Source organism: Gopherus flavomarginatus, chromosome 3 (assembly GCF_025201925.1).
Source record: "Gopherus flavomarginatus isolate rGopFla2 chromosome 3, rGopFla2.mat.asm, whole genome shotgun sequence".
Taxonomy (NCBI): Eukaryota; Metazoa; Chordata; order Testudines; family Testudinidae; genus Gopherus; species Gopherus flavomarginatus.
The window spans coordinates 125,374,726-125,435,673 of NC_066619.1; the positions used below are offsets into that span (position 1 = coordinate 125,374,726).

Genomic DNA, 60,948 nt, shown 5'->3' on the forward strand with positions numbered 1-60,948 from the left:
TCCAGCACCCTCCACCCCCCGCACGGCACATTAGAAACTACATGGCTCTGATCTGGGCAATTCCAGACCCGCACATCAATTGCTCAAATCATTATATTGAACAAATCCATTGCCATGGCCCCTTTCCTGCCTGCGAGGTATTTTGTAAAGGCTCAGCTTCTGGAACAAACAATGCTGTGCCAGGGCCTCTTTGGACAACCTGAGAGATCCCTGCTGAATGGTTTTCAGCTCGGTGCCAACTCCACACAGTGGAGCCTCCTGTGGATTTGTACAGCCCTTCCAGCCAGGAAGAAACACTAGTAGAAATGAGCAAGACCGCTCCCAGACAGACGGAGTACACAGTTTTCTGCTCTGTGACAAACGTCGTATTGCTTTCATTCTTCGCATTGATCTACTGGAGCATTACGTGGGCAGACAACATGTGGGGACCTGATGCACCTATGACAAGTCCTTCTGAAGTCAAAGGCATGCCACGTGCTGGTCAGTCCATGGCACAGCCAAACAGGCAGCTGGCAGTGAGTCTTCAGTGTCCCTGAGGGGCACGCCACATGCCAAGAAACACTGCAGGCCTTCCTGCAGAATTCTGCAAGCCCTGTAACTGGAGATTTCAAAGCAGTCTCTTCTTATGTGTTTGTACAGCCCCAAGCACAAGGGGTCCTGACCTCAGCTGGAGCCTCTGGGTGTCACTGCAATACAAATGCTAAACAGCCTTTCCTTCTCACAACACTCCCGAGAGGTACCGAAGACGTGTCCCCATTTTACAGATGGGCAAGCTGAGTCACCAAACAGATCCACAGTCTTCTTTTCTGCCACCCTGCTGCTTTAAGGTCAGGAAGCAAGTCTCAAAGTTATACTATGGAGTGAATTGCTGCTGCATAAGTAAGCAGGCAGATTTCCAGTGGGGTATTAAATAACAGTCTTTACAGCGCCTGGCTGAGGTTACAACTTAAGCCTGGATGTGTAATAAATATGCCAAGTAACTCCTGTGCACCAAGTAACCCAAGCTGGGCATTAGTGGGTTACTCACTCATCTTCTTCCTAAGCGAAACCTAACCCTATTAGGGCAGTTGCTAGGGATCTCTGGAGAGAGGCATCGCTAGGAGCTGTTCTCCAGCAGACTATAAATCTGAGCTTTGGAAAGATAAAGAACTCTTCCCCTAAAAGCCTCCTCACGGGAGGCAAAATGGGACACTGTGCAACCAGATCCTCAGCTGGTATCAGTCAGCGTAACTCCACTGCACTCAGACAGACCTGAGCATCTAACATTGACCCAAGTGTTCCAGCAGATTCTCAGATCTTTCCGTGGACCTGGATGTTTGGGGGAGTTTGACACCAGAGGAGGAAGTTTTCTTCTAGGACTAGAATTTTCAGTGTACCAAATGGAAACTCATCCCTCCGCCCTCTTCGGCCCCAGGGCCCAGCAAATCTAAGCCAACTCTAGTGACCCTAATAAAACAGGGTCGTGACTCACAGTTTGAGAACTGCTGAAGACCATCTGTAAGGATGGGCCACTATGACATTCCATGGGAACGGGGCGTTTCTCTCCTGAGCAGTAGTTTGGTGGAGTCTGGTTTTGATGGGCACCCGAGGAGACTGTGTCAGTTTTAACATACTAATCACTCAGGGGAAAGGGCCCTGGTCTCGAGAGGCCCTTGAGCACATGCAAGTGTTACGTGCTAGGCTGGATCAGGGCCCCTTTGAACTGGATTTTTAAAATCCCTAGAGCAGCATTGGCCAAGCAAGCAGGGGCAGAAGTTGTGCCAGCCAGTGTAACAGGTGATAGATTCCCACTGCCAGGGAATGGAGGTGGTTAGGTTCAGAGACAAGTGGAGCCGACATACTAGATCTGACAGACACTAATGGAGTCAGCCGGGCCCTCCACAGCCACAGAGTTACTACGTTGAGGGCTCCGGTCTCTCCTCCCCTGTACAGACTCAACCTTAAAATGGGTCACGCTTGTCCTGTTGAGGGTCTACAGAGCAGCAAAATTAATTAGCCTAGGCCACCTTCTCTGCTGGCCTAGCTACGGCCAAGCCAAGGCCATTAGAGACCTCGGCAGCACAGGTCAGTGGTAAGAACCGCGTTTGGCAGACTCTCCAAGCTGCTCTGCCTGCACACGCTGTGCATTTGTCCAAGGGTAGGAGCATTAAATCCTTCCTGGTTTTCTCTCTGGTGAAGAGCAATGGAACAAGCACGGCTGCCTCCTGAGCAGCCAGCCAACAGTGGCTCTTGCCTCTGTCAGCTTTTCATGTAAAATGGAAAAATGCTACCGTCCCAGGGCAGCTCCCTCACCCCCCTCCCTTATGGCAGCCATGCAGGTCCTCCTAGGTAACTCTGCACAGTCCAACCAGGCATGAGACTCATAGACTCTAGGACTGGAAGGGACCTCGAGAGGTCATCGAGTCCAGTCCCCTGCCCTCACGGCAGGACCAAACACTGTCTAGACCATCCCTAATAGACATTTATCTAACCTACTCTTAAATATCTCCAGAGATGGAGATTCCACAACTTCCCTAGGCAATCTATTCCAGTGTTTAACTACCCTGACAGTTAGGAACTTTTTCCTAACGTCCAATCTAAATCTCCCTTGCTGCAGTTTAAGCCCATTGCTTCTTGTTCTATCATTGGAGGCTAAGGTGAAGAAGTTTTCTCCCTCCTCCTGACGACACCCTTTTAGATACCTGAAAACTGCTATCATGTCCCCTCTCAGTCTTCTCTTTTCCAAACTAAACAAAACCAATTCCTTCAGCCTTCCTTCATAGGTCATGTTCTCAAGACCTTTAATCATTCTTGTTGCTCTTCTCTGGACCCTCTCCAATTTCTCCACATCTTTCTTGAAATGCGGTGCCCAGAACTGGACACAATACTCCAGTTGAGGCCTAACCAGCGCAGAGTAAAGTGGAAGAATGACTTCTCGGGTCTTGTTTACAACACACCTGTTAATGCATCCCAGAATCATGTTTGCTTTTTTTGCAACAGTATCACACTGTTGACTCATATTAAGCTTGTGGTCCACTATGACCCCTAGATCTGTTTCTGCCACACTCCTTCCTAGACAGTCTCTTCCCATTCTGTATGTGTGAAACTGATTGTTCCTTCCTAAGTGGAGAACTTTGCATTTATCTTTATTGAACTTCATCCTGTTTACCTCAGACCATTTCTCCAATTTGTCCAGATCGTTTTGAATTTTGACCCTGTCCTCCAAAGCAGTTGCAATCCCTCCCAGTTTGGTATCGTCCGCAAACTTAATAAGCGTACTTTCTATGCCAACATCTAAATCGTTGATGAAGATATTGAACAGAACAAAAGTCCCTCCCTGGGGTCTACCTTATTTGAGCCCAAATAAACTAAAAACCAGCAAGTCTATTCCTGCTCTCTTCCCCAGCCTCTTGCAGTCACTCAAGCTGCTCATTCTACTTGAGAGCAGAGTCCTCATCCAGCCACCACCCCTTGGGTTAGGTGCAACCTCTGCCTTTTTTCCCTGTAACACTCACCTGCAGCTGCTGCTGTCCTCTGGGGGAGATCCTCCCGCCAGGAGCACACCTCCTACAGTCCTTGGTCTAGGGAGCATTTCTCCTCAGGAGTTTCCTGCCTCTAGAATCTCCTTCATCTGAGCCCAGAGAACCCCTTATCAGGCTCATTAACTAATTAGCTGCCAACTAGCCACCTACAAATTTAATTACTTCCATGTGGGTTTGAGTTGGCGACATTCTCCCTCCCAGGAGCCTGTCACAGGTAGGTTGGTCCCTGCCCCCATTAAAGGGCCAGCCCATGACATGTACATTCTGACACAGCCAGTAACGGCAGTATAGCGTTGTGTGGCAAGCACTGAAAGAGGCAGAAGATTGAGAGTCTTTCACATGAGGAAAAGAATACATGGGGACAGAGACTGAGGTTAGCCTCATGCAGGCAAAGGGGATGAAAGTCAGGCTTGGCTCTGAGAAAGAATGAAAGACATCAGCCATGAGCCCTGCAAACCTGCCCAGCTCTGCAGCAGAACAATCACACTGCTTGTTGATTGCAGCTGATTGGGGAAAAGGAAGTTACAAATGTCATAAAACCACATCTGGAATGTATTTCCACAGAGTTTTGAGGGGAATATAATTAGGGTGACCAGATAGCAACTGTGGAAAAACAGGATGGGGGGTAGGGAATAGGCACCTATATAAGAAAAAGTCTCTCAAAACAGGACTGTCCCATTAAAAATGGACATCTGGTCACCCTAAATAAAATGAACAACATCCAGGAGGGTTGGGCTCCCCGTGACCCCCACCTATTATTTTTCCTTTTTCCACGTGGTCACTTTTCCAAAGTTGGAGATGTTGCGAAAAGTGACAGAGTGGACAAAAGAGAAAGGAAGGAAAAAGGAAAGAGTGAAGAAAAGGAAAGAATGAACCTAGACCCCTTTCTGTTGGGCTCAGCAGCACTCCAGTGAAAGCAGGGAGGAGCGGAGCAGCAGGAGCAGTAAAAGCAAAAATCCAACACCGCAAACAGCGTTTGTTTTTAGAAATTCTCCCTTCATTTTTCTACTGGAAATGAAACAATACTACCATTTTGAAATGTCCCTGCAACAAGCATAATCAAAGTGACATTTCCATGTGAAAATGTTTAGTTTCAACTAAACTCCATTTTTTTTTTGGCAGAAAAACTATTTCAGATGAATAATTTCAACCAGCTCTGGTGACCAGCTTCTGAGTCTGGTTTCAGACACCTTCCCTGAGTTCACCGGGAGCACGGAACTGCCAGAGTCCCACCATAAGCAGTGGGTCTACAGATGTTCTAGGCTACTAGGGAACAGTGAAATGAGTCATTACAAGAAGTTTTGGTGTGGTGAGAGGCGGGTTACAAACCTGGGATATGAGTGCCATCTAGTGGGATTGCCTTTTAAAATCGAACTTGGCCCACATACAAAAATGCAGTGATGATGATGGACTGTGAATATAAGCCTGTTTTCAGGCCTGCTAATGCCACCTTCCTGATATTTTCTATTCTGTTTTTTATGTCACCCAGCATTGCCATTGCTAGAAAATTATCCAAAAAGTCTAGAATATGCCCCATATCCTGTGTAGCTGGGAGGACACCAACAAAGATGTCTAATCTGTACTATACTGATCAGGGCAGGCTTTAGGCCAATTCGCCCGATTCCCCGGAATCGGGCCCCACGCCGGCGCTTAAGAGAGCCTCACGCCAGCGCCTTTTTAATTTTTACTGATCCAGCGGCGCTCTGGGTCCTCGGCAGCATTTCAGCAACAGGTCCTTGAGTGCCAGAGCAAGTGTAGGACCCGCCGCCAAAGTGCTGCCGAAGACCCGGAGTGCCGCCAGGTGAGTACGAATCGGGCCCCGCACTTGCTAAAGCCGGCCCTGATACTGATTTGCTAAGGACAGCAATATTCAGCTTGGAAAAGCAGTCTAAGGGGGAAATCCAGAAGGTATTTCTGGTCCTGCTTTGAGCAGGGGGTTGGACTAGATGACCTCCTGAAGTCTCTTCCAACCCTGATATTCTATGATTCTAAGATATGTTGGTACAGGGCCCATCCCAATGGACTAGGTCATGGCTAGGCCTCCAAGCACTACTGGAGTAATAATAAAACCTTCTGCTTTAAGCTCTTGGTTAGTTTTAGTATTGGTCCCCTGGAGTGTCCTTTTAATAGCTAAAGATTAAGGCTCCCAATCAAGGTGAAATATACCTGGCTGCCAGCATCCTCCTGCTCCTGGTAATGTTCCATAACCTGACCCCACACTGCTGGTGATATGCCGCCGTGCCAAGCCACAGCCCTCCACACCCCCAACCAGCCCCTCCCTGCTGGTGATGCTCCACTCCACTCCTTACCCACAAGCCCCTCCTGACGCTAGAGCACAATATAGACCCACTGGTCCCACTCACATGTGCCACTGACCCTGTATGTGCTATGGGACCCTGCTGTGAGCTGCTTCCAGAGCACAGAGCTTCAGTAGCATCTCCAGCCTGCTCTCCTCCACTGAGGCTGCCGCAAGCACAGGAGCAGAGACCCAGGGGCCGTGAGGAAGGTCTGTCTGATGCAGCGTTCTCCTTCCATCAGGCAGAGTTGCCTACGGAGAAGGGGTGTTGTTTTGTAGTAGTGCATGTGCTTTGCACATTTGAGGCCCTGCATTCAATCCCCAGCATCCACAGCCTTTTCTGGCCCTGATTGTCTGCCCTCACCATGTGCAACAGGGACATTCGGCCCCAAGACCCCAGCCAGTGCCGGTATAGAGACCAGGGGAAGGGCTGAGCACTAGGAAATGAAGATGAAAAGAACAGCTGCCCTTTATAAACTACAATTATGGCTTCAGAAAAGTTAATCCAAGGCTATTTCAGTCTCACCTGGGGAGGCTCCTGTCCCACTAGACTCCTCTTTGCTGGCCCCCAGCACCACAGTGTCTGAGCCCCTCACATCACTCCTGGATAAGGCTTTGCCCCATTTTACACATGGGGAACGGAGGCACAGGGTAGAGTCAGTCATTTGAGCGAGGTCACGCAGCGAGTCTGCTGCCAAGCCTCGTCGCAGTACTGTGCCCTCCTCCTGGCTACCCAGCATCTCAGCATGAGCGCCGACCACCCCGCACCGGTCAGTGTGCAGGAGGAGTACCAAGGCAGGATGTGACTGAATTGGCAACACTCTGCACACTAGATAACCAGCAAGTATCGCTTCTGGGCATTTTTAACGATCAGGCCCAGCACATGCTCACTGAAATACATGCCTAACTCTGGTAGTTCCCCCAGCCTGGGTTTCGGAGCCTACTCAGATGCTGGAGGGACAGTGTCGCACCAACATGACACAAGGCTGAGGGGCCATAAGTGCCATAGGAATGAAAGAGGCACCTCTGCTGCAGAAAGGAGTCTGAGCCCTCAGATATTACAGGTAATGGGGCTTCCTGTGAGTCAGAGGAAGGCCTGGTGAGGTGGGGACCATGTGCAGTACCCAACACAGCACTGCTCGTTCTCCTGCAGTGGGATTGGCGCTAGAAATACTCAGCATGCCTAGCAAAACTCCCCAGCAAAGAACCTTCTGCAACAGCCAGCCACCAGCGAGGGAATTTAGGAGCCACCCAGCAGTGAAGATGGTCTCAGGAGTGGTCCCCTTTCTGGTGTCAGCACAGGCATTGGGAAGCGTTAGCTAAAAGCCTTCTGTTCCCTGGAGTGTGCACTGTGGCCGAATGCTCCCTGCTACATGGCGGTCACTCCTCCCCTCCACGCCCAGCTAGGAGAGATTGGGGCTTGTGGCCCCCGGCCTGGCACCTTGTCTCGACATTTACACCCAGCTACGTGAGTGTCCCCCCCCCCCACACCCACAAGCCTGCTCTGCACAGCTGTGCTTGCACTCTGCACAGCTGTGACCACTCAGAGAGCCAGGCGTGGGGAACCAGGCCCCAGGAGAGTAAATCTGTCCTGACCGGATGCTGATTCTCACCTCACACTCTTAATTTGGTAACAGACTTAGAGTCTGCGGTTTAGACCTGGACTGGCTCCAGACTGATCTTTGACTCCTTGGCCCAGATGCTGAGCAGTGCACCGTGTGCCCACAGGCCACCCACAACCCGGCCCTGACACAGGGCTCCTGTGGGAAATGCAGTACAGTACAGGATCAAGGAATTAAGACTGTATCATAATGGAGATGCACACGGGGTATGTAGGAAACCTTAGTTCTTGGCATTGCTTAGTATTTGAGTGCTTGGCTTTTCACTGTAATGTTCTTTTCACATAGTTTTATTTATATATTTTTAAGGAGTAGTGAGGGGTGTATATAAGTAACGTGAGCGTGTGAATTGCTGTCTCCACCAATTGTGTCGATTGGTCTGTTTTGCTTCCTGTGGCCATTGCTGGCTAAGGCTCAAACCTCACTTTCAATATACAGAAGAAGTGTTTAGCAGGAGACTGTGCATTCCTCACTCTTGCTGGTGAACACCGACATACCGCACTAATCCCATTGATTTCAGAGAGACTGTGTGTGTAAGTAATAGCTCCTGGCAGGAGCAGGGGGTGTAATGTAGACTAGAGCCCAAAATAGCTTTTCCCCAAAACACTAGCTTGTGCAGAAGTTTGTAAGGGAAGTTATTTCCCCAGGGTGAAACAACCACCATTGCAAGGGCTGCATGAGACCTAAGCACCATATAAATCCTGTTTTGAGGGTTTAAATGTGGCTTATGTGATGCACTGACTTTCCCAGCTGTCTGCAGAGGGTGAATTTACCCCAAGTGAACAGTGACATATAGAATTTGTGTCACTTTTCTGTACTCAGGGACACCGAGAAACAGACCCTATAAAATGGTCAAAGAAGTCATCTTTAAGTCTCCTTAACTGGAAAGCATTTACACAATCGCTGCCCTGGTTTCAGAGAAAAACCTATTCCACCCTTACAGTTATTACCTCAGGGTTTGAAACTTGAGGGGCCGGGGAGTTCCTTCCTAAATGGAGCACTTTGCATTCTTCCTCATTGAATTTAATCCTATGTACTTCAGACCATTTCTCCAGTTTTTGAATTATAATCCTATCCTCCAAAGCACTTGCAACCCCTCCCAGCTTGGTATCATCCACAAACTTTATAAGTTTACTCTCTCTGCCATTATCTAAATCACTGACGAAGATGTTGAACAGAACTGATCCCTGTGGAACCCCACTTGTTAAGCCCATCCAGCATGACTGTGAACCACTAACTACTCTCTGGGAACAGTTTTCCAACCAGTTTTTCAACCACCTTATAGTAGCTCCATCTAGGTTGCTTTTCCCTAGTTTGTTTATGAGAAGGTCATGCGAGACAGTATCAAAAGCTTTACTAAAGTCAAGATATATCATGTCTACTACTTCCCCCTGTCCACAAGGCTTGTTACCCTGTCAAAGAAAGCTATCAGGTTGGTTTGACATGATTTGTTTTTGACAAATCCATGCTGACTGTTACTTACCACCTTATTATCTTCTAGATGTTTGCAAACTGATTGCTTAATTATTTGCTCCATTATCTTTCTAGGTACAGAAGTTAAGCTGGCTAGTCTGTTATTCCCTAGGTTGTCCTTATTTCCCTTTTTATAGATGGGCACTAGATTTGCCCTTTTCCAGTCTTCTGGAATCTCTCCCATCTTCCATGACTTTTGAAAGATAATCGCTAATGGCTCAGAAATCACCTCAGTCAGCTCCTCGAATATTCTAGGATGCATTCCATCAGGCCCTAGTGCCTTGAAGATATCTAATTTGTCCAAGTAATTTTTAACTTGTTCTTTTCCTATTTTAGTCTCTTCTGATCCTACCTCATTTTCACCTGAATTCACTATGTTAGACGTCCAGTCACCACCAACCTTCTTGGTGAAAACCAAAACAAAGAAGTCATTAAGCACTTCTGCCATTTTCCACATTTTCTATTATCTCTCCCTCACCCTCATTGAATAATGGGCCTACCCTGTGCTTGGTCTTCCTCTTGCTTCTAATGTACTAGTAGAATGTTTTCTTATTACCCTTTATGTCTCTAGCTAGTTTGATTTCATTTTGTGCCTTGGCCTTTTTATTTTTGGCCCTGCATACTTGTGTTATTTGTTTATATTCATCCTTTGTAATTTGACTTAGTTTCCATTTTTTGTAGGACTCTTACTGGAGTTTTAGATCATTGAAGATCTCCCAGTTAAGCCAGGGTGGTCTCTTGCTATACTTCCTATCTTTCCTGCGCAGTGGGATAGTTTCCTCTTGTGCCCTTAATAATGTCTCTTGGAAAAAACTGCCAGTTGTCTTCTATTGTTTTTCTCTTAGACTTGCTTCCCATGGGATCTTACCTACCAACTCCCTGAGTTTGCTAAAGTCTGCTGCCTTGAAATTCATTGCTACAAACAATCCCGTGCCACTGGATTAGCAAACTCATTCTCAACAGACGAGTAGAGTGGGTAGCACAGTTGCACTGGGGTCAGACCTGCAGTAGCATAGCAAGGGCTGGTGTACAACTCAGGGCTGTGGAAGAGATACTGCAGCTTTAAGCAAAGGTGCCAGGGCGAGGACTCGTGTATTTTTCATTTGCTAATGTGCCAAGCAGGCAGTATCTGCCATGACTTGAATTAAGCAAAGAGAGAAATTCAGAAATAAGAAAGGGTATTTTGGAAGCTGTTTCTAGCAGGAGGATTGAGACACGGTTATGCATGTCTATTCAAAACTGTTACCAGAAATCCACAGACATCCAAGCTCTGTGCTGCAGCATCTGTGTCTGCAGCTTCCACTTCCACCCCTCCAAATGGGATGCCATTTGTGGCTTGACTCTGGATTCCTTCTGTGCCTCCAAGTCTCATTGATTCAGTGGGACAAGGAGTGGAACCATAATGCAATTGAGAAGGAGACCTCTTCCTATGTAAATAGGCCACCAGCTTCCCGTAAAAAGCTGTACCTTCATCCCACTATAACTTTGCATCAAAGCATTGAATTGTCCAGAGGTTTATTGCATTTACTCTGAATACAGAGGGGAAAGTTTCTGCAAAGTTCAAAGAAAATGGATCAAAGCATTTTTGAGTTACAGGATGTTCAGAAAGGATACTGACCACAGTTACCAACTTTCATGCAGTTAATAAGCACCCCGACTTTCACAATAGGCCAAAAATCAAGCTAGTCCCATTTCAAAACAAGGCAATCCCTAAGAACCCCAACACTCTATGTGACTAGATCCCCCTGGTGTGCAATCTGGGGCTGTGGTGGGCCCACTGTGCACCCCTGACTCTCTCCCACCCTTGCCCCTTGTCATAAACAAATAGCTAAGGGTTAATAATCTTTTACCTGTAGACGGTTAACACAGGGAACCAAACACCTGACCAGAGGACCAATCAGGAAACAAGACTTTTTCAAATCTGGGTGGAGGGAAGTTTTGAGTGTGAGTTCTTTGTCTTGGGTCTGCCTTTTTCTCAGCTCTGAGAGTGATCTTTCTATCTGCTGGCTTTCTAATCTTCTGTTTCCAAGTTGTAAGTACAAGGATAGTAAGACAACAGGTTTATATTGTTTTCTTTTGTATTTACATGTGTGTAGTTGCTGGAGTGTTTTGAATTGTATTCTTTTTGGATAAGGGTGTTTATTCATTTTTTCCCTTTAAGCAATTGACCCTGTATATTTTCACCTTGATACAGAGACTATATATTATGTCCTTTTTCACTCTTTTTATATAAAGCTTTCTTTTTAAGACCCGTTGGAGTTTTTCTTTAGTGGGGACTCCAGGGAATTGAGTCTGCAGCTCACCAGGGAATTGGTGGGAGGAAAAAGTCAGGGGGAAAAATCTCTTTGTGTTAGATTTACTAAGCCTGACTTTGCATACCCTCTGGGTAAGGGGGAAGAGAGATTAGCTCTCTCGGTTCTTGTGTTTCCAGGACTGGAAACAGGGAGGGTAGAATCCCTTTGTTTAAATTCACGGAGCTTGCTTCTGTATATCTCTCCAGGAACCCAGGGAGGGAACACCTGGAGGGGAGGAGGGGGAAGGGAAATGGTTTATTCCCCTTTGTTGTGAGACTCAAAGAATCTGAGTCTTGGGGTTCCCCAGGGAAGGTTTTGGGGAGACCATAGTGAGCTAGGCACTGTATAATTCTTAGCTGGTGGCAGCGATACCAGGTCCAAGCTGGTACCTAAGCTTGGAGGTTTTCATGCTAACACCCATATTTTGGACGCTAAGGTCCAGATCTGGGAAGAAATGTTATGACACCCCTGCTTGCTGAGAGCCAAAGAAAAGAAGCAACAACCTACAAGTCAAACAAGCTACTAGCCAAAAACTAGCCAACAAGCAACTCATGAGCCAATTAAGCCAAAAACAAGCCCAATTTCTGTGTTTTTTTGTTCGTTACAGGTTTGGCAAGTCTGATTCTGAATGAATTATTTATTTTTGTCTAATATTTCTTGTCACCCTTTAGGTTAGAAGAGGCTTGATTCTACCCCTTCAATCTTTCCACAAAGTTAAACATTCTTGAAACCTCATACACCACCCATTTTTGCAGAAAATAGGCTGTAGTTAAAGAGAGTTATTAATGGTTTTTCTTTGTAACACCCAGCTCCATTCCATTGATTTCAGTGAGAACTTCAGGATGCCGCATTCCATTGGAGGGGTTTTTGCAACTGATTTCCCTTACAGCCAGATTAGGTAACATGTGTGGGAGAACACACTGGCTAGTGGCAGTTTAGGAGTAGCATACAGCTCCCTGGTTGCATGCTTTGATCAGCTGTCTTTAGCTCAAAGAGTAAAGACCTATGTACTGGGTACTGCTGTATGTTGAAGGGGAGGTAAGGTACCACGCTCCCATAATAGGGTGGATTGTCACATCCCTTGTAATGCAGGGAAATGGCATATGTCTAAGGGCATTGTAAACCTGGGCTCTGAGTCAGGCTTAAACCCAAACCCCACTACTGTCCAGACACGAAGCCTCTCAGGGGATATGGGCCTGCAGACTCACCCAGGTGTATGGGTCTGAGTCCGTGTCATGCAGGTCCAAACCCACTCACTTTGCAGTGTAGATGTAGCAGAAGCCCAGGTCACGGGGCTTCTGTTCAGAGAGTCCACCAATGGTATCCCACGATCCCCTAGGCCTGCATGTGCCAGCACTTCTAGCCCCCAATTTTCCATGCAGCTCCCAGGAACTAGAAGCAACCTCCTGGTTTAAGTACAGCTGCTTCACATTTAACCCTTCCTTGCCACATGACCTCCTCAGCTGCAAACACAGTTAACCCTCTGGTGCGTTTGCTACACTGCTCACTAATAAGCCCTGCATCTGGCACACTGCTAGCTGGCCAGAGGAACACAGCAAGAGTCTGGTCAGTCTGTGGTGCGATGAGAGCGTGACCTCAACAGGAGCACAAGAAACAAGTATGTGATACCAGTCTCTCTGAGCGGCTTGTACCACTGGTGAGTCACTGGACCAGCAGGAACAAGTCAAGTGCCCCAAGGCCTTGAGATCAAAGAACATAGGCCACACATACACACTGAGGAACTGTGACAGGGGGCTCTACTCGCTGCTGGACAGCGCTGCCTCCTGGTGGTTCTGGGGATTAGCTCTGCAAGGCTGACATCCCTGCCTGTGGTTGCACTCCATCACTCTGTCTCTTTCTCACCCTGCATCCCCCTTGCTCCAAGAGCTCTTGCTTCTTTTCTATGACTTGGCTGTCCAGCTAGGTCATTCAGCACTGTCCCCTTCCCAGGGTGGTCTTTCCAGGTCCCTTTCCACAAGTAGTGTCAGGCAGCCCTCACACTCACTGTCTTGACTCCAGCAGTCTTCATAGCCACTGGCCTTAACAATACCACTCTGCACTGGAGGGCAGGGGAACCCAGACCTGCCCCCTACTCTGGGCTTCAGTCCAGCGGCCTTAGCAAACAGTTAACAGTCAGCATCTACACCACCTTACCACTTTCACCCACAATTCCCTCCTACTGGGTGGCTTCTCCCTTACTTCAGGATGAGAGACTACAGGCTTCCTCCCTGCTGCCATCTTACCAGCCTCCTGGCTTTACAGAAGCCCAGCATGTTTCCTCACAGATGAGCTCCCTCCACACAGGCTAATAATGGGCTTGTCCCAGGCTGGCTCACTGATGAGCTGAGAACGTCAGGGCTAATTAGTGACCTCAGCTGGGTGTAATGGGGCTTGACTAGGCTCTGACCCCAGCAGTGGTGGTGAAGCAGAGGAGCCCTATTTAAGTAGAGCTGAGCCCTCAGTAGAGGAAGGAAGACTCTGGAGGGAGAAATACCTATTGAATTCTGGGAGAGGGACAGGTGTGAGCCCACCCTTATCAGAAGTCCCCTCACCCAGTGTAAGGGTAGAAGCCACTAAACCCAGGGTTCAACTGATCATGTAGGACAACAAATGATTAAACAGGGATGGGAGTGAGGGTCATAGGTTCAAAAGTAGGGATCTAGAGTGGGACACAGAACCCTGGATTATATATATATATAATTGGAGAGATACCTATCTCCTAGAACTGGAAGAGACCTTGAAAGGTCATGGAGTCCAGCCCCCTGCCTTCACTAGCAGGACCAAGTACTGATTTTGCCCCAGATCCCTAAGTGACCCCCTCAAGGATTGAACTCACAACACTGGGCTTAGCAGGCTAGTGCTCAAACCACTGAGCTATCCCTCCCCCCTTTGCTCCACAGAGCTGTCTAAGAAGCCAGCAGATGCCACCCAGAGGACCTCTGCCCAGGTGCATGAGACCAGGGAGGAGTGGAAATAGGCCCCACAGTCGCGGAGTGCCTCCTCATCTACCATCCTCCTTCTGGTGTTGTAGATGGGTACTTTGGCTAGGGCCAGGAGGAGGCTGACGAGGAGGTTTCACCACTTGGTGGGGCCACGGACTTCGGTATATGCAAAGGTGTGGGGAAAAGTGCAGCCAGAACCTCAAAAGGAGGTTCTGGAAGAGTCAGAAAAGGGGCTGCAACCTGGTGCATTCCAAATAGGCATGTGCCAAGGTTTCCCTCATGCCACAAAAGGGACAGGTGTCGAGAAAGGGTTGAACCGTGCCAGGCACACGCCCATACTCATGGCTCCATGAAGGACCCGCCAACGGATATTTCTGGCGGGCCATGGGACCAAGGTGGAATACAGGCTGGCCCACCAGGGTTCCTCACCTTCCACAGGTGGTAAAAGGTCCTGCCACTTAATTTTGGGGTGGGACACAAGGATGAGGAAATGAAATGTGTAAAGCACGAGCGTGTATAGTTGTTCTCTAGGCGCGGTTCAGAAGTGAATTGCCTGCAGGTCATGTAGCCGGCTTGGGTTAGAGGGGAGGGGGCCGGGGCAGGGGGCCTGTGGGGCAGAGGCCTGATGAAGAGGTCCAGAGGTGAGGGGTGGACAGGGAGGAAAACCTGATAGGTCTTGAGGGAGGAAAAAGGGGAGGTTTCCTCTGGGAAGAGCCTGAGGAAGGTAGGCTGAGGCACCCACAGAGAGCAGAGTAGACTCCTGACTAAGAGACTAGAAGAGGCTGGGGAAGGGTAGAAGAGCTATTAGTTATAAGTAGGACCCTTCATTTTCAATTTTCATTGTATTTTATTTCATTTTTCCAGGGAATTTATGAGTGTTTATTGCCACAACAACAAAAACAGGTGAAAATCAGTGCAAAAAGCTATTTTAATATTTTTTCTGTGTAAATATCAGGGTTTATTTTGGTGGACGGAAAGATGGGGGAAAGTATTCAGTAGATTTATGCTTTGAATTCTGTTCATCAATGTGGGTTGCTGCAGAACTAGAACAGAACTCGAAATACAACGCCACCGCTGAGTTTAAGAACATAATACATCTCTAATCCCCAAATACAAGTTTTCATTTTAAAAAACAGTTTATTGTTGTAGGCTTAGAACTATTAGCCTATAAATATTTACCTGTAATAATTGGATCACCCCATTTGCAGCACATGCACTCAACTTCATCCTTTTCTCCTGCTGTTGTTTTTTAAATTTTGACTTCCTTGTGTTCTGAAACAAATTCTGACACAGATTTTCATTTTCTTCCCATTTTAGTGTGTCAAATCTTTAAATGGTTATCTGCTAACAGCTTGAAACATGCCAGTGGTGGGCGTGAGATTCATCAGTACGTTCAGATGTGTGCACAGTTCAGAGCTTGCGTGCTGCCTGTTTGTTTATTGGGTGTATCTTCTAGTCTAATACAGAGCCTGACTTCAACAGGCAGTTTTGCATATCCACACAGACTAATGTCTTATCGTAAAACATATATCTCATGCAATGTACTGTATTTTCCTAATAAAACAAGTTATTCTTATATATTTGACTGATACAAAAGTAGAGGAAAATTCAGAAAAAAACTGAATACTTTTTGTAAAACCCAGGGAACTTTTTGGTAAAAATCAGTGTAAACTGAAAACAAAGGGGCTCTGCAGCAGGGAGACCCTCCGGGGAAGCTGTTGCAATGGCCGTGGAAGGGAGGCAGAAGGAGAATCCTGTTGACGAACACACAAGCTGGGAGAAACTGCAGGGGCCAAGAAAGAGGGGACTTTAGGGAAGCCCATGAGGGGCAGAAGGATTATTAGTTTGGGTATTTTATTTGGACTTTGAGTTGGACCTTTGGTATCCTGAGAAAGGGATCAAACCACTGTGTGTGGGGACCAGAAGGCTAAACCACAGAACACCCAGTGAGTGAGTCTGGGGAAGAAACCAACTGGGGGTGGTCAGTGTGGCTGAGAAAGTGGCCACGACAGGGGGGTGTGAGAAGGGAAGCCCCTGCAATGTGTCCAGACCTGATGGGGCATAGTAGAGGTGAGGACATGTGGTTACAGGGCTCTTCAGTCTAGCAGACTGATTGCATTCTGTCTAGTGGGCGTTCCCCAGGTGTAAACCCATTTGTAACGGATGCATAAACAATATTCCTAACTTCAGATACAAAAATGATACATTCATACAAATAGGATAATCAAATTCAGTAAATCATGACCTCTCCAATGACATCTCACATAACCCATCTTGCATAAAACACATCTTAGTTATGCCATAATAATATCATAACCATATCTCTCTGAAGAACATGGGGCGTAGTGTCACATGGGGTATTTGTCTTATAACACATTCTTTTTTCTGCAAGTACAGCCGGCCATGCCGGTCTGTCTTCCTGACTCAGCTGAAATGTCCCAGGCTGCCTGTTTTGTCAGTTCGAATGGTAGCAGCGGATGTTTTCAGTCCAGGGCTGCCAGTCTGGGCTATGCAGAAATGTGGGGTGATTTTAAAGAATGTGTCTCCATCCCACATCTGCATCTGATTGACTTTTGTCTCCAGTTTCTGGCTGGTGAGGCATGTGAATTTCTCTTGGGATAGGAACTCTAGATGGTCAGTTAAATTCTAGGGCAGCACATACTGATTACATCTGCCTCTGTAGCCCACGACCCCTTGCATACAAAGGTGTGCTGGTCAGACACCAGACACTGAAAAATCTCCTGAGCACAGGTGGATGGCTGTCCTCCATCAGCCTGGAACAGAAGTTCTCATTCCCACTCAGGTGCCCTGCGGATAACAATGCTTCCAGAGCTTGTCCTGCCTAAAGGGACTGTAAAGCCAAAGTTAGTAAGAGGGGCCTCGAGGAAAGAGGGGAAATGAGATTAATGAAGTATGAGAAAACTGACATACCCAAATTAAAATGATGTGTTTTGACTTGCTGGAGCTTCTGAAGAGGCCAGTGGATAAAGTCTGAATAAAATAAAACTAAATCATAAAAAGTATCATCCTGTGACCTTGAAGAGACGCAGCCCCTGGAAGAGGAGAGAAATCCTTTTCCCTCCTGGTCCGACAAGGACCACAGCAGGCCCATCCCTCTCTGCTGGGCTGAGACAGGAGACGGGGGGAGTGGACTGTCACCCAGCGTGGGAGAAGGGAGCGAATGAAGGCCGAAATGATGCAGGATGTTTTGGCGAAGGCTGAGGAGCAGGTGTCAGAGAGCCAAGGAGCCACCCCAGCATGAGGTGAGATTGGCAGCGCTGCTCCTGGGGCAGACGGCAGGTTGAGGGAGGAGGACAGAGCACAGCAGAAACAACTAGCTCTCATGCACACCAGGCTCCAGCTTCACATGCTGCATCCTCTCCATACTACTGTGTCCTGCAGCAGGGGCTGCCCTAGAAGTATTTCTCAGGGTACACCCCAGGGCTCCCTGCCGCCTTTCTCCTGAGTGGGTAGCGGCTGTCCCAGCCAGGGTAGGGGGAGCAGGGGGCTGGGCTGTGGGATGGACAGGGGCGGGGGCTGTCCCAGCTGGGGTGGGGGGAGCAGGGGGCTGGGCTGTGGGGTGGCAGGGGGCGGGGGCTGTCCTGGCCGGAGTGGGGGGAGCAGAGGCCTGGACTGTGGGGCAGGCAGGGGCTGTCCCAGCCAGGGTGGGGGGAGCAGGGGGCCGGGCTGTGGGGTGGGGGGAGCAGGGGTGAGGGCTGGGGGCTGTCCCAGCTGGGGCGGGGGGAGCAGGGGGCTGGGCTGTGGGGTGGGGGGAGCAGGGGGCTGGGCTGGGGGCTGTCCCAGCCGGGGCGGGGGGAGCAGGAGGCTGGGCTGTGGGGTGGGGGGAGCAGGGGTGAGGGCTGGGGGCTGTCCCAGCCGGGGTGGGGGGAGCAGGGGGCTGGGCTGTGGAGTGGGAGGAGCAGGGGGCTGGGCTGGGGGCTGGGGGCTGTCCCAGCCGGGGTGGGGGGAGCAGGGGGCTGGGCTGTGGGCTGTCCCAGCCGGGGCGGGGGGAGCAGGGGGCTGGGCTGTGGGGTGGGGGGAGCAGGGGTGAGGGCTGGGGGCTGTCCCAGCCGGGGTGGGGGGAGCAGGGGGCTGGGCTGGGGGCTGTCCCAGCCGGGGCGGGGGGAGCAGGGGGCTGGGCTGTGGGGTGGGGGGAGCAGGGGTGAGGGCTGGGGGCTGTCCCAGCCGGGGCGGGGGGAGCAGGGGGCTGGGCTGGGGGCTGTCCCGGCGAGGGTGGGGGGAGCAGGGGGCTGGGCTGTGGGGTGGGAGGAGCAGGGGTGAGGGCTGGGGGCTGTCCCAGCCGGGGCGGGGGGAGCAGGGGGCTGGGCTGTGGGCTGTCCCAGCCGGGGCGGGGGGAGCAGGAGGCTGGGCTGTGGGGTGGGAGGAGCAGGGGTGAGGGCTGGGGGCTGTCGCAGCCGGGGCGGGGGGAGCAGGGGGCTGGGCTGGGGGCTGTCCCAGCCGGGGTGGGGCCGCCCCCTTGCTCCTGCCTGGCGGTGCTGTCCAGCTGCTGCAGCCGCTGCCGCGCGCTCCCTGCCCAGCGCCCCGCGCCATGGCCCGGCTGCTGCTGCCGGTGCTGCTGCTGCTGCTGCTGGCGGCGCGGCGGGGCGCGGGCGGTGGGTGCGGACCCTGCCGGCCCGAGCGCTGCCCCCCGACGCGCTGCCCGGCGCCCGAGCTGGCGGCGCGGGACGAGTGCGGCTGCTGCGAGCGCTGCCTGGGCGCCGAGGGCGAGCGCTGCGGCGGGCGGGGCGCCGGGGGCCCGCGGGGGCCCCGCTGCGGCCCGGGGCTGGTGTGCGTGAGCCAGGCGCGGGGCGCGGGGGCGCCCGAGGGCACCGGCCGCTGCGTGTGCAAGGAGGACGGGGCGGTGTGCGGCTCGGACGGGCGCTCCTACCCTAGCGCCTGCGCCCTGCACCTGCTCGCCGGGCCCCGGCGCGTCCGCAAGGCGCACGACGGCGAGTGCCGGCTGGGTGAGACGGGGCCGGGCGCGGGCGGGCGGCCGGGAGGGGCCGGGCCGGGCCGGGCTGTGTCCAGCGGGGCGCCCGCTCTCCCCAGTCCGGGGATCCCGGCGCGCTGGAGCCGCCGGGCTGGACGGACGGGTCCCGGGGCTGCTGCGCTCCGAGCAGGGTCTCGCTGCCTGGCTCTAGCGGGGTGCCAGGTGCAGCGCGCGGCGGGCTTGGACCGACCCGGGCATGGGGTGGGGATCAAATGCCTTTGTGCCCCGCTCCCCTCCTGGACAGCGCCTGGAAACCCTCGGGCTCAGGGGTATCTTTCAGTCCTTGTGCAGGACCCGGCTCCCTTTGCGTTTCTAACGAGAACAGTGACACTTTCTAGGCACTTTGCAAACGAAGGTTCATTCCCGTGGCTGTTTGTTTAATGTTTGAATTGTTTCCGTATGATTTAGTGTAGGTACCGGGTTGCCCTTTGAGGTACCATTTCAGCCCCCAGCCTGTGTGCACTGGAGGTACAAACAACTGCACGTGCATTTGAACAAGTCTAAGATTTTACCCACAAAAACCCATTTGGACAAGGGAGTTTTGCAGATACACTTTTCAGCCCCTGTGCCAGTGGTCGCAGTGTTGTCCTGAAAGGGGGGCACACGTGCGTGAGCCCAGTCTTGCACAGGAGGCCAGGTGGCGTCTGGGGGGGAGAATTTGGCCGTGTTTGTGCGGTCCCTGGTCAAGGTGAGCTGGGCAGGATGTCTCAGGTGTACTAATGTGAGCTGTGTGTGAGGGCCAGGGTGTTGCGGATTTGTCTGAGGCTGTAGTGTTTCCAGTCTCCCTTGAAGGAGTTGTTTTAATTGTACTTTAGCTCTGTGGGTGTTGGCACGGATTGGCCCTGCAGCACGCCAGGGGAAATAGGACAAGAGCTGCAGGCTGTGGATGAGTTTGGTGGGTCTGCAGAGGGGTTGCGCTCCTCTCCTCAAGATACTCATGGAGGAGCAGGAGAAGCCTTCCTCCCCGAGGAGTAATAGCTAGAGGAGGTTTGAGGGGAGATTGAGGTGAGCAGATTGAGGCTGGATGGGCCAGGGAACGCTGTGACAATGCTCCGCAGGGCTCATGGTGGGAGAAGTGGTTATGGATACAGTCTTATGAACTGATGGGCAAGGGGCTTGATTCACCCTGTGGCTGCAGGGTGTGCACTGTGTTTTCCCCTGCGGCCCGGGGCCTCTGAGGTCCTGCCAGAGGGGAGCAGCTTTCAATCTCGCCATAAAGCTCCAGCCGCGGGCTCTGTGAAGCATTGGGATCCTGCTGCCCCTCCCAGGCCAGAGCCCCTGTTGTCAGCCACTCTCACTGCCCGGGCTGTGCCAGCCTGCTCCGGGTCCCCTGCAGTGGAGTGAGAGTTACAGATGGCACACCCCAGAGCAGCCTCTGCTCTGGAAGGCGTTTCCAACACAGGGAGCCCAGAGCAGGAATTCTGCATTGGTGAGCGCAGCCCATTCACCCTGTGTGTTTTCATCCCCCCTGCCTTCCCAGAGCCATTAATGGAGAGAAAGGCAGCACTGCATTCTGGACTGGCCAGAGACATTTACCAAAAAGTAATAGTGCTGCTTGTCAATTCAGTGTTCTGGGTTAGATCCTGCAAGGTGCTGAGCACTCATGGCCCGATCCAGCAAAGCACTTCACCACGTCCTTCACTTTAAGCACATAAGACGGGACTTACTCATGTACTCAAAGCTAAGCATATGCATAAGTGCATTTCTGAATCGGGGTCAGAGTGAGACAATAATACTGGAAAGGCCAACTGAGGCTATATAATCTTGAAGTATCAGTTATATGGTCTGGCAGTGAATGAGTTAAGATTAGGTGCTGGTTCATTCTGTGACAATGTCATAATCCAAAAGTTTGAAATTCGGTTCCTCTAGTGCTTATTCTCTGCTCTGTCTTGCATTCCTAAAAAGTAATTTTCTGAGTTTCTTTTTGAAATGGTTCACTGGAGGGATATAAGCACATTTCTCAAAATCCTTTTCTCCAAATGCACATGCAGGATTATACTGTCCCTTGACCGTAAATTACTCTTCAAATAAACTAATAATACAGCTAATGCCTCCGAAAGGCAAAGGTTGGTTTTTGAGCCTTTAAGTGATGAGAATTGTAGAGACATTACCGACAGCATTAGAGAATGGAATTCCAGATTAGACATGCTTGCTTTTAATATTTTTTTAAAAATGACTCTCTGCCTTCATATAATCAGCTTATTTGGACAGTTAACTCTGTTAATGTTTCGGTAATTAACCTACATTTTCAGAGTTGATAACTTGGTAATAAAAATTGACTTGGAATTTGGCAAACAGATTCTTGGCATGCTAAAAACAAAATAATTGCCATGGATTTAAAAGAAAAACAGAACCATTTTGGTCACTTCAAAGTCCCTGTAGTGTTTTAAGAAAAAACAACAGAAGTATACCATGTTTAGAGACTTTTTTTTGCACTTGAGTAACCAGACCTTTTGATTTAAATGAGCTGTGGTTGGTTACTAATCTTATGACGCTCTGATCATATTTGGTATTTCAAAAAGGAGTTTAGATTGACCAGGAGATTTCTGTCCTTATAACTTGACACAAGGGAATCTTTTCTTAGCTGATTCTTAATGTACAGTTAAATATGTATATACTCAAAATGTAAAACTTCCCATGAAAGTAAAGCCTAGGATAATTCTCCCTTCCTCTCCCAGAAAACTAAATACACCCCAGTGAGTCAAATCCTAAACCCTGCACAAAGCCAAAAGCAGAGGGGACATCTGCCAGAAATGCACTCTGCTCTCCCTCCACAGCCCCAAGAAAACTGCTCCCCACCTGCTCCTGCAGCCCCGATGTTGCACTAACCTCAGAGACAAGTGCAATTCCCCTATATTGTGTAGCTGCAGACTCACTGGACATGCCCCATTCTGCCCCCCAAAACACCCCCGCCCATTGCAGGGGGTGGAGCCCTTTGGATTCTGCACCCAGGAGCTACAGGACTCCCTTTGCAGGCTCCCTACATGTCATCCTGCTGCATACTGAGCCTTCTGCCCTGTAGACGGATAGAGGATGGGGCAAGATGCAGGATTTGCTCCTATCCACATAATAAAATTAAGGCCCTGTGAGGTTGTCTGTGGCCCATGTGGAGTTGAAGGGGCTGGCCTGCCTGCAAGGATCCAACTGCAGGATCAGGGCCTTAATGTTGTAGTTTAGGGGCAAATCTTAAGCAAAGTCACTGCATGGGTGCCAGAGTCTGTCTGCGGATCTGATTGCAGGACCAAGGGTGCTGAAACAATTTGTGTAGTTTGGATGCTGGGAGCCATTGCACCAAACTGTAAAACCTATATATGATGGAAACCACTTGAAGCCAGGGGGTGCGGCAGCACCCCCAGCACTCTTAGTTTCAGCACCTATGTGCAGGACAAAAGCCAAGCAATTCTGAGCATCCCATACACTATGCCAGTCTTCCTGTCCACAACAGTGTGATCTGAGGACTGTCAGCCTTTGCACTTCCTGCCACTGGCAGATTTGTGTCACAACCACATCGTTACTGAACGGTGGTTGTTAGAATCAGGCAACATTTTGTTGCATTTTCCTCTTTTTGTTTCCATAATGATGAAAGTGCAACAAGGAGGGGGCATTTCTGTATGTGAGCACCTCATTATAGTATGACCCTAGGGCACTAATTTATTCAGCTGTAATCAGAGGGATCATTTTTAACAGTTCCCCCTGGGAGATGGGTTGTGTGCAGACTGGGTAAGCCTGGGTACCAGCTGCTTTCTTTCCTTTTTGTAATCAAACCATCCCTGTGAGTTTGTTTAGTTTTTAATGAGCATCCCTGAAGCCCAGAGAGGGAAAGTGCTCCTAAATTAAATGTGATTTGGATTCTCATTGTGTAGCTGGCACATTTCTGAGCAGAATGGTGCGCACGGAGATCAGTTTAAAATTCACTTCCCGTTCTGGCTTTTAAACATCCTGTACTGTAGCGGGGAACACTGGGCTATTGAAGGTTTGGACCCTGGGTGTACACTAATAGTGCTTCCTTAACTCTGCTGCCTGCCTTTTTATCAACACTTTATCTGGGAACAAACACATTAATTAAAAGACTTTACCCCCTTTTCCAGAGACAAGCCCAGGTTCTTGTACAATCCTGCGGAGGAGGCTCCACTTTTCCAGCAAGGAATCTCCTGTCAGATGGAACAGTCCTAAGAAGCCTTTGAGCCGCTGTCACCCAGAGTGTTCTTTACAATACTCTGAATATATGAAGAATAAATGCCTGATCTCCTTTCATCTCTTCCAGCGCTTTTCATACTCCCTTTAATCCTCTCGCTGACTCAGCCAGTGAGAGATTAGGCAAAAGCTCTGCTAAATTCAATGCCAATGTGAGCACAATTTAATATTCATAAATTAGTCTTGTACCGGTAGATCCCAGTGAGCTTGGCTTTGTCTCTACAATATTCTTTCCTAGTGATCTGTTTTAGTGCTGGAATATGCAATGACAGGTGCAGGTCATGCTCGCTGTAGCTAAGGTTGCAAATCAGATTCCATTAAAACTTTGTTACTTAAACTTTTACAAACTAGTCAACTTTGGGGCAGATGTTTTTCATGGTAGGTCTGTGCCTGAAAGTGAGTAATGTACTTGTTTCAGAGTGTTTTAGAAGTATTTGAGAAAAATTCCTCTGGCTATTTTTGAGTTTTATAAAGGTGGGGAGGGGATTGCATGGTTGTTCAGTGCAAACACTGAAATGGGCCCTGCCCCTTTTTTCCCCACAAAGGCTGAAATGCTTTGAGCAGGCTCAAACCCTCCACCAGGGTTTGCAGGTCAGAGTCAGAACAACTTGTGCTTCTAACCTGATGGAGGAATATAACTTGATTGGAGCATTTCAGCTTTCTTGACTTGTGGAAGTTTGTTATATGGGAAGGTGCTGTCAGTTGCAACTACAGCATGAGTTATTTGCCTGTCAATTTTGTGTGAGAATTTGAGTAGGCCTTATGCTAAGGGTATTAATGAGGTTATTAACTTGTCCTTGTTAGCACAGATTAGCATTTTAAGGATGAAACTTATTAGTAGAAAATCTGTAAAATCTGAAATGCCACTAAATACTTAGGAATCTAAAGAAACCAGGATAAGCATCCACTTCAGCAATTTAAGACTAAAGAAGGGAAGAAAGCAAAGAACTAGCAAGCTGTAAACAAAACCAGTCGATAGGCCCTGAGTTCTAATCTCACCTCAACTGCTGACTGAACTTAATACCTTGGACTTCTACAGCATTGTACAGTCCTTATTTCAGCCCCTCGCCCCAGATACAGTTATTTTCCCTCAGTTACCAGATGGGTAACAGAGGCAGAAAATTGGTGTCTCAGTTTTTGTGATATGGCGATTCACCTGGATATCACAAAGGATGAACAAGCAAAGGTTAGTGAGCACTCCCAGAGGAACACCCTCTGGGGAAGGGTCATTTGTGAAAAGTTGCAGGAAAAATGCCTTCTCCCCCGCTCCCCCCAGTGAATCCATTTTCCTTGCCATGATGCTCCAGTGCTCTTCCCCACTGCCCACCAAGGCATCTCTGAGGGAGGGAAAATCTCTGGGCATCAAGGAGGCGCATGGAAGGATGAACTCCCTCTGGACCAGGGCTGGCTCCAGCTTTTTTGCCGCCCCAAGCAGCAAAGTGGAGAAAAAAAAAGATAAAGTCGTGATCGGCAGCACTTCGACGGCAGCTCTACCACGCCGCTTTGTTCTTCAGCAACGGGTCCTTCACTCCCAGAGGGACTGAGGGACCCACCACCAAATTGCCACTGAAAACCCGGACGTGCCGCCCCAAGCACCTGCTTCCTTTGCTGGTGCCTGGAGCCGGCCCTGCTCTAGACCCAGGCCCAGACCACTCCTGTCTCAGCATCCAACATCACTGCATACAGGAGAACAAACATTCCGCTCTCTAGCCTGCCTCTGCAGCCTCACACAGAGCTTGGAGGTGACATGAGACACACAGAGTATATCAACTAACATAATATGGGAGGTAGGGGCAGGTTGGTAGAGGCATCTCCTGGGGAAAGAGCAGGTACCCAGAGCAGCATACACCAGGCTTGGTTTAGGTTAGGAACGACCAGGCAGGGATGGGTTAGAGATCTAAGCATCATCTTTGGTGTTTAGTCTCCTTGGCTCTAGGATCATATCCAGAGAGGGTGGGCGCAACCACGCGTCTCCAGGAGAGAGAAACAGCTCCATTCGGTTTTTCACACAAGCCCTTCGGATGGGAAGCTCTGCGTGTCCTGTGTGAGTAAGCTGGGGAGCAGGGCTCCTTGGAGGGCTTTACAAAGCGGGCTTTGAAAGTGTGTGACATGGCAACGTTATAGCCTCTAAGCCTTGGGGTCGAGAGGGGCCAAGCCAGATACTTTGTAGTTGGGAATTATCAAGCTCTATTTGCACTTTTCCCTTAAAAATAAAATACTCAGACTAGGTAATTCCATGCCAAAATCTGACATGAATGCAGATATTGAAGTTGTATAGCCCAGCTGTCAGCGCTAGGAACTGGAGAGTTCAGATTGAAAGGGGACAGGGAGCATTTTGGCTTTATCTAGTAGCATGAGGGATAGCTCAGTGATTTGCACAGTAGTCTGCTAAACCCAGGGTTGTGAGTTCAATCCTTAAGGGGGCCATTTAGGGAACTGGGGTAAAAAATTGGTCTGAGGATTGGTCCTGCTTTGAGCAGGGGGTTGGACTAGATGACCTCCTGAGGTCCTTTCCAGGCCTATGATTCTATGAGCTTGGAGCAGGGATGTCCTGGGACTCTCATGCCATCAGGAAGCAGAGCATGGAATGCAGCTGTGCAAAAACAGGCAGCTTCCATGACATTCCCCCCAAATGGTAGCAAGTGACAGTGAAATCCTGGGGTGCTCATGCCTCACCCTTACTAAGCTGCTGTGCACAAGTGTGAACCCAAGGGAAAGGAGGCGTGAGCCCTGGCAAAGCAAGTGTGTTTGCAGAATCCAGGCGAACATGGCATGGTCTCCTGCAAGCCATGCCTAGCTCTGAATTAAAAGACTCTGCAAACCAAAGCAACTAGAGGCTGCTTTAAAGTGCTTGGCTCAGTGCTGGGACTGATCGAGCACGTGGAAAGGAAGCAGCCACTAGCCAAAGGCAGGTTTTTTTTGCTTGGCTGCTGTTCCTGATCCCTCTGCCACCACTGATGTGGGTAACCTAGACATGGAGAGGCTGATCTGGTGCAATGGAGGTTAATCCAGGGTCCTGGGCTCTGAAATGCTCGTAGAATTTGCTGGTGGTTCATGGCATGATCCGTCCCCCTCACCTGGGAGATTTCCCTTAGGAAATCAGTGCTGGAGTTAATAGTCCCAAAGGCATGTCTCCATGCCCTGTACTCCCCTGGGCAATGGGAGGGGAAGGGAAAGCCCAAGCAGGGAATGGAGAGCCAATGACGGCTGGAGGGAGAAGCCGTGTTAGCACATACTGCCAGGGCCAGCGCTTCCATTTAGGCGACCTAGGCGGTCGTCTAGGGCGCCAGGATTTGGGGGGGGCGGCATTTTGCCACCCTCGGCAATTCGGCGGTGGGGAGTCCTTCCGCGCTCCAGGCCTTCAGCGGCAATTTGGCGGTGGGTCCTTCTCTCGCTCCGGGACCCGCCGCTGAAGTGCCCCGAAGACCAGGAGCGCAGAAGGAACCGCCCCCTGCTGCAGAATTGCTGCCGACCAGGAGCGCGGAAGGACCCCCGCCTAGGGCACCAAAAACCCTGGCGCCGCTCCTGCATACTGCTCTCCACACCACAGTTCCAGGGTATGTGGCAGCACAGAATGGAGGCTCACCCTGGTGAGAATTCTGAGCCACAGCCCACGCGCTCTTCCCCACAGGCAAGGTCTGAAACTCCTCCTCCAGAGTGGGGAATGAGGGTGAATCTCAGTGTTTACAGCAGGAATTTCCTGTGGGAGGGAGCGATTGGATCCTTTTGGCATCCCTGGGAGCTGTGGGGGCTCATTGCCTCTGACAATAAATCAAGTGTGGGCACCTTTCTAAAAGAGACTCTAGCTCCGGGACCAGCTATGGGCCTGAACCAGGAATCACGAGGTGAGGTTCTCTGGTCTGGGCTAAGCAGGAGGTCAGGCTAGATGGTCCTCATGGTCCCCTCTGGCTTTAAACTATGAAATCGGGCCACGTATTCAGGATCCTAAATATGGAAACATGCCCAGATCTTCCAAAGTATTGAGATGCCCATTGATTTCAATGGGAATTAGGTGCCCAAATACTTTTGAGGGTTTGGCCCAGGCATGGAATATTGGTCTCTGGTTTAGTAAACCTGGCCCTAAATGAAGAGTTATCAGGCGCGCTGAACAGGCCAGCCCCAGGGAAGTCAGTAGGAGCTGCAGGCACCCAGTGCTTTTGCAGATCAGGACTTCGTGACTGTCTCATATTTTTTTTAAAGTTTGGAAGTGGATTAGATGTTAGTGTTTGAAACGTTACGGCTGCCACACAGCATTACTCTGCTGCCACATTAAGGTCTTTCAGGATTTATAATTTCTCAGCTATTCAGGGCCGTCCTTAGCCATAGGCAGAACAGGCAGCTGCCTAGGGCACCACTAGGTCTGGGGGCACCGCTCTGCTGGGAGCCCGGACAGACCGGAATCAGTGGAGCATGTAAGAGCAGGGCTGCTGGGTCCTAGAGAGAGGCGAATGCAGCACAGTCTGAGGGAGGGGATTGGCTGCTGGGGTCTCTGGGAAGGGGTGGGGGAAGGAACTCACCTGTAGGATGACCAGATGTCCCGATTTTATAGGGACAATCCTGATTTTTGGGTCTTTTTCTTACATAGGCTCCTATTCCCCTCCACCCCCATCCCAATTTTTCACATTTGCTGTCTGGTCACCCTAGGTGTGGGTAATTGTTACCTATATAAGACAAAGCCCCAAATATGTGGACTGGTCCTATAAAATCAGGACATCTGTATCTATCACCCTAGCTGGAGAGCGTGTCTCTCCCCCGGGCTGGCAGCGATCCATCTCATCCAGGGGGGAGCTGCACAGGGCAGGATGAGCTGCTGTGGCTCCATGGGTGCCCCGTCCCTGAGATCAGATGCTGTGCTAACTTCACCATGGTCCGTTGGGCTGGCGGTGGTGTCCATTGGCATGTGATCAGACCTGAGGGTTTGCTGCTGCTGTTGCCACTCAGCACCCCAAGAGGTAGATTTGGTGGTCCTGCAGTTTTCCACCTATCTCCTCCTCTACTGCAGCTGTTGTACCAGCAAGCTGGGGGGTGAGCCAAGCATGAAAGCAGTACTGCGTTGCCATTTAGATTGTCATTTAACAACTTTGTTCACCAAAAATGTTTGCTAACAATCCTGAATTCAATTTCAATATATTTTTTAAAAAAAATCAATATCTTAGCCAAAAACCGAAAATTAAGTTGTTGACAATTATTTGTGACAAGTTTGGCATGGGGAAGGAAGTGGGCCAGTTTTCATCAGAGAAACAAAAAAATGTTGACTGACTTTCCTATAGCCCTGTTACTGCTAAATAGAGCCCTCCAACAACTGTAATATGCTCATCTCCTTACTAATGTATAGCGCAGGGGTCAGCAATCTACGGCACATGTACCAAAGGTGGCACGCGAGCTGATTTTTGATGGCACGCAATGGCGGGCTGAGCAGGCTGGCGACTGATACCCTAGCTGAGCCACTCAACCTGCTGTCGGCCTGGGGTTCCATTCACTCAGCTGGTAGTGGGCTGAGCAGGACTACATTCAACGAAATAAGAAAACAAGAGCAACTTATGACAAAGTGCAAAAACCTAGAGCAGTGGTCCCCAACCTTTTTCATTTGATGGTCATCAGACGAAGGACCGTGGCAGTGGACGAGCATCCGCCGAAATGCCGCCAAAATTCGGCGGCATTTCAGTGGCAATGCATCTGGATGACACTGTTTATCGGCGGCAAGCAGTGTCATCCAGAGGCATAGTTGCTGAAATGCCACCGAATTTCGGTGGCATTTCGGCGGATGCTTGTCTACCGGCCAGTACGCAGGTGCACGGAGAGGCCCCTGACCTAGAGAGCCTCCTGAAGCACAGCGATCATTTTGATTTAAATGGACTTGAACTGTATGAAGAATTGAGGACACTGTCATCAATGTTGCCACATGCAAAATTGATGATGGACATTGTACAGTTTATTCATACCAGCAAACTTGTTGACATATATCCTAATGTGCACATTGCCACTCATATTCTACTGATAATTCCTGTAACAGTAGCATCTAGGAGAACAGAGTTTCTCAAAACTAAAGCTCATTAAAAACTATTTCCGCTCTACAAGGAGTCAGGAACACTTGATTGGTCTTGCTGTTCTTGCAATCGAACAAGACATTACTTTGTCTTTGTCATACGATGACATTATTACTGATTTTGCAGCCAAAAAGCCAGAAAGATTGCTTTTAATTAAAAACAAATCCTTGTTTCAATACCTCTTCATATACATTTCCAGTAAAATGTTGACAAATTAAAAAAATTATATTATTTGCATCATTCAGTCAAATCAGAATTTTTTCTATAGTGCTACTTCTTTAGTGCTAGTCCTTCAGCATTACAGGACTCCACTGGCCATCACATACAGTCCCCAGCTAAAACCCCTCCAACGCATCATCAGGGATCTACACCCCATCCTGGACAATGACCCCATACTTTTGCAGGCCTTGGGTGGCAGGCCAGTCCTCGCCCACAGACAACCAGCCAACCTGAAACATATTCTCACCAGTAACTGCACACTGCACCATAGTAACTCTAGCTCAGGAACCAATCCATGCAACAAACCTCAATGCCAACTCTGCCCACATATCTACACCAGCGACACCATCACAGGACCTAACCAGATCAGCCACACCATCACCGGTTCATTCACCTGCACGTCCACCAATGTAATATATGCCATCATATGCCAGCAGTTGCCCCTCTGCTATGTACATCGGCCAAACTGGACAATCTCTACGGAAAAGGATAAATGGACACAAATCAGATATTAGGAATGGCAATATACAACAACCTGTAGGAGAACACTTCAACCTCCCTGGCCACACTATAGCAGACCTTAAGGTGGCCATCCTGCAGCAAAAAAACTTCAGGACCAGACTTCAAAGAGAAACTGCTGAGCTTCAGTTCATCTGCAAATTTGACACCATCAGCTCAGGATTAAACAAAGACTGTGAATGGCTTGCCAACTACAGAACCAGTTTCTCCTCCCTTGGTTTTCACACCTCAACTGCTAGAACAGGGCCTCAGCCTCCCTGATTGAACTAACCTCATTATCTCTAACAGACGTTTTGGAGCATGAGCTTTCGTGGGTGAATACCCACTTCTTCAGATGCATGGGTATTCACCCACGAAAGCTCATGCTCCAAAACGTCTGTTAGTCTATAAGGTGCCACAGGATTCTTTGCTGCTTTTACAGCATTACAGTGTGTTTAATTAAGTTAAACTGGTTTTAATAACATGCATGTGGCAAGTTTTCCAATAGTGTAAGCTTATGTTTGTGTTGCTAAGAGCAAGACAGGCACGGGGCACCAGTTTAATAATCCCGCCTAGGGCACCATAAATCCTAAGGACAGCCCTTCAGCTATTTGTGAGTGTTTTTTTAAACTCTTATTCTAAAGTCTTTATTAGATCAGTGTGTTGGCTGCTGAGTTTACTAGACAAGAGCGTTTTGTTATGCTAAGCTCTCCGTGGCAATTCAGCCTATGAAAATCTACAGAAATTCTTTCATACCTCAGCATCTGCATGTAAAGCTTCTTGAATGTGTCATATAAAGCAGAGAGAACAATGCGCCCCGGGAGCTTGAGAACTGCCCTCCTCCACAGCACCCCCCAGAATCCCAGCATTCATAGCATGGAAATTAAGGAAGGGATTGTTGTGGATATGAGCATGGGCTCACGTTCACCCAGGAGCGGTTATAATAATCCCTGCTTAGTAGAGGCAGCTCAACAATGCTTTAATAACATTATTCATAGCCACTTTTGGAATTGCATGTGTGTCTTTAAAGAGACACTGCTCCCCAAAATAGTCAACATTTTCCACCTGCCCCGGAACACACTGCTAGCTGGAATCGGTGCCAGGGTCACAACTAGGAGTAAACATTTGACAGTAGCTAGATGTAAAAATAACCTATGGGGCAGATTTGTTCCTTACTCAGGTTTGATCTGCTGGGAGTTGGCAGAAATCAAGAGTGCCTTTGTCACTCAGTAACGTAGTGCATTGTTATAGGACTTCCATTTCTTTGGGTATAATTCTCTATAACTCAGCGCTTTTATTAAGGGAATCAAAGTAACGGGGGGAAAATAATACTGTGCAATCCAGCACTGATATTCACAGCTTACTTGTGACTACACATCACATAGAACATCAGCAGCTGAGGTTGAGCTGTGTTTCCGTTATAACGTCCTAGTTTTAGAGTGTGTCAGTTCACATGGAATGACTCCAGGCTAAGCTCTGGCATGCTAGCTCGTGTTTGGGAATGACATCCACTCGCCAGAGCTCAAAAGAATCGATTGAACTCGCTGGCCCGCAATCCTTCATTTCTCCATTGCACACAGATATGGCTGTGGTCTGAGATGAGTGAGTGACCTTAATTTCCACGTGTCCTGCGAGGCACACCGGATGAGCTGAGGATGGAGTTTTAACCTGATTTTGCATTGGTTGTTTTGAATTTTGATTGGTTTGGGCTTTTCACGGCTAACAGGTCTCACAGAAGAGGTGTGTAACAGAGCTTGTTTTCGCTCTGGTGTTAAAGCAGAGCGCTGTTCTGCACATTTCCTGTAGGACTTGTAAACTGTTAAATGCTATCATTTCCATAAATACACCAGGAATGGCTCATGGTTCTATTTTTAAGCAGAGTAGCTGTAGCTTACTGTGTGTAAAATCTGATATTTCCATTTGCATTAAGTTGGGAATGTGACATTGAACTGTTGTGTCCTCTTAGCTCTCCAGCCTGAGATGCCTTTTCATAGAATATCAGGGTTGGAAGGGACCTCAGGAGGTCATCTAGTCCAACCCCCTGCTCAAAGCAGGACTGACCCCAACCAAATCTTTCCTTTTACACTGCGTTACTGGTGAACAGCAACCCCTCCAGGCTCTGCTCACTCACAGCCACTAGCATATAAAGTCACTCCCAGCTGAGTACATCAGTGCTATGCCCAGCCAGCCATGAATAGATACAGGGTGTCATGCGCATATCCCTCAGTGTCAGCCTTGCCTCCCCGCAGAAATGTGCGTCTTGTACTGCTCAGTAGCCCTCTGGACAGTACAAGCTCATAGATAGTTCATCAGTCCAACACTGGGTAGTGATTGTGCATCAGCCCTGTTGCCCTAAGCAGAGATTCCCAAACACTTCAACCAAAACACACTGGTTTACATAAAACAATAGAACAAGTGTATTAACTAGAGAAAGATGGATTTTAAGTGATTACAGGTATAGATGCATATAAGTCTGGACTAGTTACAAAAAAAATACAAAAGGATAAACACACAAGCTAATTCCTAAACTTTACCAAGGCTAATAGGTTTAAAAGAAAAAAAGGAGTTTTTCTCACTAAAAGCCTATAGCAGTCTTCCCTGTCTGGAAAACCTCCAGGCTAAGACCACTCCCCCAGTTCAAGGATGCGTCTTTTATCTTTCAAGGGATCTTGCTGCTGTGAGTAGAGATGGAGGGAGAAAGGTGAGGTGGAAATCACTGTCTCCCATTCTATATCCCACTCCCCTCTTTAAGGATTACCCTCCACTGGAGTGCAGACAAACAGTCTCCCGTATGTGTGAGGTTTGAAGCGTTTCTGGGATGACATGTAAATTCTTTGTTTATACCATCCTGTTGGTTGGCCACTTAAGTAGGTAATGGCTCCTTAGCACGTTGCTGGCATGCTAGTGTGCCTTTGTCTCTGAGAAAATGGTCTGAGGGTGTTACCCAGAACTACAGCATCTTTCAGTAATAATCATATAGCAACATCACATAATTTTACATGCAATGATGTTACACACATTTCAACTGGACAATAACATTCAGTAGATTATGAGTTTTCAAATGATACCTCACATGGCATACTTTGTACAAAATATATCATAACCATATAGAAGTGGTGAACATGGGGTACAGGGTGTCACAGGGAAGCAGTGTCAGATAACCTTAAATTGAAGACAGGGAAATGTCAATATTTTTGCAAAGGTAGCTTCCTATAAATGGACATTTGAAAAGACAACCTAAACCCAAACCTTGCTGGCCATTATAGTAACTGACAGTCTTGATGGACAGCTATCTGTTTTCATTCTGTTGAGTAGTTAAGTAAGGTTAGTTGCAACTACACCCTGTGACCTAACACAAAGGTCTGCATTAAAGACAGAACTCTAGTAGTGTAATTAGGGTGAGTAGATATCCTGATTTTATAGAGACAGTCCCAATTTTGGGGTCTTTTTCTTCTCTAGGCTCCTATTACCCCCCATGCTCTCTCCCAATTTTTCACATTTGCTGTCAGGTCATCCTAGGTGTAATAGAGGGAATGCTATTGTGAGATACAGGCAAACTGGCGTTGGTGTTGACATGTTTTTAGAAATATGGGATTTTGTTTCTTTCTGTATCCCTCTTTATTCTGAGAGTGAGCATCGGGTTCGCATTCTGCCTGTTTAATTTGCTTAAGCAAAGTCAAGATATTCCCACCAGGCTGTGAAGCCTTCACAATGTTTCATGATTGCAATACCTCAACTGAAGACTTGTCATTGGGGCTTGTCTACACTATTGGCTGGATCGATGGCAGCAGTCAATCCAGCGGGGGTTAATTTATTGTGTCTAGTATAGACGCAATAAATCAACTGCTGATCGCTCTAGCGTCAACTCTGGTACTTCACCTCAATGAAAAGCGCCAGGGGAATCGACGAGAGAGCATCTCCCATTGACCCACCACATTGAAGACACCGCGGTAAGTAGATCTAAATACGTCGACTTCAGCTACGTTATTCACGTAGCTGAAGTTGCCTAACTTAGGGCATGGCTACACTTGCAGATGTAGAGCGCTTTGAGTTAAACCAGCCTTCAGAGAGCGCAGTAGGGAAAGTGCTGCAGTCTGTCCACACTGACAGCTGCAAGCACACTGGCATGGCCATATTAGCAGCTCTTGCAACGGCCACAGAGAGTAGTGCATTATAGGCAGCTGTCCCAGCATGCAAGTGGCTGCAATGTGCTTTTCAAATGGGGGTGGGGTGGGGTGGAGTGGGACAGGGAGTGTGTTGCGTGTATGTGGGGGGAGAGAGTGGGTTTCTGGGGGGTTGAGAGCATGTCAGCATGCTGTCTTGTAAGTTCAGACAGCAGCAGGGTCCCCCCCCCCACCTCTCTCTCTCACACACAGCATTCCACAGTAATGGTTGCTTTGTCTCAGAGCAGATAAGCAGCCAGCTGTCAGAAACAGAGCTTTCAAAGGGCCTATCCGCATTCCTACAGCGATTACAAAACAATGACAAGAGTGGCCACTTGATTTAAGGGGATTATGGGATGCTTCCGGAGGCTGATCAGAGGGCAGTAATGCAACACCTCATTCACACTGACGCGGGCATTTCAGCCAATGCACCCCAAGTGTTAATCTCCTTGCCGAGGTGGAGTACCAGGAGCACTCTAGCCCTGGAGTCAGAGCGCTCTACGTGCCTTGCCAGCATGGACGGGTAGTGAGCTAGAGCACCCGGGGCTGCTTTAATGCGCTCTAACTCGCAAATGTCAAGTGCCAAGCCCTTAGATCAACACCAACCCCACCCCATAGTGTAAACCAGTCCTGAGTCATAGTGATGCTGGGAAAGCAGCCTGATTCACCATAACCTCCTGGCAATTTTGCACCATCTAGCTTTGGGGTGGTTGAAATTCCAATCCAGCTTCAATCCTGAAGAGCTCATTTATCAAACGCAATCACAGAAAGCCACAGAATAATCGCAGAGTAAGGTCCTGATGTGTGATTGTGTCAGTGCGTTACGTTGCACCAGTAACAATGTGAGTCATGGAACTACACCTTCACACTGCAAAGATGACAATGCACTCTGAAGTTATTGGCTCTCAGTTATTTGGTGTCTGTGTAGTTAGAATTGTAATGGATTAAACAGTGATGCTGCACCTTGGAAATAAGTGAGACGTGCAGGGTGTGTCGAAGTGTCTGTGCAAAGTGCGTGTGCTTTTTAAATGCAAAGCCCTGTGACGTTTTTGATATAAACTGGGACCATATAGAACATGGTTTGCAACCAAGGTCCTGTAGTGGCACCAAATCTTATGTAAAGAGGGTCATATAAGGTGTCTAAGACCAGGTTATGGGTTGGTGGTTATGATTATGCTGTCTGTATGTCTGTATCATTTTGTAGTTGAAGTTATGAGTATTGGCTCTGTACTGTCTGTATTTCAAATTTGTGCTGTAGTTCTGGGAAACATCCCAGACAAGTTGGTGTTAGCTCTGCCTAGCCTGCTTGATGGCCCATTAAGGACCATCAGCTACACAATTGACCCATTGAGAGGAGGCAGATATGCCTTGTAACTCAGCAAAGTATGCAGGGACTTGCCCATGTGACTCCAGACTCCATTTTGCTGTAATTTTCCACAGTAAGAACAAAGAAGTGTTCTTACACCTGGAAGAGCCTATATAAGGCTGATGCCTCATCGCCATCTTGTCTTCAATCCTGCTTCTTACCTCTGGAGGGACTTTGCTACAAGCTGAAGCTCTACACAAGGGACTGATGACCCATCCCAGCAGGAGATGTACTCCAGAGACTTGATTTAAACCTGTAGTTTACTCCATCACTGCTACAAGCCTGAACTAAGAACTTTGCCATTATTGTATGTAATTGATTCCATTTAACCAATTCTAGCTCTCATCTCTACCTTTTTCCCTTTATGAATAAACCTTTAGATTTTATGTTCTAAAGGATTGGCAACAGCGTGATTTGTGGGTAAGATCTGATGTGTATATTGACCTGGGTCTGGGGCTTGGTCCTTTGGGATCGAGAGAACCTTTTTCTTTTACTGAGGTGTTGGTTTTCATAACCATTCATCCCCAGGACAAGTGGGACTGGTGGTGATACTGGGAGACTGGAGTGTCTAAGGAAATTGCTTGAGTGACTTGTGGTTAGCCAGTGGGGTGTAACCCAAGTCCTCTTTGTCTGGCTGGTTTTGTTTGCCTTAGAGCTGGAGAAAACCCAGCCTAGGGCTGTAACTGCCCTGTTTAAGCAATTGGTCCTGAATTGATACTCTCAGTTGGGTCCCACCAGAACTGCATTGTCACAGGCCCTGACAGCCAAACAGGGGAAATGAATGAATATTATGCATGCCCTCCTGCAAAAAATTACACTAAGGGGGAAAGGATCATTGCGTACATGAATAAAGAGGAATCTGGGTTAGAGAGTAAACACAAGTGAGGACTAAAACCATGTGCAGAATGAAGAGTATAAATGCTTTACTGGATGAACACAAGTGTGGTATGGAAGGACTTGACCCCAGAGGTTAAATAAATATATTTTAAAGTAGGGGTAACAGGTAAAAGAGCTAGTGTAAAACATGAAACCCATTCCATGACTTGGTGCTTGGTGGTCCAGGGAGGTTGCTATCATTTTAAGGTCGTGACCTAGTTAAGTTAACAGAACTATGCCTGTTTACACCATCTGAGGATCTGGGCTGATGGCTGCAAAAGATACAACCAAACCTAAATTCCCCCTTGCTAGACAGGAGAAATATTAGAGGGAATCTGAATAATGCTAGAGCAAATGATCAAGAAACTGGAACAATGAGTGGGGGGCATTAAAGGCCGGAGAAGGCTAAATCTCCCCCTAATCCAGGCCATGTCCCCACCCACACTCCATCCAGAAGCCCCACCCTTGCTCCCCCTCTCCCTTAAAGCTGGCAGGGGCTCAGCTCCAGCCGGCAGCCTGGAGCTTGGGGCTCAGTCTGATGGCCAGGGGCTGGGTTGGGCCAGTGGCAGCCTGGGGCGGATGGCTGGGACTGGCCAGCCAGGTCTTCTCCAGCGGGGGGGAGGGGGCTCTGGCCACCGGCAGGCAGGGGAGCAGAGCCTCAGGTGGAAGGAGTGGGTCCAGGGGGGCTAGATTCCCTGAACGGGGGAGGAGAGGGGAGGGTTCATCTGCCACCCCTGACTGGAATATATGAAGACTGACGACTGGCATTGAGGAAGTGGAAAAAAGCAGAAGCCTTTAGCACGTTTAATTAAAGCTTCTCTAGAAATGGAAAAGGAGAGAACTATCAACTGGGGAGAAAATAATGGAACTCTTCCATTGAGGAACAGAGAGGAAATCTAGGTCACTGGAGACTGGTAGCTGCACACTACATTCTGCCAATGGAAGAGATAGCTGAAGTAGTTGGGTCTTCACTAGACCTGAGCAAATACTTGATTGCTTGGTTCAGTAGCCAGACTGAAAAATGTCACCCCTCCCAGCCCCTAGTGTGGTTTGTTTCAAAGCAAAACTGAACTTCTCTTGCTGAAACAAAAAACAAAAACCAAAAAGGTTATTCAAGTCAAATGAAATGTTTTGACCGTCATTTTGAAATGAAATGTTGATTCGAAATGCAATGTCAGAATGGACCGACATTTCAAAAGATAGGGGTTTTCCAAGTTATTTTGGCTGAACATGTTCCTGAATTCACAAATAGTTTTGAGGCCCTGAAAAATGCATTATTTAGCAAACTTACTATTTACTGAAATGTTTTTGCCCAGTTCTGTTCATCTCTCATGTGCGATGGGGCCCAGGTGGGTTAGTAGCTTGTGGCACAGTCTTGTAAAATACCAGTGGAGTACCACAAGGACTAGCACCGAGACAACTGTGCTGGCTTCAAATATCCATGCTGGCAAGAAGGGTCATGCAACAAGGTGACAGAATTAGCAGATAGCGCTCTGCCTGGAAACTGCATGGAGTCTCAAGCAGAGACTCTGGTGTTTAGGAGCACGGAAAGATGGTGACACCTCAGACCCTGCCTCTCCTCCTTCCACACATGCCTGATTTGACTGACCTTGATTAAACCCTGTTGTGCTGCACAGATGCACCCAGCTTTGTACTGCTTGTGTACATCGGAGTCTCCTATTAATCTCCATTGCGAAGACCTAACAGATGGAGAGTGGCTAGTCGGAGAAATCAGAGTGCTGCACCAATTGACGGCCTAGGGCCACCTCCCATATGCCAAGGAAAGTGTCCTGCTGGCCCCTGGTGACTGTGAAGTTCAGGGGGTGTGGTAGGAGACAGTCACCACTGCAGCCTGACGTACAAAAATGTGTTACATCACCTCTTTTGCTTGAAGGCCTTTTATTTAGGTCCTGCCCAGTTCCCACAGTTTGAGAAGTTGGAGGATCCCAGGCCATGGCGATATTTATTTATTTAATTATATCCGGCGTACCTAAGACACCAGCCATCTATAAAGAACACTAGAAATATCACACACACAGTTCAATCTGACAACACAGGACTTTTCTCAAGCCCTGAAAATAAGTGTCACCATCAGTTCAACCCCAATCACACACCTCCTCCTAGAGAAACAGACAGTGTTTTGCATCAGACACCTGGAGAAATAGTTGTTTTTGCATTGTCATGAAGGTCACAGAGTAGGTCAGAAAACAGGCAGGAGTGCATATTCATTACCCATTGTTGGAATGACTAACTTACTATGAGTTTGTACGGTCCAGGGGGCTGCTGAACAGGACAAGATGCACATTTCTGGGGAGCCAGGCTGGGACTGAGGGATATGCAGGTGTTGCCCCGTACATAGTTCATGGATGGCTGGGCATAGCGTTCATATATTCAGCTAGGGACTGCATGTAAGCAGAATCTGGAGGGGTTTGCTGTTCACCAGCAAAGCTGCATGAAAGACATCCCCAGGCTGGTGGCTTAACGGGACACTGCTGTTCAACAGTCCAGATTGTACCCTGGGAAATGTCACAGTAGGTTGATACTATCGCCTAGAATTGTTTGCAGCACTGCATTCAGGGCTGGCTGTGACACACCGTTAAATCTGCTCCTTGAGAGAGGCACTGCTCAATAAGGTGCCAAAAGACTCCATTCTGTATCCACTGACGTTTCTGAGTGGTTCAGGTGTAGTTCCCAGTATACTGCATTGAAGTAATTCAGTCTAGACATGAGAAAGGTTTAGATAAGCAAAGCAAGGTTCACATCCACCAGGAATGGCCAAGCACAGAATGATAAAAGCACTGTTGCTATCGGGACATCTGGAAGCAGCTGAGGAAGCAACAAGACCCCTCAAGGTGTGTAACACAAATTGAGCAGCCTCCCTTGGAGAAAGGAAGCCTGTATTGCAAATGTCATCTCCATTGTCTGCTCAAAACAATGGCTCTTTCTGGCATGAAAATAGGGGTTAGAAATGGAAGTGCCAGCTCATCCGTAATTACGTAGTTGCTGCTGAGATGGGATAGTACTGATGGTGCTAAACACTTTCCGGATGTATGTTTAACAGATGTGCAGAGAGGCTAGGGAGAGTCAGAATTATTTGAAATAATCTGTTTCAGGCAAGGATCAGATAGGAAATATCGTTATCCAAGAATTTTAATGTTGCCTTTAAAGAAGGTGTTTGAATGTGAACTGGAAATATCTTTTGGGTTTGTGTGTCTTTTTCTCCTTCTTTTCTGTTCTGAACTGCTGACATTCTGTGTTGCAAGGGATCATGGGACATGCCACGTTGCTTTATTTTGATTGAAAATATTTAGAGGTTCATCCTCAAGGCCCAAATAACCTTTGGGTTTTAGTGTAGCTTGTAGTATGGGATTATTTCTGCATTAAGCTGCTCGTTCCAGAAAAGATCTCAGTCCATCTCTCTTAGATGGTTTTGCACTTGCACCCGTCAGCACAGTATCAGCATCCCTCACACCTTAATTATGTTGACAAAGTGGAATTCCTGGAGCCTTCTGCCTGTCTGCCTTTGTTTATGTGGGCATTGTTTGGGGTTGTGCTGCATTGTGAATGTCATTCTGGTTATGGTGTGAAGGCTTTATCAAAGGGGAAGGCCTGGCAGCTTTTCCTGAAGATGGCCAGACTGCATTGAGCGAATCTCTTTTGAAGTTGGTGTCACAGCTAGATCCTCTCAGCTGTGAACCCCCTATCTCTGGCTCTCATGTGCTTCATTCTGGATTCTCTGAGCCACATTTTCTCAGAGGAGCAGCGCTGTCTTGGCATTTCGTAGATGGAAATGCAGCCTCGATAATGAAGCTGGGACCTGGTCCACTAATGAGTCCGACATTCAGGACATGCTGGTAGTGGAAACGACGTGGGGCCACTTTAGGGCTCATAATGACTTAGGCCATGCAGCAGGTGGACAGCTGCATTGCTTTAATCTGCTGGAGCCTTTGCATTGCTTTCATCTTCAGCATCAGCTACAGCAAATTACAGGCATCCAGCGTGGCCAGCGATGGATTGCCGTGGGCGAGTCTGTGTCTGGCAGGAAGAGGTGACGTTTCTGAGCGAGCTGGAGATGGAAGAACGCATTTTTAGTCATAGATTCTCTCAGATCACATGAGGTCAGTGATGAGTTAGATAGGACCCCAAGCCCTCACGCTATGTTGTTGACCACAGTCTGTCCATGTTCAGTGGGAGAGGGGAACCGCATCCTGGCTATTTGAAAGTGTTTCCCTCTTTCCAACTAGCACATCTGCAGTTATCCCCAGGCTGAGTTAAGCCAGATGCTCCTCCTCTGAGACCCGCTTCTTGGGGGCTTTATGACAATAAGGTGTGTGCTCCTGACAGGTTAATGTCCTATATGGTTACATTCTTCCAGCTGGCTTGTCTCCACAGTGACTCTCTGAAGTAATCCTAACTGAAGGATAAGTGAGAGAGTCGTGTTTGGCAAACTGTGACGGTACTGGGCCAAACAAAATTACCAAGTGTTTGGGATTCCAAACCAACTGAACCTGAAGGCTGCCCCAAGACACTCTGTCAGTAACGAAGCCTTTCAGCTCAGGTTTTGTCACTGCAGAAGTTTAAGTAACAAGAGGATAAAAGAGACAAAGAGAAAGCCTTCACGCATGAGAGCAATTCAAATGCTATTCAGTTTCAAAAGCAGCATTGCAGTTAACTGAATTAAGTTACTCCATGTTTGGCATTAGAACTGTAATTTCAGTACTGATTAGCATAGATCATTAGCATTTGCCTTTTTATTTATGTGTCTGATTATGTACAAATCTGTTTGTTTTTCCAGATTGTACATATTACGGGCTAACAATATCTTGAACTTTACAAAACTCTGAGGTTTCCCATGATTTTTTTTTAATGTTTCATGATAAAACCATCATCACTATATCAGGAGATTATAGCAGTTGTTGCTATTAACGTGAAAATCCCCTCATAGACTTAAAGGCCAGAAGAGACCATCATGATAATCTAGTCTGACCTCCTGCACATTGCAGGCCACAGGACCTCACCCACTCACTCCTGTAACAAACGCCTGACCTCTGGCTGAGTTACTGAAGCCCTCAAATCTTGATTTAAAGACTTCAAGTGACAGAGAATTCACCATTTACTCTAGTTAAAACAGGCAAGTGACCCCTGCCCCATGCTGCAGAGGAAGGTGAAACCAGCCCCAGGGTCTCTGCCAATCTGATCCTGAGGGAAATTCCTTCCTGACCCCAAATATGGCGATCAATTAGACCCTGAGCATGTGGGCGATACCCACCATCCAGACACTTGGCAATGAATTTTCTGTAGTAACTCAGAATCCTCCCAGTTTAATGCCCCATCTCCAACCTTTGGAGATATTTGCTAAAAGCATTCACAGATGGGCCATATGCTATTGTAGGTAACCTCATCGTACCCTCCCCTCATCACATTCAGTCTTGTAACTTTTTTGCCCCCAGGGCTCCCCTGGGAAGGCTGTTCCAGAATTTTACTCCTCTTCTGGTTAGAAATTTTCATATGATTTCAAGCCTGAACATGTTGATGGCCAGTTTACATCCATTTGATCTAGTGCCAACATTGGCCTTTAACGTAAATAACTCCTCAGCTTTCTTTTGGTTAGAGTAAACAAGCCAAGCTCCTTAAATCTCTTCTTGTAAGGCAGGTTCTCCATTCCTCTGATCATCCTTGTAGCCCTTCTCAGCAACCTGTTTCAGTCCAGTTTGAAATCATTTTTCTTAAATATGGGAGACCAGAACTGCACACAGTATGCCAGATGAGGTCTCACCTCTGCCATGTACAATAATACTAACACTTCCCTCTCTCTACTGGAAATACCTCGCCTGATGCATCCTAGGACTGCATTAGCCTTTTTCACGGCCACATCTCACTGGCAGCTCATAGTCTTCCTATGATCAACTAATACACTCAGGTCTTTCTCCTCCTCTGTTGCTTCCAACTGATATGTCCCCATCTTATAGCAAAAATTGTTGTTGTTCATCCCTGAGTGCATGACCTTGCAGTTTGCTCTGTTCAATTTCATCCCATTTCTATCACTCCATTTTACAAGATTTTCCAAATAGTCTTGTATAATATCCCACTTCGCCTCCATATTGGCAATACCTCCCAGCAGTGGGTCATTCACAGATTTTATTAGCACATGCCCACTTTTTGTGCCAAGGTCATGAATGAAAACATTAAATAAGACTGGTCCCAACACCGATCCCAGAGGAACTCCACTGGTAACCTTCTCGCCCAGCCTAACAGTTCACCTTTCAGTGTGACCCACTGTAGTCTCCCCTTTAACCAGTTCCTTATTCACCTTTTTGATTTTTATATTAATCCCCATCTTCTCCAATTTAACTAATAATTTCCCATGTGGAACTGTATCAAATCCCTTCCTGAAATCCAGGCAGATTAGATCTGCTGCTTTTTCTGTGTCTAGAAAACTGGTTATCTTCTCTCATGTTGGTCTGGAACTATCTACCTTTTGTAAAACCGTGTTGTATTTTATCCCAATCACAGTTTACCTCTATGTCTTTAATTAGCCTCGCTTTCAAAATTTGTTCTGACCTTGTGCACAATTGAGGTCAAATTAATGAGCCTGTAGTTTCCCAGATCACATTTTTTCCCTTCCTTAACTATAGGTACTGAACTATATTTGCAATTCTCCAGGCATAGGATACGACCCCTGAGTTCATGGAGTCATTAAAAACCCTTTCTATTGGGCTTGCCATTTCCCTAGTAAAACATCAGTCAAAAGCTTTGCCCAACAAACAGCTCTTGGATATGCCCAAAGACAGCACCATTTTTGAATGTTTTTCATTCTGTCTTTCAAAGAACTAAGTGTGCAAACAAGCTGTATTCAGTATTCTCCTCCCAGTCCCATGAAAAGCTTTTCTCTGCTATCAGCGGATGGCCTTATTCTGCCCTCAGGCAGGGCCAGCACTACCATTTAGGTGACTTAGGCAATGGCCTAGGGTGCCAGAATTTTGGGGGGGTGCTATTTTGCCGGGGGGCGGCACGCGGGTCTGGTGGACCTACCGCAGTCATGCCGGCGGATGGTCCGCTGCTGGAAAGGCTCCGGTGGAGCTGCCGCAGTCATTTCGGCGGATGGTGCGCTGGTCTAAAGGCTCCAGCGGACCTACCGCAGTCATGCCTGCGGTAGGTCCACCGGAGCCTTTAGACCAGCGGACCGCCCGCCGGCAACACTGTGGCAGCTCCACCAGAGCCTTTCCAGCAGCGGACCGTCCACCGGCATTACTGCGGTAGGTCCACCAGACCCGCGGGGGGCGGCGAAATGGCCGTCTGCCTAGGGCGTCAGAAACCCTGGCGCCGCTCCTGCCCTCAGGTGCATGTGCTGAACTGCCATTGGTGTTTAATGTTGTATAGGACTTTCCATGGTGCTCATTTCTATACCTGAGAATCTGGGGTACCTTGTGAATACCCCAAAACAGAGGGGAAATCTTCCTTCCTTTTTACAGGTGGAGCTGGAGGCAGAAAGATGCAGAGTATCTTTACACTGCAGTCAGACATGCCCCAGCTGTAGACATACCCCAGCTACCTTTGATCTGGCTCGCGCAAATAACAACAGCTGTGAAGCCGTGGCAGAAAGGGAGCCACTCGAGTGCATAGCCAGGGTCCTGTAAGGAGCCGAACACATCACCGGTCTTACACCAACATGCATACTTTAAATCCTGCCCAGTGTGGCAGTGTGCCCCAGGTGACCTCTTGAAGTCCCTTTCCGCTCTACATTTCTATGATACAGTGAGTCTGTGTCTGTCTTCTTTTGTTTGAATAAAGGCACAGGATACAACAGCATGTCCTAAATATATGTTCATTGCCATGTTTTTAGAATATTGGATCATAATTTGCACATGATTTAGTGGCTACTTTTTGGTTATTTTTTTTCTTGCTGTGACTTTACACCCTGCATTCTTCATAGAAATATGCTTATGATATGAATATGGCATAACTAAGATACGTTTGATACCAGGGACGGCTTTAGGCCGATTCCTCTGATTCCTGTGAATCAGATCCCGCGCCTCAGAGAGCCCCGCAGTGTCCGGAAGAGGGGCCCCACAAAGTAAGGTCATGGAAGACAAGTGCTACCGAGGAAGGACCCTCTGCCGAAGTGCCGGCGGAAACAGCAGCAACTGATTGAGCTGCCGCTGAATTGCCGCCGCTATCTTCGGCAGCAGCAAAATCGCTGCTGCTGTCTTTGGCAGCATTTCGGCGGCAGCTCTTTCAAATTGGGCCCCATACGTCCTAAAGCCAACCCAGTTTGATACAACATGGGTCATGCAAGATATCATTGGAAAGGTTATGATTTACTGAATGTGATTATCGAATTTGTATGCCTGTATCATTTCTGTATCTAAAGTTAGGAATATTGGCTATGTAACAATTACAACTGTGCGTGTACTTGGGAAACACTCACCAGGCAGCAGGCCATCAGCCTGGATGGGCTATTAGGAAGAAAGAGTTGAGCCCAGGCTGGAAAAGGGATCTGGTCTGTGAATATGGTGTCTGAAGATTTAAGCTCCAAGCAGGGTAGCTAACCTTCAAGAATTTTTACATCCTGCCCAAAAGCAACATTTAGGGTGAGAAATTACTTTTTGAAACCAGTCTCTTTAAGCTCAGTATGCATGTTTTATTTTATTTGCTTAATAATCTGCTTTGTTCTGTTTGCTATCCCTTAAAATCTGCCTTTTGTAGTTAATAAGCTTGGTTTTGTTTATTATAAAACCCAGCTTGTGCCATTTATAACTGCGGGCGGGGGAGACAAGAAGTTGTGCATATATTCCTGCACATGAGGGAGGGGACAAATTTATGAGCTTCGCTGGTATAGATTTCTCTACAGTGCAGGACAATCTTATTTGGGGTTTATATCCCAAAGGAGGTGTGTGCTGGGTGAATCCCCGAGCTGATTCTTCCCACACAGCTGATCTCAATGTCTCTCTGTCCATTTGCAGGTGGGTGTGTCCCTACCTGCACGTGTGCCAGAGAAGGCTTGAGGGCCTGGCACAGCTAAGACAGGGTGAGGAAATCCAGGCTAGTGGAATGGGCAGAACCAGTGAGACCCTAGCATATCAGGTGGCATCCTGGATGGGGGGGGGTCCAACCCGTCACAGGCATGTTTTTAGAATATTGGATCATAATTGCACATGATTTAGTGGCTACTTTTTGGTTATGTTTTTCTTGCCTACTTGAGGCATAAATAAGAACTCATTGATAAGGAAACAACTAAAGTGTTGCACTGAGAAGGATTTTAAAACCGTAACCTTTCCTGCCTTGATACTTGCATATTGAAAATCTTTTATAAACACTGGTGAACTAAAAGCAGGCATTAGGTGCAGTACATCAGCTGCACAACGAACTGCTGGCAATTCATCCTGAAAGCCCCAGTGTATCAGAAATCACTTATCATAATACTCCCGATTCAGTTCTGCAATCTGTCATAATGTGCAACTTTTCTCCCCAAAAGCTTCAATTTACATCCAAGGATAACAGTATCTTAAAGCAGATGTGTGCCATTAAGTTATTAGAGCATCAGAATGCTTGGAAGCAGAAGGGACTCAGCAGGTATTAATCTTTGAAGCCAAAGGGAATTACTCCATATTCTGTATAGGATGCTTTATCTTCTTACAGACTCAATTAAGTAGCATTACTCAGTAAATTCATTTGTCAATGGTAATTTTAAAGATGGAGTACCCTGTAACAGATGGTCTTTTTTCCTTTTCTTTTATTTTCCAAAGAGTGATGTGTCCTATGCCAGCTGCCAAAGGGAAAAAATAGTCTATGTTTATACCAGCTGAGTTCACACAGTATTCAATATTCTGCATGCGTCCGCGTACGGAATAGAGATCAAAAGTAGTATCAGGTGCCAGGCGTGATGGGTTCACACAATGGGATCCCATGATGTGAACTCTGGAGATCTGAGCTTTAATTTGGCAGGCAATACTAGAAATCATAACTGGAGTGACAAGGAGTTCTTGGATATTGACAGAGCTCAAAGATTTCCTCCTGGGCTAATTGTCTTCTGAGGAGGAGGAGTACTCCTGGTGGGGAATCCAGGGTGACTGTTTCTAAATTACCTTTCTTTGTAGAGGCAGTAAATGCTAGTGGAAAATTGGCTTAATTTGGCAAGGGTGCACTCTCTGAGGAAGACTGCTATTATTCATAAATGTTGCTATAGATACTGATAAAGCTGAAAGAAAAATGGGAAATATGGTGAAACTAAAACACCTGAACCTCACTAAGGCCTTGTGTTGTAAGTCCTTTCCTCTCTTCTCTCAACAGATGTAAATCATTGTTCTTTGTTCCATGACCATTCAAAAGAATTGTTAGATAGTTCTAATTAGAAATGTAGTCCTGAAATACTATTGTTTATATTGCACATTTGTTGCATTGCGATATTTTGTCAATGGCTTTTGTTTAAGATGCTGCTACCCGTGATAAGAGATTTGTCATGACTGTTTTAAAAAGCTAAATAAATAAGTTTGTAATGCTAATGGCTGTACAGCCCTTAGGTCATAATCCTGCATAGATTTGCATGCATATTTAATTTTACGCATGTGTAAGCCCATTGGTTTCAATGGGCCTACTCACTTGTGTAAAATTAAGCTTATGTCTTTGCAGGATCAAAGTACAGTGTTAGGTAACAGAGCTCTGAGAGCACTGACAGTGACCTCTTTCAGCATCAATGATACAATCCAACAACAACAATTCATGAAATAGCTTCTTTTTTCAAATGCCCCCTCTGGGAGCATCGTTCTGTGTGAGAGTGTCTATAGGCCTGTCTGAAATGTGGCACTGTATGATCACTGCTGTGCTCGGAAAACATGGGCCAAATTCTCCTGTGAGATGGCCATTACTTTGAACAGAAATATTTTGAAAACTGAAGTAAATTTGGATTATGTCGCATACAGAACCCTGTAATCCTAAATTTACCAAAATCTATTATATTCTCCTAGCCTGTTTTAAGCAAACAATCTGCAAACAAGATGGGTGAGAGAGTTCTCTCTCTCACCGGCAGAAGTTGGTCCCATAAAGGATATTCCCTCACCTACCTTGTCTCTCTAATATCCTGGGACTGACATGGCTACAACGGCACTGCATACAATCTGCAAACAAGTCGGTTGCTCCAATTAAAGGGGTAGAAAATGGGCTAATAACAGAAATCTGGAAGCAGCCTTAACTGTGCCATCTCCAGGATAACCTAACATCAGAAATGCATTCTTTCCATTTCCAAATTATGTGTAACTGAGTTCAGGGTATGGTATAGTTTGTCTCACAGTGTACCTTCTTCCTAGGAATACAGTAGCTGTTCAGTGGTCACAGCTAGGCACTTAAGGCTAAGTGTATGTCCCATTGACTTCCGCTCACACACACCTCACTGCAGGACTGTAAACTAGGGAAATACAACCTAGATGGAGCTACTATAAGGTGACTGCAAAACTGGTTAGAAAACCATTCCCAGAGAGCAGTTACCAATGGTTCACAGTTATGCTGGATGGGCATAACCAGTGGGGTCCCGCAGGGATCAGTTCTGGGTCCACTTCTGTTCAACATCTTCATCTGTGGTTTAGCTAATGGTATAGAGAGGACACTTATAAAGTTTGCAGATGATCCCAAGCTGGGAGGGGTTGCAAGTGCTTTGGAGGATAGGATTAAAATTCAAAATGATCTGGACAAACTGGAGAAATGGTCTGAAGTAAATAGGATGAAATTCAATAAGGGCAAATGCAAAGTGCTTCACTTAGGAATTCCTATGAGTCTATGATTAAGGTTCCATGTTTGTCAGAGGTCAAGGATCCCATGGCTTCTGCGGCGGCTGCTGTGTCTGCCACTGGGGCCGCCTGAGCAGCTCAGGCAGCCCCTGGGCCAGGTGCACCAGCTGCTGCTGGGGCAGTCTCAGGATCCCCTAGCCCCTAGTAGCAGAAGTTTGGGAGTGGGGGGTGGGAGCTCAGGGCTAGGGATTTGGGTGCCTGGTGGCGCTTATCTGGATGGTGGCTCCCCTCCCTGAGCTCCTAGCTCCATGTGCTGCCACTGCCAGCAGGCACCGCCCCCGTATCTCCCATTGGCCATGGTTCCCAGCCAATGCGAGCTGCAGAACTAGGGCTTGGGGCAGAGTGGAGGTAGCATGTATAGTTCAGGAACCGGGTAGGGAGCCTGTCCCAGCCCCACCAATCCTCCCCCCCCAGCACCCGTGATGTTCCCCCTGCCCCACCCGAGCACCTGTAGCGGGCCCCCTGCCAGCACCCGCAGCTCCACCTGCAGGCTGTGGCCCCCGGGCTACAACACTCCCCCCAGCACCTGCAGCATTCCCCGGTCAGTCCCCCAAGATCCCCCACAACAATACACAAGTTTTAGTCAGGGATATATAGCAAAAGTCATGAACATGTTACGGGCCGTGAATTTTGTTGATTGTCCGTGACCTGTCTGTAACTTTTACTAAAAATACCCGTGACTAAAACATAGCTGTATCTATGATTCTATGTAGCTAAAAGGAATGGGCTAAAATCCATCTCTGTTTCAGTTTATCTGGTGGCAGATAGAGTAAGACAACAGTGCATTGATTTCTATAAAGAAGCCAAGCTTCTCAAGTAGAAGAGCTAAAAACTTTTTAAAATAAAAGCTCAGAACCATTTCTGTGGCCTCTGGTTTAAAGATCCAAACCTTTGCTATTGAATCATCTCTGGCTGGATGGGGTAATCTGTATGTTTGTTACATTTAAAATTGGCACATAACATTGAGAACTATTAGTAGTCCCATGGAAAAGCACTAAAATTGAAGTGTTCTTGTTATTTCCAGCTCCTGTGATTGTTGTACCACCAAAAAAGATCCATAATCTAACTGGTGCCCAGGTGTACCTGTCCTGTGAAGTGAAGGCAGTTCCTACTCCCATCATCACATGGAGAAAGGTATGCCAAAAGCGGATTACATTTTAGCCAAGAGGTTACGCAGAGTCTGATGTGTGTAAGACAGAGAAACTGACATGGGGCCAAATCCGCTGTTAATGTAAACTGCCAGTGGAACCAGTTTTCACCGGGAGAGAATTTGGCCCATTTCTTTTGCTCTGTTGCCATACCTGATTTCAGATTATTATAGTCATAAATAAAATGGCATTACTAAAAAATGAGACTCGAGGGCAGTAATTCCTTCAGCTCGTTAGCATGCCCCATCTGCAAATAGGGGCTATGAACACCTGCGTCCCTGAGGGGCTTTGAGAGCTGAAGTGTTGGTCTCACCAGTTTTGAGCAGCACTGAGCTCAGGAGAGCATCTCTGACTTACAGCAGCCCAGGGCCTGGCCTCAGTACATCCCTGCGGGGGAGGAAGGGAATTAATAACCCAAACCCCACTCAGTGCTCAGGTTGAATATTGGACTGGCTTGGCTGGGGGTGATTCTGGGCTGAAGGCTGGTCTGACAGCGAGACTGATGATATCTGCATAAGGAGTCCTCAGAGCAGCACCAGGGGCAGAAAAGAAGAGCCTCAGCCTAGAGACTCTGGCTGTGGGACAGAAATCTCTCTCCCCCACCTTCAAGGAACCAGCTCTGAGGCTAAAAGGGGGGTGGTCAGAGAGCTAGGGCTTTGGGGATGGCCAGAGGAGTGGGATGCTACGCTCCTGGGAGCTAGGGACAGACCTTGAACAAAGGCAGCTAGGCACTTCTGCCAAAACATTCAAACTAGGGTGCCTATAGTTAGGCACCTAAACAGAAGGGGCATGGCGCACCCAGCAGTTCCTATCCCAAGGTCTATGTTGGGAGAATGGGGAAGCTACTCCTCATCCTGCACACCCACCAGTTACTGACAGATCCAGATGGAAGGGGGAAGAGGAGCCCCAGGCTGTGACACTGGCTGGATGTGTGCAAAGAGAAAAGTCAGAATCTGCCTGCAGCAAGCTGGGGCAAGCAGGGCTACAACCAGCAGCGTACCACCGTGTAAGAGGGTGGCACTGCCTCATGTTGGCTCCTGGCCCTTGACTAGGATCTGCCTCTCGCTGCTCCCAATAGCTGCAAGAGGCTCCGCTCCATACTCCTTCCCCTCAGTGAGAGCATCACTCTGAGATGCTCAGGGGAAGATAATGGCATGTGTTCTTCTGTTATAGGCATCTCTCTGTGGAGCACAGGTGCACATTGCAGAAGCTAGTTGTGACGGGTTGGATCACAGAAACCCCCTTGGGAACTGCCAACTGATGTGCTTAGACTACTTCTGCCCCTGCTTTCCCTGCCAGCTTGAGACTCCAGCGCCCTGTCTTGTTGAGCCAGACACTCTCGTCTGCTCCAGCACAGACCCAGGGTCTGAATTGCTTGCCCCAAAGCTGCAGACTTAGCTGAAAGCAGCTGACAGAAGTGTTCCTGTCTTTAACACTCAGATGCCCAACTCCCAATGGGGTCCAAACCCCAAATAAATCCGTTTTACCCTGTATAAAGCTTATACAGGGTAAACTCAAATTGTTTGCTCTCTATAACACTGATAGAGAGAGATGCACAGCTGTTTGCCGCCCTTCCACCCCCCAGGTATTAATACATACTCTGGGTTAATTAATAAGTAAAAAGTGATTTTATTAAATATAAAAACTAGGATTTAAGTGGTTCCAAGTAATAGCAGACAGAACAAAGTGAATTACCAAGTAAAATAAAATATGCAAATCTAACGCTAATACAGTAATAAAACTGAATACAGATAAAATTTCACCCTCAGAGATGTTTCAATAAGTTTCTTTCACAAACTGGCACCTTCCTAGTCTGGGCACAATCCTTTCCCCTGGTACAGTCCTTGTTCCAGCTCAAGTGGTAGTTAGGGGATTCCTCGTGATGGCTGCCCAACTTTATTCTGTTCCACTAACTTATATATCTTTTGCATAAGGTGGGAATCCTTTGTCCCTCTCTGGGTTCCCACCTCCTCCTTCTCAATGGAAAAGCACCGGGTTAAAGATGGATTCCAGTTCAGGTGACATGATCACATGTCACTGTAAGACTTCATTGCCCACTTGCCAGCACACACTTATACAGGAAGACTTACCACTAAAACAGCCATCTACAGACAATTGTCCTGGTTAATGGAAGCCATCAAGATTCCAAACCACCATTAATGGCCCACACTTTGCATAACTACAATAGGCCCTCAGAGTTATGTTTCATATTTCTAGTTTCAGATACAAGAGTGATAAATTTACACAAATAGGATGACCACACTCAATAGATTATAAGCTTTGTAATGATATCTTACAAGAGACCTTTTGCATGAAGCATATTCCAGTTACATTATATTCACACTCATTAGCATATTGTTATAAAATCATATAGAGTGCGTCACACTAGTAGAGGCAGCAACATGTTGAGCTCATACCTGCCAAATGCAGAGGCAACACACCAAAGAGCATGATGCTTTTAAAGTATTCCATACCTACGTTAACAGTATGCCAATGTCATAAAACCCCACAGGTCACAGAGTCACCCAAGGGAATTAAACTCCTGGAAGAATTGCCTGGAGACAGAGTAAACATGGCTGTCCAAGTTCGTGGTGGTCCTTCTAAACATGAGAGCACAGGGTGGGTTTTGGTAAGTCCAACAAAGCAAACTGTACTGAGGGCAGAGGTGGGGAAAGAGAGGGGCAGGCTGATTTTGGAAGTTTTTCCAGACAAGAAATACAGTACATTGCAAGCATGTGATGGTACAGTTCCTAGGGGAGACATTTTAAGAGACTGAGCAGAGTTTAAAGTAGAATGAAAGTTCCTACAATCTAGCAGACTGAATTTAAACCAGACATTTTAGTCCTTGTTTTGAAGGAGGAAATCTAAAGTCCTTCAGATTTTTCATTCTTATCAAGAGTTGATTTATGGCTTCCCTTTTGTGCTTACTGTTCACGTGTTGAGAGTGTGATGTTCTCCCCTTTCGTTTTGCCAGATTAACCCGTTGATGAAGGAAGATGAGGGCGTTTACCAATGTCATGCTACCAACATGGTTGGAGAAACACAGGCAGAAGGGAATATTAAAGTCACTGAGCAAAGTAAGAGGACTAACTTCCTAGAACCAGGTGACATGCTATAGCAGGGTAAGTTTAACATTACAAATCCACTTCAGTACCGCAGAAACCTGTTACCCTTTTTTACATTCACCTACTCTTGTTAGTCGAAAGATACAGATGTAGAAGCAGCATGGCCTAGGAACAGGGAATCTGGAGGAACCTGGAGATGGTTAAAGGTTGAAGCATTGGCTCAGTACTATCTTGAATAAGTCATTTTCTTCTGTCTACTTTACTAAACCCATGCTGACGTGTAGGAAGATAAAAGAAGGGCATTGCGATGTGCTAAATACCTTAGATTTCCAAAAGCAGATACTGCTGCACTGAACATTTCTGGGTAGATACGCTTATAAATATAATTGCTGTTTTTAATTCAGCATTTAATGACTGCAGTGTAAATACATATTGTACATGATCAGAATGCTTGACATCTTCAGACCAAAAACCATCATTTGGTACCATATTCTAAAGATGATGCTAATGTCAAATGCCAAGGAGACAGAGCAGACTTCCCTCATCTATGACCAGTTCTTCTCAGTCATCTCCTCTCCTCTGTAATATCTTCTCATGTAAATAGATGCAATTCACCTCAGGGCAGAAGGCCAGCACAATACCTGTGCTACGCCTTCATCCAACTTAAGTCCTCCAGATGGGATGTAAGCGGTGCATATGCTTTGTGCTGACTCTTTTGCACCCTCAGGGTGAATCTCACCCAGAGAAAGGAGTGCAGACCCCAAGCAGATAAACAAGCGTGTGGCCGTGATTTAAATAAAACCACCAAAAACGTCCTTCCGCTGATAGCTTCATCATCCCCAGAAGTGTTAGTATAAAGGCCTGATTCCCCACTGCATTACTCCAATTCTACACTGGTGCGACTCCATGGATTTCAGTGAACATTTGAATAACTGGAGTAACATAGTGGAGGTGAATTGTGCCCAGTACGTGATTCTAGCAAGGCGAGGCTGCGAAGCAAAAAGGGTGAATAGTGATCAGTGTCTTCTTGTGCAGCTCTGTGCAGGAAAATTAATGCTTATTTCTGGGAGAGATACCCTATGTTTTAGCTGAAAGAGTGTTTTTATGAAAAAAGATACATCCAGTTTAGCAAATACATTATTCAAAGGTATATATTTTGTGCTAGTTGCAGCCATGACCATGTCTCCATCACAGTTCAGTTTTCTATACAAGTTATTACAAATCCCTGGATAATCCCTCAAACTGTGCTTTTTTTTTCCCTTCTAGGGAGAAGTGATTCAATCTTCACTCCAGGGAAACAAAGATTGTCGAGCACAGGCTAAAAACAAGTCAATTAGTGGCTTCCTTGGCTATCTTACATTATAGAATTAGGAAACTGCATTAATATTCTTGTTACGTGGTTAATGACATGTTTTTTGTACTTTTCCTATTTAGATCAATTAAATTATTAAAAATCTGTAGTTTATAACAGGAAAAATGAGCAATAAAATGCTTTTCTTTTAAACCATTTTAAAGATACATACTGTCTTGGCGTTGCTTTTTATTGGCACTCTCAACTGTAACAGTAAGGGGCGGCAATTATGGTAGGGACCATTTAGTGTCATTTCTGCATGTCAGTCTTGGCCCGAAAGACAAATCACAGCAATATAACAATGGTCTTTATTTTTAAAGCAAGCCACTTCTTATGAAAAAGAAAGCTGAACATTTAATGGAGCTTTGGCAATTGTTGCTTTTGGGTGCATTCAGTCACTAGAACTAGGACACCGTGTTTTGAAGAGATTTATAGTCAGAAATGGATAGCTTCCAATGTCCAAAACAGATATGGGTAGCCCTGATTTTATGAGCCCAGTACTTAGTCTACTGAGAAGGGAGCAGTGATTCATTAGATTCCAAGGCCGGAAAGGACCACTGTGATTCTCTAGTTCTGCCAAGGGCAGCAGAAATAATGTGTTTTCACTGCACTTCTGACCAAAGCAGAGATTCTGAGCAAATGGACTGCACCCCAACATACTGTGGTATGAGAGAGCAGTGATAGGTTCCTACACAACAGCCACATCCCCTGACCCTTTTCAGATAATCCTTATGTGTTCTCTGTCTCACACGAGTCAGTAATTAACACTAGGTGGCCCAGTCACTAGTGAGTGACACTGGCCCTGTGCAGAGGTTCTGCACTTAAGTAATGCACCACGTGAGACTTATGTGGTGCATGAAATCCATGCTGTACATCAGTAAAGTCCAGTATAAGTGATGCACAGGCTGCACGCTGAGTCTCTGCACAAGGACAGAAGTCACTCTGGTCTGCGTTAGCCAGGGTTTTAAAAATCCTCTAATACAGCACATACAGCAGTATTGATATCCCCAAGTGTTGTTCAGAAACTCATGAGGTTGACTTAAAAATTGTAATTCTTTTTCATTTGCCAGCTGGATTCTGAGCCTGTGGGGGCACCTGTTTCACATCGTAAAGCTTTTCTCTGCAGCCATAAGTGTTAGAACATTTCATTTTCAGTGGAGGCTGAGGTTCTCAGAAAAACAGCAGGTACGACAAGTGGTAGCAACAAGTGCATGCAAGGGCTGTGACCAGCCATTGGGGGGCCCAGAAGATGCTCCGATGGCTCAGCCATGGTAGGAAGGGTCCTTTCCTCACCTGAGCGCATTCCCCACTATGGACATGGCAGCTGAGGAGGGGGTTACTATGCCCAGCCTCTACCACCGGGCCACCCATGCAGCCCCCACACCCTGTCTCGGGGCCACACACCCCCATACCTTGCCTCCGCCATGGGACCAAGCTAGGGTTGCCAGCTGTCCAGTTTTTGACTGGAACATCCAGTCGTAAAGGGACTCTGGCAGCTCCGGTCAGCACCACTGACCGGGCCGTTAAAAGTCCGGTCGGCGGCACAGCGGGGCTAAGGCAGGTTCCCTGCCTGCCCGGGCTCTGCACAGCTCCCAGAAGTGGCCAGCATGGCCCTGCGGCCCCTAGGAGCAGGGGCAATCAGCGAAGCTCCACGTGCTGACCCAGCACCAGCTCTGCAGCTCCCATTGGCTGGGAACTACGGCCAATGGGAGCTGCGTGAGTGGCACCTGTCCTTTCCTGCACCCCTACCCGCTGCCCCAGGTTGAAACCCCCTCCCGCATCCTAACTCCCTCCCAGACCCCACACTCCAACCCCAGCCCTGAGACCCCTCCCACACCCAAACGTCCTCCCAGAGCCTGCACCTCAAACCCCTGTCCCAGCCCTGAGCCCTGTCCCGGAGCCTGCACCCCAAGCCCCTTATCCCTGTCCCCACCCCAGAGCCCACACCCCCAACTGGAACCCACATCCCAAACCTCCTCCTGCACCGCAATCCTCTGCCCCATGAAAGCTTATGCCCAAATAAATCTGTTAGTCTTTAAGGTGCCACCGGCTCCTCGTTGTTTTTGTGGCTACAGACTAACATGGCTACCCCCTGAAACATTAGTAGCACACTGTCATTATCCTGTTCTGGACCAGAACCACTTTTTAATACCACAAAATCCCAGAACGGTCAGTTCCAAAGTGGCGCACACAATGAGTGTGTACACATGGCTTATTGCCTTCATATTTTAGTAATGAAAACTGATCCGCTAGCCTGTTCCAGCTCAGAACCACTTTTTGAGACCAATAAGGATCCAGAACACCAGGTTCTGAAGTGCCTCAGGATTAATTTTGTACTTATACACCAATACCTTGTGGAGGATATTTAAATAATGAGAACTGATTAGAAGCACACTGTCATTAACCTGACCCAGATCCACTTCTTAACACAGGTAAGGACCCAGGACTGTCGGTTCTGAAGTAGCTAAGAGTGACCAAAATGATTCACATAATACAAATGAGAATAATGCTATACTTTCAAGTGTCCCTTATGGGAAATAATACCTTTATGAATAGAAGTGCCTGGAACACTTCCAAGATAGCACAGGGGGCCAGAATGATAGACATAATACAACCAACCAAGAATAATGCTATAGTATGGAAATCCTTCTCTGAATGCACCTTCAAATGGCCATTCTGTGTGATTAATTCCCTTTATGAACAGAGCCACCCAGAACACTTAGTTCCAAAGCAGCACAAGGAACCAAAAGGATGCACGTAAGACAGCTAAGAATGGCATAATATTGCTGGGAAAATGACCAAATCAACCTTTCTTTACACATTCCAGTCAATAAAGTAATGTATTATTGATTCAAAACATCTGGAACTGTATATAGCTGAAGTGAAGGGAGACTAAGGTAGGTCTATAGAATACAGAACCAAGGTAGAAAAATGTAATCCTTGAAAAACGCAGCTAGAACTGACTTTTAATGCTGTACCACCTTCTGTGAAGTTAAATGTTGCATATTATTTGCAATTTGTAGAAATATTAGCCTTTTTTTGTCATGATTTCTATTGTTGGTAGTAGTAAGAGTAGTCGTTTATACAGTATTTCCATATAGTCTAAAAAAGTGGGTCTAAAAAAGCTTTACTCTAGGTCTTGGTGTAGATATGAAATTTTCCTGATGGACACATTTCAAATGTATATTTTTGTTTTCTTTGTATAGGGAACTGTATTATATAGGTTCTATGCAACAATCTAATTGGTTTTTTTTTTAAATCAAAACCATTTTTAACATTGTTTTCCTTTTTCATAACAGTGGAATATAGTGAGGCCTAAATAGTATTTTGAACACAAGAAAGTGATAAACTAACTTTATTTTCACAAGTAGGCCTGTATCACAAAAGTTCTGGAATTGTTGTTTGTCTGTTCACTTCAACTGTTTGCTCTGATTTTAAACAATGTATCATTAATACACAAGTACAGAGCAAAAGAAGTTTCACAACTTTTCTATCAGCCTACATCTACTGCCTTGTTATTTTAATAAGATATTTTTACTTGTGATTCAAACAACTTCTGTACAGAACTAGCAGTGAACCTGGTGAAAGAGTAAACAGCCGTAAAGACTACAGAAATCTTGATGGCTTAACAAAGAATTGCAAAGAACCCCTCGTTTACCATCAAAAAACAGTTGTTATTAGCAGGGCCGGCTCCAGGCCCCGGCACACCAAGCGCGTGCTTGGGGCGGCATGCCGCGGGAGGCGCTCTGCTGGTCGCCGGGAGGGCGGCAGGCGACTCCGGTGGACCTCCCGCAGGCGTGCCTGCGGAGGGTCCACTTGTCCCGCGGCTCCGGTGGAGCATCCACAGGCACGCCTGCGGGAGGTCCACCGGAGCCACAGGACCAGCGGACCCTCTGCAGCCACGTCTGCGGGAGATCCACCGGAGCCACGGGACCGGCGAGCAGCAGAGCGCCCCCCGCGACATGCCGCCGTGCTTGGGGCAGTGAAATGGCTAGAGCCGGCCCTGGTTATTAGACATCTCAGGGTGACAGATGTCTACAGCTGCCTGTGGAGAGCTAGGAATTGAGTTGCATAAGAACTATATGTTTTCAAGTTGAAATGGGTCAAGTAAGTAGGCCTCCCTGTAGAACAAATGCATAAGATCATTCATGATCAACTATTATTAAACCAAAAGTGGTCAAAAACCTGAATTAGTCACTTTGAAAATTAAAAAACATTGAATTAAATGGCAAAAAACTTCATTGACACAGAGTTAAGGTTGCCTAGAATGGAGTCCAGTCCTAGCAGCTGAGGCTACCGAAGTGCCATCTAGCAGCTGCTAGAGCTCAGCCCGAAACCCTGAGCTACCAGGAACAACAGTGGTAAATGGTGCTAGTGCCTCCCCTTATTTCCTTCCAGAGGATCAAGAGACACCCACCATTCCTGAACACTGTGATCTGTAACAAACATGAACTAAGAGGCAGGTTATAGTGAACTGGGCAGAGCGCGAACAAAGCTACTTACAAGTATTGCAAATTGATCACTTAGAGCTGAATACCAGGTAAAACACTGACTGGAAAGCAGGGCACCTCCTGATCAGCTGTTTCATGGCATGCAGGAGGCTTGGGGAGAGGGAAGGAGCATGGGCATGGCAGGCTTGGGGGAGGGAGCAGGAAGGGGTGGATTGGGGGTAGGGCCTGGGGCAGAGCCAGGGGTTGAGCAGTGAGCACCTCCCAGCACACGGGAAAATTGGCACCTGTAGCTCCAGCCCCGGAGCCACATATTAACTTCTGAAGAGCTGCATGTGGCCCCAGAGCCAGAGGCTGGCCACCCCTGCTGTAGCTGAACTGCTCAGTAATAGTGACCATAATGTAATTACATTTAACATCCTGGTAGAGGGGATAATACCAAAGAAACCCACCACATTTAACTTTGAAAAGGGAACTAAAGAGAAATGAGGACATTTGTTAGGCAGAAGTTAAAAGAAGCTGTCACAAGCAGCATGAGGACTACCTAAAAACACCACACTAGAGGCTCACATGCCATGAATACTCCAAATCAGAAAAGACAATAAGAGGATCAAAAGAACACCACCATGGCTAAATAGTGGAGTGTAAGTGTGTGGACTCACCCCTGTGGTGCTTCCTGCTGGTCTCTCAGGGAATTAGCTCAATTTCCAGCCTGGAGCGCCCTCTGAAGGCTGGTGATCCACTACCACTTGGCTCCCATGTCCCTCCCAGGACCCGGTGCCCCTTTATCTGGGGTGCTGCCCCTGGCAGTAACCCCTTTCTCTCAGGCTCTCCCCTCCCCAGGGAACCCCCACCCACTATCCTCACCAAGCCTCAGTATCAGGCTACTGCCAGTCATTGTCTAGCCCCCGCGCCCTGGGGCAGACTGCAGTATCAGCCTACTCATCACTGGCAAGGTTGGGTTAAATAAATAGAGATATCCTATTGGCTACAACTGGAAGGGACCTTGAAAGGTCATTGAGTCCAGCCCCCTGCCTTCACTAGCAGGACCAAGTACTGATTTTTGCCCCAGATCACCCCCTCAAGGATTGAACTCACAACCCTGGGTTTACCAGGCCAATGCTCAAAGCACTGAGCTACCCCTCTGCCCTGCTGCCTTTCCCTACCCATGGGTTGCCCTCTGCAACCCCCAGAACCCTTGGCCTTCTGCTAGGCCACAGCCTGGGGCTTTCCAGGCTAGAGCTCCGCAGCTCCTCTGCCTTTCCCCAGCCCTGCTCCACTCAGGTACCCTGTCTCTAGCTCCCTACAGCCAGGCCCTTCTCCCTTTACAGGCAGAGGGAGATTGTTAGAGCTCCTGGCTCACAGCCTCTTTATACAGGCCAGCTGTGGCCAGATTGGGGCGTGGCCCAGCTGCGGCTGCTTCCCCAATCAGCCCAGCTTTCAGAGCTGCAGCTCTTTCCAGGGCTGCTTTCCAGCCCTCCCAGGCAGGAGCAGGTGTCCACCCCACTACATGGAGTAACGGAGGCCATTAGAGGCAAAAAGGCATCCTTTAAAATTTGGAAGACAAACCCTGGTGAGGATAATAGGAAGGTAGACAAACACTGGCTGGTTAAGTGTAAAAATATAATAAGGCACAAAAGAATTTGAGGCAACCAGCTAAAGATACAGAGATTAACAGTAAGATTTTAAGTACATCAGAAGCAGGAAACCTGCTAAACAGGCAGTCGGGTCACTAGATGACCAAGGTGCTAAAGGAAGACCAGGCCATTGCAGGGAAGCTAAATAAATTCACTGCAGAGGAAGTGGGTAAGATACCCATATCAGAGCTACGCCTTTGGGTGACAAATCTGAAGGACTATCACCCACTGATGTGTCAATAGAAGAGGTACTGGAACAAATTGATAAATAAAACAGTAACACATCACTAGGAGCAGATGGTATTCACCCACAGGAGCTGTTGTGACAATTGGGTCTACACATTTACCCATATAGTGAACTCAACTCTAAACAGTATGTAAAAGTTCAGAAGATATTACAATAACCTATAACAACCAGTGCTGATGCGGAAAAGGCAAGAAAGGAAGCCAGAATAATAAATTAGTCTGAACAAACAGGCCAAGTCGATATGCTTCAAGGACCGTGTTGAAATAATGCTTGTTAAAAACAGGATATGTGGAGCCAGAAGATAATGAGCCAAAATTCGCTTTTAGGGCTAATAGCTTGACAAAATAATGAGGTGATGAACTCTTTTGTGGGGAAAGTACAAAAGAACAAAAACAAAGAACATTCAAAAGAATGGAGGGAAGCACCTGAGGCAGGCGTCACCATCTTAGCTGCAACCCCCACCTGGGACCTTGGGCCTTCATCATCCTTATCTTGAGAAGTATCCTAACTAGACCAGAGAGAGGGGCCCAGGTGACATCATCACCTTCTGGCTCCAGCTGAGTCCCAATCCCACCTCGGGATGAAGGACTTTAGCAGCAGCAGTTCATCTCAACTCACTTCTTCTCTTTTTCTGAAAATGATAGTTTTATCATCTTAAGAGCTTGTCAAACGAGATGTTTGTCTTTCTAAAACTCTCTCCAGCTAACAGGAAAGGGACCAGGGGATGCTGTTAAAATGAAAGCCTTATTTAATGCTTCAGATTTCAAATGTTTT

The 60,948-nt window shown here is 47.5% G+C and overlaps 1 protein-coding gene across 1 annotated transcript; it reads left to right on the forward strand.

The window, feature by feature from the left end:
- Positions 1–18,694: 18,694 nt before the first annotated feature.
- IGFBPL1 (insulin like growth factor binding protein like 1) lies at positions 18,695–54,009 on the forward strand. Its single transcript, XM_050945461.1, has 5 exons — positions 18,695–19,109; positions 49,303–49,412; positions 51,939–52,055; positions 52,401–52,548; positions 53,758–54,009. The coding sequence occupies exons 1-4, from the start codon at positions 18,695–18,697 to the stop codon at positions 52,542–52,544; spliced, it is 786 nt and encodes a 261-aa protein (XP_050801418.1). The 3' UTR covers positions 52,545–52,548; positions 53,758–54,009.
- The last annotated feature ends 6,939 nt before the right edge of the window (positions 54,010–60,948 follow it).

Bases quoted from the DNA above. Each gene is read 5' to 3' on its own strand.
- IGFBPL1 (XM_050945461.1), top strand. From the start codon at position 18,695: ATGGCCCGGCTGCTGCTGCCGGTGCTGCTGCTGCTGCTGCTGGCGGCG. The intron at 19,110-49,302 runs GTGAGACGGGGC...TGTTATTTCCAG, and splicing joins CGACGGCGAGTGCCGGCTGG to CTCCTGTGATTGTTGTACCA. The intron at 52,056-52,400 runs GTAAGTCCAACA...TCGTTTTGCCAG, and splicing joins AGAGCACAGGGTGGGTTTTG to ATTAACCCGTTGATGAAGGA.